The sequence below is a fragment of the Telopea speciosissima genome, chromosome 4 (assembly GCF_018873765.1).
Source record: "Telopea speciosissima isolate NSW1024214 ecotype Mountain lineage chromosome 4, Tspe_v1, whole genome shotgun sequence".
Classification (NCBI taxonomy): Eukaryota; Viridiplantae; Streptophyta; class Magnoliopsida; order Proteales; family Proteaceae; genus Telopea; species Telopea speciosissima.
In genome coordinates this window covers 51,722,976-51,795,064 of record NC_057919.1, presented here as the reverse complement: position 1 = coordinate 51,795,064, position 72,089 = coordinate 51,722,976, and the positions used below count along the sequence as shown (strand labels likewise).

Genomic DNA, 72,089 nt, shown 5'->3' with positions numbered 1-72,089 from the left:
CCCATCTGATCGACCTGAAGATTGATCCAGTCGACCGGATCATAGCCGTTGGAGAAACTAGTCGTTAAAAACTTGCCGTTGGAAGACAGAAGGGGCATCCCACTTGATCCGATCGATCGGATTCTTTTTGAGAACGTACCAGTGAGGCCACTGTTTCTCCCGACCGATGTATACCCTGTGATCCAGTCGATCGGATCCCAATCAAGGCTTGATTCAGACAGTTTGACTGCGGGGATTGGTCCGGGACTTTCTCCAACCAATTCTAACATATTCTAAGGTCAGAGGGGGTTCAATTATAACCTTCTAAAGTCTCTAATTGATGCATATGCTTTTTTATTTATATTATGCAAATGCAATTACAAGTATGCAGTGTGTATCTAAGTATGTGCACACGAGCATCTTGATGAGGGTCTTGGTTTCTTTCTTCAAGTGATGTTCTTCAATCTACAAAAGATCTTTCAAAATATTCTTTACATGAAAAGCTTTGCATGCCTTCGAGATCTTGATCTTAAAGGCTTTGTCCTGAACGTCTTTACTTCGTTCTATATGTCTTCTACTATTTTGACGTATCTGCCCTGTTAGACTTATAGACATATACAAGACCTTGTCCAATATGTTTGTTATCATCAAAACACTTATGGAGATAGGGTAGAATTTTTCAACAATCTCCCCCTTTTTGATGATGACAAACATATGATTTGGTAACACCATATAGCAACAAAAAATATAATGCAACAAGATATATGTCAATACATGAACATGATCCAAATCATTTTAATATTTTCTCCCCCTTTGTCAACAATAAAAAGGAGAAAAAGAAAAAGGCTCCCCCTGCATTACAGAATCATATGCAGTATATAATAATGAACTGGAAATGAAAGTATTGCATTATATAAAAAGTCAACCACATAGTTATGCGAGTTTAAAACCAAATAGTCACAAGCACTCTCCCCCTAGAGATGTGCATCACTTAAGGTGTCTTAAAGATAAAAGACATACTAAGCATAATTTAGAAAATAAAATTAACTTAGGGTGGCTCCCCCTGAGAGTGTGCTTTCTCGTCAATCATAATATGTATCTTAATAAATCGCATGAATCAAGATAACATATCATAGCAAATATAAGAGCTTAAGCTTACCAGTCTATTTGACTCTTTCTCTTTAAACATAGCTACAAAATAAAATCAATTATACATTGGATCGCATAATCTCATGGGTCCGTTGTTGTTAGAATTGAAAGTTCCTTTAGGTACCCAAACTTTCTTATATTTATTGTTCTTGTTTGGAACATAGTTATTGGGCCATTGGTACCTAGGATTATAGATATTAAGTGGAGGAGGTGCCCTTTTTCATCTTTGATGATCGAAATATTTTTGAGGTTTTCTATCTCTTTGGGATCTTTGAGGTGCATCAAGTCTATAGGGATCATATTGCCTTGGATAGTGAGTCCTGTATGGTCTATGGTTATATTGAGCTCTAACTCTTCTTTCCATTATATGTGGAATTTGAGGTTGATAATATTTTCTTTGAGGTCTATTTCTTCTTTGAGAAATATATTGAAAAGCATGATGATTTTGATTTTTATCCCTTTGATTGTTTCTTCTTTTGTTTCTTGAAAAGGAAATTTGAGAATTTGACGTTTGACCTTGTTTTGCTCTTGCTTCTTCTATATACATCACATTTTCTTTTCCCTTAGCATATTTTTGGATTCTCCCATTATAGCCTAGATCCTCTTTATCTTGAGGTGTCTTTTGTGGTGTGCCTAGAAGAGCATCCAAGGACTTTTGTCCTTTAGTGAATGTGAGCAAGACCGACATCAACTTTTCTTTTTCTTCTTCTAGTTTCGCAATATAAGCATGCAAATCATCTACTTTATTATGTAGACCAACAACTTCCTTTTCTAATATAGAATTAGAAGTTTCCAATTTGCAGCTTGCTTCATAGAGAACCTCAAATCTTTTTTCTATATCATCCCCATCTATATCCTCAGTGGCAATATCATCAATTGAACTACTATTTTTAAAATTTGAATTAAAAAAAAATCAGAACTTACCTCTAAATCATCATCTTTTTCAGCATGTGCCATTAATGCTAGGTTGGTGGTCTCTTCATCAGAATCATCTTCATCATTTGATTCGCTTGTATTTACAATTGCATAGGCTTTCTTCTTATGATCTTTGAGTTCCTTTGCTTTAATGATCCTGTCTTCATTTAGTTCAACTTCATGAGTTTGAAGTGAACCCATTAACTCATCTATGCTCAACTATTAAAAATCTTTGGCTTCTTTGATTGCTGTTATTTTTTGTCTCCATTGAGCTGGCAATGATCTTAGAATCTTCCTCACATTGTCTGATGTGGTGTAGATCTTACCTAGACTTTTAAGCTTATTTGTGATGTTAGTAAAACGAGTAAACATACTAGCAATATCTTTATCTTTAAACATTTTGAACAATTCATATTCATGAACAAGCATATCAATTTTGATTTCTTTAACTTGTGTGATTCCTTCATAAACTACAACAAGTTTATCAAGCATTTCTTTAGTTGTATCACACAAACTAGTTCTATTAAATTTGTTTTCATTAAGAGCACATTGAATAAATGTAATTGCTTTATGATTATGTTGAATTTTTTGTTTATCAGTTGCAGTTCATTTATTTCTAGGTTTGGGTATTTTTATATCTCCAACAATTTTAGTGACTTCGTATGGGTCTTCTTCAAACACAATCCATACATCAATATCATGGGCGCATATAAAATTTTTGAACCTACACTTCTAATAGGCAAATCCGTCACCATCAAAGTATGGTGGCCTAGCAGTGTTAAGTCTTTCAATTTGGTGTGTGGATGATGAAAAATGTCATGGATCTTTTTAGCTCAAGTTAGAGCAACTATAGTCTTAATTTTGAGCTCCCGCTCTAATACCAAATATGGGATAACCTAGAGGAGGGTGAATATGTTATCATTAGCGAAATATTGTCCTCTTTAAATTTTCTTTGAATTAACACAAGATAGAAAGAGATTAATTACGAAAATAGAGAACACACAAAATTTATAGTGGTTCGGCTAAACTAGCCTACGTCAACTCTTCTCAATCTTGAGAAAATTTCACTAGTTACTTCCTTTCAGTACAGTAGGTGGAAAAAACACCTTTACAATCTTTTTCCACCCCAAGTTGAGATTGGCTTTTGAAATTGAACAATTAAATTGGATTGACCCACCTTAGAATAGGGTTAGAATACAAAATTGGGACTATGCATGTCAAGATCTAGGGCTTACAAGCAAAAACCCCCAATTCTAACTTTTGAATTGGATGCAGTTGCAGGTATAGAATCGATCGACCGGTTGGTCTGGTCCCTGAATCCGGTTCAACCTTTTTGGACAAAAATGCCCCCTAGTGCTTTGGTTTGACTTGAGCTTGACCTTGACCCTAATAATTGATATTTCTGTTATTTTTAGGACTATTTTTGCCTGTTCTTGACTGTTCTTGTCTGGGTTGCTGGAGTCTGCTACCCTAGGCTAGTCAATCACATCAGGTAAGGGAATTTGACTTAATTTCTATGTGTTTATTGCTTTAATTACTTCTTGTTAAGTATGCCATGTCATGCATCATAATTACTACTCAGGTCATATAGTGTATTAGTTTTATATTCTTTGCACTAGACTACATGTGAATTAGGATGCATTAGCATACTGCATTGCATTGATACATATTTGATATTGTACAATTGTTGATAATGGTGCACTGCTTAGTTTACAATTGATCTGTACATACATGTGCCATCATGATAGACTGCATTGGGTTAGGATATTTCATTACCCAGTACTACATCTCTTGCCAACAGGGGAAGAGGTGTTGGATAACCCGTGGTAGGTCAGAAGGGTAAATTTTGGAATGCCATTCACTATCCCATGTTAGCGTGTGTACTCCACTGTGGTAATAAATAGTAGGGTTTGTCACTGGGGGTCTGTTAGCGTCAAATGTATGATGCCTGAGCTGTCGGGTCTCCACCGTAGTAGAATGTTTTGGCTCGGGTGACCGACGTCTGGTTATGTGTTTTCGGGACTGAGGTTAGTATTCTATTACAGTAGTATTTATACCTCATATGACTTAGTATCTATGATAGGAGTATACTTGTTTAGGACATTCATCATAGAATGTTGTGTTATGTTTGCATGCATTTTCTTACTAGGCTCAGTGGAGCTCACCCCCGTGGATCCTCATATTTTTCAGATGATACTGCTGTTTCTGGTGCTTCTATAGGAGTCTCTTCTGCATAGGACTTTCCTTCAGCTTATGGAGTTGACACTCCTCTGGTGGTGGAGCACGATGCTTCGTGCTCGTGCGACGACTGCGCATGCTCTTGATTGACCGGTAGATCAGGTTTCTTCCACCCTTTTTGCTATACACTTTTGTGTAGTTTACTGTAGATAAGTCTTTTGTTCTAGTTTTCTGCTGTATGAAACAAACACTGTAACTTAGTTCTTTTATATATATATCATAGTTCATCTTAGTTTTCTTTTATTACTGCCTTAATTCTATATTTAATTACTTCCACTGCATTTAAATTCTGTATTTGTGGATATGATTACGAATAAAGTACAATACTTACGATCCTGATAGGTTGGTTGGATGTTAGAGATATCCAGTCATACTTGACCCTTATAAACCAGGCCGAGGTGTGACAACCCAAATATTTATGTGGACCATTCCCATAAGGGATCTTGAGGATGTGGGAAAAGCAACGATTGAACTCCACAGCATGACAAGATACAATAGCGTTCAATAGCTAAAGCACAAATAGTGTAGTGGCAGAAGTTTCTATGATTTTAACACTAGATTTTTTGTTTGACTTAAGCTTACAATAACATGTGATCTTAATTTGCTCAAGGAAATCATCAAACTGAACTAACCATCCTCCTTGAAAACCGGGCAGTTTAATTTATGGCTTTAAAATTCAGATCGGAATTTTTTAAATCGGCTAAGTCAACTTGGAATTGGCCCAGAATTGACCGGGGCTAATTTTGATTAAACCTGATTTTTAAGTATAGCAAGTCCATTTGAGCCAGACCGAGTCAAGGCAAGTCTGACCAATTTGACTCAAAATCGAATTGGATCCTATAGAAATAGATTCTGTGCTTGGTTCCAAGTTTTAAAACTTTTGTTTGATTTCCATATCAACCCTACATTTGGGGTTTTAAACGGTCAATTCAGTTAGAATTTGGTTCATTTTGTTTGGCATATATCAAGAGTTAGACCTATTACCAAAAAATCAAGAGTTAGATCGGAAATCAGATTGATAAGGTCTATCAGTTGCGTCAGTTTCAATCTATTATCGATTTTTTTTTATTGTTCTCTTATATCAGTCTACTTTCAGTCTGCTTGAGTTTTCATATACCAAAAAAATAAAATAAAAAATAAAAGGGTGAACAGATCATTGAGGACTCGGTTCCTGTCAATCCGGGCAGCAGTGCTGCATGTGCAACACCTGAGATGAGGCGGTGCACATTTACCGCCTTGCCCCTGCCCAAACACCTTGCCCGAGCAGGGTTAAGGCGGTCAATGTGCCCACTTCATCTCAGACGCTGCACATGGTTGCATGCTGCCCGGATTGACAGGATCTTTTTCAAATCATTGAATGTTATTTTTTTTTTTTGGGCCAATTTCCTAGATCTACTAGATAAGAAAAAATATTACAAAACAAGTAATTTTACAAGAAAAATTAAAACAAAGTCAAATTTACTTGTTTTGTAATACTTTTTCATCTAGTGGAACCATAATGATTCGGATCAATCTGGTTCGACCATCCAGGCCTGCCTAACCTAATCTATTAATAAATATGGTTTGAATTAGGGTAGACTTAATCTATAGATATAAAAAACAATTCCGTTATATGACCTAACTATGATAACATCACCAATCTATTTCATCCTTGTTAGGTTTGCCCAACCTTTAAATGGGTGATGGTGGTGCACTCCCCCAATTGAAAATGAGTGCTTCCTGTTACCCACTTAACAATCCACAAGCTTTTACCCACTTCCATAACATTTAATGTGGACCCAACCACAAACACAACCATAACCATGGGTTGGTGAAGAGAATATGTTCAAAATGAGGTCCTTTATTCTCTTTTGTTTTTAGGTCGGCACAGGACCAGAGTGTCTGGTGTGAGGATGGGTGGGGCTGGACCGGCTGGTTGGTGGAGAAAGAGCCCAAGATCTAAACCCTTTGTCGGGCCCACCACACCTATAGATTTGGCCATTTACGGCTCTGGGCTGATGATCTGTGGCTCCGTGCTACCATGGAACTATGCACTGGACTCAACCCAAAGATTTGGCCATTTAGGGCTAATTGACCTATAAATTTGGCTATTTAGGGCTCTGGTCTGATGATCTGTGGCTTAGTGCTACCATGGAACAATGCATTGGACTCAATCCTTACAGGATCTTTATCCGCTGTTGTAACTGGAGTGTTGTTGTGCGCATCGTGCGGTGCAGCAATGGTCATGTGCATACAGTAGAACCTGCTTTACACACATGGCCGTTGCTGCATCGCCCGATGCACATAGTAGCGCTCTAGTTCCAGTAACGGATAAAAATTCACCCATATAGCCCTAAATGACCTATAGATCTGGCCATTTAGGGCTCTGGTCTGATGATCTGTGTTGCTGCATGGAACAATGCACTGGATTCAAACCAGAGAGGCAGAGAGTTCCCAGATCCTCCAGTGCCGTACAAACGACCAAAAGATCATATGGGACCCATAACCTGGTAAGTTGCCCAGAGGAAATGGTGAAAGATCTGAAGTAGCTAAGGAGAAGGAGATCCACTTCCACTCATTCCAACATCAACGGCAGCCTTACGTTAATAACTTAGCCGCTCTTTGTTCTAATTTCTCTGCTTCCTCCATTCTACCTTCTCTGTCTTCTTCTTCTTCTTAGGAACCGCCCTGCTTTTGTTCTTTGCTGGTTCTCCTATTGTTTCCCATTTTTTTTTGTTTTCTCTTCCTCTTCTGGGTAGGTTGATTTCTGTATCCTACCCAGAATCCAGACCCAGCTCACAAAACTTAGATCTCCGACCGGTTCTTACCCAGATTGTTTTTGCTGTCTTCCGTCATTTGGGTTCATCATATTCTCAATCTTCTTCCTGTTTGTGTAGCTGAGTTCACAGCCTTTGGACTCAGCGCCGCTTTACTATTGGATCCGTGTATCTGAGAGCTCTGTTTGCGGGATTTGAATCTGTCAATGGGCGCTCTGGATGAGGGGCACTTTGCTGGAGAGCTTGAAAATGGAGTTAAGTTAGGATCTTTGGAGTTGGATTTGAAGGACGAATCAGAAACTACTGTCGAAATCGAAGACGCTGTGAAGGTTCTGTTGCAGGGTCTGGGGGAGGATTCCAATAGGGAAGGTCTTAAGAAGACTCCGCTTCGCGTTGCCAAGGCCCTTCGTGAAGGAACCAGAGGTAAATAATCATTTTTCTTTCATTGCCTCTCTTTCGATCACTTAGATTGACACACAATTAAAAAGGAAAGAAATTTTTTTTTGTTTTGCTTGGGACGTTGGATTGATTCTAATTAAAGTGAAGTTAAATCCAATTAGGCTAATGATATTTTTGTTCTTTATCTCTCAATTGAATTATGTGGATATTGTGGTATTGTTGTGGCCCTTGAGAGGTAAAGATTTCTTGATTATTTTTCCTGGAATGCTAGAATCCCAGATCTTGCTAGCTGACAATTTACAAAAAATATATATATTTTTGAGCACATCCGATCCTTCGTCTACAATTTCAGTTGGTTCTCTGGTTTTGATTGGATATTTTCTGATTTTTGCACATAGTTTACTTACAAGAATCTTCATCTGCATTTTTGAGACGATGTTCTTGAGCCTTGATGTCTCACAGATCAAAATCTGATACAAGAAACCTGTCTGGACTTTCCTTACCTATTCAAAACATTAATTTCTGTTGCTTTAGCTGCAGTAGGGGAGTTCAAACTCAAATATGAGAGAAATCCCATGCTAGTTAGGTTCTAGTTACAAGGAGTTATTTGAGAACCAATTTACCAATTTTCTTAGTTACATATAAAGGACGTGGATTTGGAAGCTATGGAGTTGTATGGCAGGCATTGAATTTGTCCTGATGGTTTAAGGATACCCAATGGTCCCCATGATCATTTATTGGTTTAGAGAAGCTCTCTGTGTCCTATGCAGTTTGTCCTTTTCAAAGATGGTAACAGTCCAAATATGGTATAATGAGTGGGTGGTTATGAAGTGGTTCAAGCTCTCTTGTCTACATAGGACTAATAGTTCAAAATTGTTTTTCCTTAAACCCTTCTTGTAGATCAGAATTTACATGAACCAAGCCAACCACTGTAGAGGGCTTAAAATCCTTTTGAAGCTATTGACTGGAGGCCCTACAGAAAAAGTTAGACTATCATGTGCCATATAAGGTTGCGCCCCTTCATTAAAAACTCTAACTTGGTCCATGTAATATGGCTTGATTTATAACATAATACAAAAAGTGATAAAAATATCAAATTAAGGATAAGTCGATTATTTTTGTTCTCCAAAAGCCTAGAAAATAAAAATAAATATGGAGATTTAGCATAAGCCTGTAGAATTAATAAGGAATAAAGGAAATTTGTAACTGTTTTTTGAAGACCTAATTGGAGATGAGACCCCTTTGGGAAAAAAAAATGTATCTTTCCCAGTTCTTGTTTGCATCAGCATGTTGGACCTCTTGGATTGTTTTGTATGACAAGGTTTAAAATGTTAGCCTATCTTCTAGAACTGCACTAAGTTGTCTCAGTTTTGTGGCACTCAATTTGCTATCAGGTCATAATGAAACCCAGATGAATACTGTAGCAACTTTACCAAGTTTGGTTCACAATTGTCTTTAATTGTTATGTGTGGTGTAGGTACCAAAATTATTTTGTTGAGATTTAGAGTTTTGAACCTTAATTATTCTAGGAAATGTCCCGACCTAGCCTGTATATGCGATTTTTCACAACTACGCAGTGATGATCGGTCAGCTGTGTTATGTGCACTCTTTGAAACACCCTTGCAAGTCCGTTCATTCCTATGACATTTTTATTTAATATGTAATGGACCAATTGTTTCAGGATTAAATTTCTATTCGTAGTTTTTAATTCTTTGTTCTCCTGATCATCGTGTTTTTTTCATGTGCCTTCATTTATCTTTTATATTTTATCTGAACTATTTGATACACCTATAGGATAACCAAAAAAAGCACGATATTGAATAGACAAGCTACTTCTGCACTCTACTACTGGCTTGTATTTCTGAACTTTGTTAATAATTTGTTGGACTATTTCTACAAATATGTAATCTCATAAATGTTCAATCAAGACCACTTAACAGGACATCTTTTTCTTTTTCATTGATTTGCTTGGACCAGATGCAAGCTTGTCCTTTGAAGCTTCCTTTTCTTACATTACTTGACTGATATGCATCACACACGTGACTTCTAGTGGTGCATCTGTTGGAAGTTTTCAATGTGAAGTTGTGAGTTGTGAACTGAAAACAGGAAATGAATGTGATCTCCTCATGTGGTGATTTTCTTGAATGAATGTCATTAAAGAATAGGAGGTGAGATCTGGCATCATACTGATACAAACAGTTTTCTTTTTCAGGTTACAGACAAAAGGTAAAAGATATAGTTCATGGTGCCTTGTTTCCAGAAGCTGGTTTGGATAGTGTAGTAGGCCAGGCAGGAGGGGCAGGTGGGCTTGTCGTTGTTCGAGATCTTGACCTCTTCTCGTACTGTGAGTCATGCTTGCTTCCATTCCAGGTTCAGTGTCATGTTGGATATGTCCCATCAGGGCAACGGGTGCTGGGCCTAAGCAAGCTTTCCAGGGTAGCTGATGTGTTCGCAAAGAGACTTCAAGACCCACAACATCTGGCTGATGAAGTATGTTCAGCTTTATACAATGGAATCAAACCAGCTGGGGTTGCAGTTGTTCTCCAGTGTTGGCATATTCGGTTCCCGGAAGTAGGCCAAAGCTTTCCTGACCAAAGTCACCACTCTGCTAAAATGGGCGTGCAAGGTTGGGTGAGGACCTTGGTTCATTCTGGTTCTGGAGTTTTTGAAAATGAAAATGGAGATGTGTGGAGTGATTTTCTGGCTCTTCTGAAGTTCAGAGGTGTAATTGTGGAGAAAAACCATACCCAAACTACTACCAGCCTGTGTTGGTGCCCTTCTAGGTCTTTGGATGTGCCAGTCTCTAACGGGCACTTAAGTACAAGGAACTGCTGCAAGGTTTCCTCCAAGACAGGATCTTCTCAGTCTGCCATGATCTCTGCTGTTGCTGCAATTCTTCGCTCTTTGGGTGAAGACCCGTTAAGGAAAGAGCTTGTTGGCACTCCCCATCGTTTTGTGCAGTGGTTGATGAACTTTAAGAAATGTAATTTAGAGATAAAACTTAATGGTTTTGGTCCAGCTAAACCCAATATGTTTGAAGAGAATGGAAATGCCAGCTGCAATCAAGATGAAATGCAGTCTGAGCTGAACATCCCGTTCTGTTCACAGTGTGAACATCATCTCTTGCCTTTCCATGGTGTGTTGCACATAGGATATTTCCAAGCCGGTGGAGATGAACCAATTGAGAGATCCATTTTGGAATCGATAGTACATTTTTATGGTTGCAAACTCCAAGTACAGGAAAGACTTACCAGGCAGATTGCTGAAACAGTTTCTTCAGCGTTTGGTGTAGAGGTGATGGTGGTTGTGGAAGCCAACCACATTTGCATGATATCCAGAGGAATTGAAAAGGTGGGAAGTAGTACTGCCACCATTGCGGTACTCGGTAGATTTTCAACTGATCCCACTGCAAAAGCAATGTTTCTACAGTCTGTTTCAGACAGTAAAACTTCTGGAGAATGATAAATTTGTAGCTTTTTCCCCTTCTTCCATGCTTTTCAATGATTTTTTTTCTCGAATTGTTTACTTCCTTTTGTATTGCTTTTTTTCCCCCTTATAATTATTCCTTCCCTTCTTTTCCCTCTGTTTTTGCTTTCTGCAATGATGATGTGGGCATGCCAAGTATCAGTCATAAGCAAGATCCTGCTATTGATGAATGGATGGCAGAAATCTGGGTATTTCTCAAAACTGTTGTTGATGGCACAAGAGTAACTGAAGTCAACCTGGGTATGACAGCTGAAGATCCATTTGGTTCAAGCCTCTTTCATGTATCTTTTACTTATAGCACAAACCTTAATGAGAGTTATAGGAATCTTTTCGTTTCATTGGTTGTCTTTTTGTGCAACTTATAATTCTGAGAGAAGTTGATTTTTAACATATATGATTTAGTCTGTAACTAATTTACCACATGTAACAGAACAAAATATCTCAATGCCAATAAGATAACAACGGTGAAGGGAGTAATGGTGGAAAGTATTCATTTGGTTCATTGTAATCCATAATTTGTTATGCTTATGACTGCTGAATGATTCCAATTCTCTTTTTTTTTTTTGTAATATGTTTTAATTTTTCTTGAGCATACATGTTGTATTGTATTACTACTTTGAGTTGACAAAAATAATATGCATCAGAAAAGAGGCATACATTTACATAGATAATGTTTGGGATCCTGGAGCACTTGATGAGAATGTGATAGCCCAGTCTCAATCTGTTATGTTTCTCCATGAAGATGAAATACAGACAGAAGCCCCGATAGCTGTGGCCATCAATGTGTCTTCCTCCATTGCATGTCTAGATGGTGGACGCACTGCAGAGATCCTTTTTGAAGAATTTCATAGAATTGATTCTGCTCTTCTCCAAGATGATGATACCTTTACCCAAGTTGCCCGCAAAAAGGGTAAGGCTATTGCTGGTCAAGAGCAGAGCTACAGAAGATCCGACAGGATTGCCTCTCAATCTAAAAGTTATCAATGAAGTGCATGTTATGGAATATACTGGGTATAGCGAACCAAAACTCGAAATCTACCGTGCGGTCTTTGATTAAAAAGCATTCCCCAGATATTTTTGTGTTGCTGAACCTAAGGCAGGACCTTCTTGTTTCCCTGCATTATTCTTTAAAGCTTTAGGCTACAGTGTGGATTTTATCCACAACGTTAGAGATGGGAAGCACTCAAATATTTGGGTAATGTGGAAATCCTTGTTACAGAAACTGGCTGTTATATGTAGTTCGGATCAGCAGATTACAATTCTTTTTGATGTTGTTGGTTGCCGATTTGTTATTTCAGCAGTTCATTCCAGCAGTTTTAAAGTCAAGAGAAGGGAAGTCTGGATTGATCTCACATCTCTTTCTATTTCCACTCTGCCGTGGACAGTGATAGGAGACTTTAACGAAACGACTCTAATGAAAAGAGGGTCCTAGGGGTTTTCAACTTGGGTTCGCCAATGGAATTCGCTTCTATTGTCAGATCACATAGTCCAGATCCAATTAAACTCGGGTTTGGATCATACCTGAATGTGTACGGAAAACGCAGCGGAAGAAGGATCAAAAGCCAAGCTTATGCTTACAAGCACACGAACGAATCTCCACGACCACGATAGGCTTCTCCACAGAGAACTCCACACCACAAATCCCTGGGAAGAGATGGAATCTCAAAGAGAACACAAAACAATGGAGAGAGGGAGAATTTGATTTCTCAGATAATTTTGTCTTAGGGTTACAGGTTTTCTATTTAAAGCCAAAACCCTAAGACCCCTGCCCCTATTTAGACTCCCACTGGGAATCGATCTAAGAGGGGGGGGGGAAGGAAGAGACCCAGCCACTTAAGTGGCTGATTCTCTCCACGCACTGCGAGTCGGGTCGGGTCCGGCCCACCCCTTGTGGGAGCCTTGGCCCGGGTCTGGCCCGTGTTCTATTTACATATCCTACTCACCCACATGGGGCGCATTAGTTGAACTATGCATCCAAGTTTCTCTCAATTGTGTAACTCTTCATATAGGAAATGGGGTGTGCGACCTAACGAAATAATACAGGTTAGAGTACTATATCAAGCTTCCATCTAACCAGCATAGTACATCACTTGTAAACAATTTTGAAATAACCCAAACAATCCAATTACACCAGATCTAGTACTATTGATCCCTCATGATGAGCAGTGCTAACCCTTTGTATGTAATGCACTCATGACTACGTCCATCACTAATACGACAAGTCGCCCGGGCAATGAGTTACAAAACAAAGGTGTAATGTCAAATGCTTTTCCCTGAGCCCCTTATGTCAATCCAATTATCTCCAACAGCTTTCTCAATCGTTTTCCGCTGGACCGCATCATCCATGATCCTAAGGAGAACGTCAAAGTAGCATCATTGGATGTCCTCTTCATGACATTGTCTCAGGTAATAAGGGTATTGTAAGATTAATATAATCCACGTGGCTCACACAGTGATGAAGCAAAGATCCATTCAGTCACTCTCACAGTCGATTGGTATAAGCACATGCAGTATGATATGCATGCTATGGTGCAACTCCCACTGAGGTGGGCATATCACTTACGATAATATAAATGTCATACGGATCTTAGTCTAGTCGCTACTTCAAGCGCTTAACTTGAGTTTCTAGCGCAGTCACCCTCATGGTTTCTACCTAAAACCTCACATCCGGCTTTCCACAGGCTACATAGAAGTGTGGTATCTTCTAAGTTGGATCAGATAAGGTCTCATCTTAGCTCTAACTAAGATGCCTTGAAGCACAAATGCTTATAGGCTCATCATGCTCGCTATCTACAAGTGTCAAGGTGAGTCACCCATGTGAGTGGGTCGACTCAAGGTTTGGTGACATCTTTACAATAATGAATGTATACACACAACATTGTTCAAACAAATATTCTCATTAATAAATGTAAGAGGAATACAAATACATGTCCATTGATAAAAAGTGTTCCAAAAAATACACATCAAATCCGTCTGAGTCCTAGGTTTCTAACATGAACTAGGAAAACATCTCTAGCAATGGGTTTTGTCAAAGGGTCAGCCAACATATTGCCAGTGGAGATATGCTGCAGAACAACTTCACCTTGCACAACCATATCTCGAATGTAGTGATACCCTATATCAATGTGCTTAGCTCTACCATGAAACTTGGGGTCTTTCGCAAATGCAAGAGCTGCCGTGCTATCACAATGTATAAGCACAACGTCTTCTGAGTGAGCAGAAACATTAAGTCTCGGCAAGAACCTTCTGAGCCAAACGGCCTCCTGAACTGCTACCGAGCATGCGACGTACTCCGACTCCCTCATGGATAGGGCGATGCACATTTGTTTGTTACTACTCTAAGTAACAGCTCCGCCTCCTAGGACAAATGCATACCCTGAAGTGGATTTGCACTCGTCTCTATCACTAGCCCAATCAGTATCACTATAGCCTCTTAGTCTCAAATCTGAACCATTGAAGGTGAGCGAGAGGTCAGTAGTTCCACATAGGTATCGAAGGATTCTCTTTACTGCCTGCCAGTGAACTGGTCCTAGGTTACTCTGGTAACGGCTAACCATGCCAACAACAAAGCATATATCTGGATATGTGCACATCATTGCATACATCAGACTACCTACTGCTACCACATAGGGTATTTTGGACATTTAGTTTCTTTCTTCATCAGTCTTAGGGCACTGGTCTAGGCTCAAAGTGCATGCCTTATCCATTGGAGTGTCTATAGGTTTCACGTTGTTCATATGGAATCTCTCTAGGACTTTCTTTATGTAAGTCTCTTGAGACAAACTAAGAAGTCTCCTAGTGCGGTCCCTGGACAATCACTTTTTAGTGGCGAAAATCATCTTAATGTCATTCCTAGCCAGTAAGATGTCATCAACATAAAAAGATAGGATAAGGAAACCTTCCTTCGATCGTTTAACATACACGCAATGGTTTTCTTCAATCATTTCAAAATCTATAGAGGTAATGGCATGATGAAATCTAATATACCACTACTTGGACGATTGCTTAAGGCCATAGATGGAACGTTTGAGACAACATACCTTGCGCTCTTATCCCTCCTTCTCAAAAAACCCACAGGTTAAGCCATAAAGATCTTCTCATCCAGTTCTCCATTGAGAAAAATAGTTTTAACATCCATTTGGTAGAGTTCCAAATCCAACTTTGCGACAATGGCTAGAATGTGGCATATAGAGGCCATTCTCACCACAGGGGAGAACATCTCATCGTAGTCTACACCCTCTCTTTGGGTATATCCCTTCACCACAAGACGTGCTTTATACTTGGCAATTGAACCATCTACCTTGCGCTTGACCTTCATGACCCATTTATTCCCGATGGCTTTGCGTTTGTGTGGAAGGTTAACTAACTCCCAGACTTGGTTCTTACTCATAGAACTCAACTCATCTTCCATAGCAACTTGCCACATTTCCTTAGCTGGAGAGGAGAGTGCCTCACTTATTGAGGCTGGCTCATCGTCATCCCTTGGAACACAAACGAAGGTATCCCCTTCAATCTCAAAATGACGACGGGGAACATATCTACATGTGCTCCTACGTGCAAAGGGATCTTATCCTTCGGGTTGTGCGCTTTCACTAAGTGGCGCACTCCCACTGGGCAGATGATCTCTCTCACCCTCTCTGGCGATCTCATGATGAGTTATTAATTCTCCACCTTCGCCAAGAGTAGGTGAAACATTTTCATCAGTCTCTATCTCAAAGAGATCAAGATCTTTGCCAGCGTCTCTAGTACTAGGAAAATCGGTCTCAAGGAAATCAACATCGCAGGACTCAGTCTCTGTCATTCCTCCATCTTGATGTTCACCATACGTTACATAGCCTTTTGAGGTATTGGAATATCTTATAAAGATATTATTTTTAACTTTAGGGCCAAGTTTCCCAAATTTATGGGAGGTATTATGAACATATTCTACACATCCCCATGGTTGCATATGCCCCAAAGCGGGTTTTGTGCCTTTCCACAATTCATAGGGAGTGGAAGGAACTGACTGTGAGGGCACGCGATAAAGGATGTAGGCAACGGTCAAAAGAGCATCCCCCCAGAAGGATATTGGGAGGTTGGCCTGTGCCATCATCAATCTAACCATATCTAGTAGTGTCCTATTCCTTCGCTCTGCTACACCATTTTGCTGCGGAGTGTAAGGAATAGTTAATTGTCTGGTGATTCTTTTTTCCTCACATAGTTCTTTAAACTGATCTGACAGATATTCACGCGTCCTCGATCAGTGCGTAGAGTTTTTAAACTCCTGCCTTGTTGATTCTCTACCTCTACTTCAAAGCGTTTGAAGCAATCTAGTGCTTCGTAGCGATAAGCGATCAAGAAGATAGCCATATCACGAATAATCGTCTATGAAGGTAAGGAAATAAGAAGCACCGTGGCGTGCTTTCACATTCATTGGTCCACAAATGTCCGAATGGACAAGCTCTAGGGTCTGGGTTGCTAAGATTGCCTTTCCAAAAGACTTCCTGTGGACCTTACCAGCTAAACAGGGCTCACATGTCGATAGGTTGATTTTAGCGAGTGGACCAAGAAAGTCTTCTTTAGCTAACCATCCCAGCCTATCTAGACCAATGTGTCCTAGTCTAGCATGTCATGCAATTGATTCCAAAATAATATCAGTATTAATCACAAAAGATGAAGAAGCAACCACAGGAGCTATCAAATTTACTTTAATAAAACCATTCTCAAAAAAACATTGTCCAAAATAACTACCATCCAAACGTATCTCAAAAGTATTACCATAAAAAATAAATGAATAACCTAAAGTCAAAAGTGCAGTAACAAAAAGTAGATTATGCTGGATTTCCAATGCGTATAGCACATCATGAAGAAAAATGATGCGCCCATTGCGCAATGTGAGCTGATAGATACCAACTCTTTGAACTGCTTCACTCGTGCCATTTCCCATGTAGATAGTTTAGGCACCATCCAGAATCTTTCTATAATCTATGAACCCCCTTCAATCACGCGTTATGTGTCTTGTTGCTCATATACCCACAATCTAGCCAGATTGGGTTTGGGCAACCAAAATATGCGTACACACAAAAATACAGGGAGAGAGGGATAGAAATGGTACCTTCTTCGCTTCAGTGCAATCACGAGCGAAATGCCCCATCTTCTAGCAGTTATAGCACTTGACCTTAATGATGTCTCTCTTTCCACCTCGCTTGCCATGTTTGTGCTTGGCGGATTTGCCTCCACTTGGTGCAGCATTCTGAGCCTGTCCCTGATTCTCTGTGTTCCTTTGTCTCTTGCGTTTAGACCCAGAAGTCTTGCATTGCCCGGCTTGGGCAACAAGGGCATGTGATTGGGTCACCTCTAAGCGCTCCACCTCTAGTTCCACATGAGCGGCAATGTCATTGAAGGTTTTGACACTGTCATTATGGGTGAGAACTATCTTCATTTGGGACTAGGAATCAGGTAGCGTCCTAATGATAGCTTGAACTTGCTGCTCATTGGTAAGGTGTACCTCAGCATAATCTAAACCAGCAAAAAGGTGAATAATTGCCAGAACATCAATACGGTGACCACGCATAAAGTGGGGAAGACGTCCTTTCTCTAATCCAAAGAAGGACATGAAGTCTTTGGAATAGTCATCCTTCAGAAGCGGACATACCATAGCACCATCATAGGGAGAGAGAAAGCATGTACAAAATTCTTCATAAATCGGACATACCTTAGCTGTTCCAAATCGGAACACATGTACTTCAGGGATCCAATAGCGAGAAACACCTCTAAGCAAGTCCTATGTAAGCGTCATGTTCTTCAAACCCATCAAAGGTTGGAGATGTACTCTCTCTAAGGCTTCATGATCATTTCTCAACATAGAATCCATCCATGAACTCAAAGCCTTGTCCATTGAATGAAGAAAAATAGCAAAATAAAGAGGGAGGAAGAAGAAAATCCCAATCAAGCACCCCAAGAGCAAGGAGAACAAGAGTAGAGAGTTTCTACACCCCCCAAGTCCCTTAAAATAGCTCCAAGGACGGGCAAAGGCTTAAGATGGAAAGAAATACAAAAAAATCTTGCAACTGGGCATTCCAAAAAGGAAACAAATCAAAATTGGATACACGGAGTTGACATTGAGAGACCTTGATTCGACAACGAAATAAGTCACCATCGACATCGATACCTTGTCAAGGAAACCACTTCAATGTCGAGCCCAGTTGGTTCACTGTCGAGCAATGCACTCTTACTGTCTAACTCAATTCGATAGTCAGTTAATGGTATTCGACAGTCAAAAATTTTCCTTCGATGTCGATAAGAAGCCATTCAATATCGATTGACACTACTTCGATGTCAACACTATGCTGTTACAGTCTAAGTTGAGCCTACACATTTTTGGGCAGTTCACACTACATCGGTGGGTCCCTACCATCCCAGCACATCACCCTAAATCCTAGGGTCACAACGGACCATTCCACATCACATTCACATCCATATACCTCATTTTGACCTATTCAACCACACAATTGATTAAAAATCCTAAAAATGGATCAAAAATCAATTAACCAAAATGTGAAACCCTGTCAAATTTTTGAATAAATTTGAACTTTTGAAAACTGTGTGATTTCAGGTTCTGGTTCAATATTTGGCCATGCTAGCCTCTAAGTTGTGGGTCGTCTTGATTAAGAAATTCAGACCTATCTCATGACTCGTCTGTAAAGGCATTCCGATCAGCCAACTACCGTGGCCTTAAATGAGTCTGAGGTGTCTAGCAGAAGACAACACATAAGCTTGGCATATTGGATTGATGGCCTGCGAAGCCTCTCTCTGTCTTAGGCCGAATCCCAGGTAAGAATCCCATTTTACATGTATGTATGTTGTATTTTTAATTAATTAGTGTATTAGGGGCAGAATAGTAATTTTTACCTTGTGGGACCCCGCACCAGAGCTACTTATGTCGGGTCTGCTGGCTGGACAGGCTGCAGGACCTCCCCCTTAATTAAACTCAATGTAAGTATAATTTAAAATATATTTATATAACGTTTTGTACGACCAAATAGGGTTAGAAGGGTATTTTAATAAAATTGTCATTGTGGGACCCAGTTCCCCAGTGGAGAATGCTGTTCCAGACAATTACCCATGTTCGGATGACCTTTAATGTCGCCCGGCATCAAGTTCTGGATAGAATAGAACAATAAATATGAATTCAGATTTATAAACTATTTTAGAAATTAGTTTAAATCTAATTTCTGTCCAAAAGACAGATTTACCCCTTAGTGCTTAAGTAGTTAGATAAATATCAAAAGCCTTTCCAATTGATCACTATTCACAAGTCTAAGGGAGCTAAAAAATTCGTTCCAGGTTGGGAGAGAAGGAAAGAAAGAAGAAAAGAGAAGAGAAGAAGAGAGGGAAAAAAGGGAAGCTTACCTTAGGGCTTGTCTTCAACACTTGGAGCTTGAACCAAGAATCTCCATTAGAAAGTGCTGCACTCTAAATCTGTTCTTATAACCGAGGTAAGCCTTGGATACTTGTTTGTCTTCCTCTTTATTTCCTTCTTCTCCATCTCTAGTTCACCTATTAAGAATTCCTGCCATTAAAGCTTGGAGACCAAGCTTGGGTTTGTGAAATTGAGCATAATTAGACTAATTTGAAACAGTTTTTGACTCTCTAAGACCTGAAATTTGGGAAATTACCAAGTCTGAAAGTTGTATTGCTGTTCTTGATGGCAATTTATAAACCCTAAACTAATTAATTAGGTTTAATTGAATAATTACCAAAATTATGAAGTTATTTATGAAATTGAACTCCCATATAGGTAGACCCACCTTTATATAATGTTAAAACACTTAGTTTCTTCCTTGCATGTGAAGATCTACCCAAAAATAGCAAAAACCCCAAATTCGGACACACTCCTGGATGGAGTTGCAGGTCCATGGGCGGTTGACCGGCCCTGTTGGAGTCTGCATCCGGCTGGTCCTTTTTGGTGCCCTTGCTGCCCTGTTATGTTGGGAATTGTCCTGACTTCAAATTAGACCTAATATATATTGTGTTGTTATGATATTAGGGTCTGTTTCTTTGCTGTCCTTGTGTGCTTTGCTGACCTATTGGAGAATTACCTAGTTGAATTAGACTTCGATCTAGGTAAGGAGATTCGACCTTAATTTCCTGTGTGTTTATCACATTAATTTCAACTTTATGTTGAATGCCATGCTCATGCATCATTACCTCTATACTTGGAACATGTAGTTTTCTAGCTTTTATTTAATGCATTAGACTGCATGTAAAATAGGTTGCACAAAGACATACTGCATTGCATTTGCATTGATTATTTATATGATGTGAATTTATGATGATGGAATTCGATAAATTATAACTAGATCATGCTTGCCTCATCATATTTAGACTGCACTGGGCTAGGTTGATATTCATTACCCAGTACTGCGCCCCTTACCAATAGGGGAAAAGGTATTGGACAACCCGTGGCAGAGACCGATGTGTTAGTTCTGGGATGCCATCTTCTGTCCCATGTTAGCGGGTCCCTAATTTCGCTGTGGGAATAAACAGGCAGGGTTGGTCATTTGGGGGTCTGTCGGGGTCCGATGTGTTAGTTCCGAAACTGGCGGGTCCTCACCATGGTAGAATGGTTTTGCTTGGGTGACTGAAGGGTTAGTTCCGGGACCGAGGTTAGCATCTACCACTAGTAGTAGTACTTATACCCCATGAGACTTAGTATCTGTGCTAGGAACATGTTAGTTTAGCACATGCATCATGGATTTATTGTGTTTGTATGCTTGTACCCCCCTTACTGGGCTCAGTTGAGAGCTCACCCCTATGGATATTCTTATTTTTCAGGTGATTTAGTTACTTCTAATGTTGGATTTACGGCGCTGGAGTTTGAAGTGCACGATACTTCGTGCGCACGTGATGATTGGGCAACCTCCTGATCTTGGCCTGATAGTCCAGGCTACCTCTCCACTCTTTTATGCTTTATAAATGCTTTATATATTTATAGAATAGTTTTTTGTATACTTTTGCTCTATGCTACCTTTGAGAACCGTATAATTGTATCACAAGCCTTATCATTTATATAAATGAAATATCATTTAGACTTCTCTTACTAATGATGTTATCTCTATTAATTAAATTATTTTCGCTGCCTCTGATTACTGTATCTGTGAGCAATGATTGTGAATAGGGTACTGCACTTGTGATCCTTGGGGATTGGTTGGATGTCAGAGACATCCCGCCACACTTGGCCCTTAATAATCGGGTTGGGATGTGACATTTAAGTGGTATCAGAGCCTTTGTGCTCTACTCCTATTTACAATCAAGTTCACAGTACAGCAGCTCTTAGACTCATTGATCTGAAGGTGAGTCTACTAATGATAAATAAAAGCTTCAACTAAAAGCTACAACTAAAGTAAAAAAAAAAAAAATTTGATTGTACAACACAAGAGATATTAAATAGAAAATTAAAAACTTTATAAATAAGCTGAGTTTTTAGTACAATGGTTACAACTTTTTACAGACCTTAAGTACAAGGTTCAAAAAAAGAACAACTGAGGAAAGTAAAGTAAAAGCTAGACTAGGATGCATAAGTCATCACTGTCATGGTGGTAGTGGTGGTGGGCCCATAACCCACCGGTCCCAGGATCTCCATTGCCTAGACACGGCTACTAACATGAGTAAAGTCTTTCCTCATGCCATCAAATCCCTATGCCATAGATCTCTCTAAGCCCTCAAACCGGCTAAAGAGCTGTCCCCAGGGAGTACCATCTGCAGGAACAGCCGCACCAGACGAGGAAGAAGCACCCGCATGACCATGTGAAGGGTGTTGCGGAGGAGGAGGTGGATCTCTGTGTGCCTCTGTATGTCCTCTCTCTGTAGCATCCTCAGCATCAGTAGTCTGTACTATGTCGGTGCAGTCAGGATGACCAAGCTCTGGAAAAAAAGGTGGAAGTTCTATACCCATCTTCACTCGGGTAATCCGGTTGATATTCGGAGACTTTACCCCCGAAGCCTCCTCATTCAATAGGTTTACACCAAATCTGGGAAATACCTTGGTGAGTAGCCTCCCCAGTAACAGATTTCCAGCCCAGGGTTATCATGCAGTTGTGCCATGGTACGCATGATGGCATCAAGAAGGCAGATCTGATATCCTGTATAGAGATAGTATGTGGCAAGGATCTGTATTATGGACAACTCAGTTCGGTGAGCACTCTTCTGGACTACATTGTGTCCACAAATTCTAGATAAGACACGGGCTGATGAAAGCAAGTCCAACTTAGATTTCATCCTCTCATAGAACTTGCCATTAGTGAATATACCCATTCATGTTCTTCATCAGCCAGGAACTCAGATGCATCAGCACTTGAAGGGCAGTACCTCCACTCCCCTTCATAAGATATCTTCTTAATATTAGCTAACCGGGCTGTGCTGAAAGAGATGGGCATGTCTTTCACATAAGAGTTGATGATGAACTCTTTTTCTTCATATCGGTAAGATTGATTGTTCAAAAAGAATCGCACCAATCGAGGGTAGCAATGTCTCTCCGGTTGTAGCATGGATAACTACCCTAGTTTCTCAAATCTTTCCTGGACCTTGAATGGGATATGGTCAACCAAGACTACATTCTTTTCTTTTTCCACTTTCAGGAAGATCCTTGGGTTGAATTCAGCTGAAACTGTAGCTGCACCTCTACCTCTCCCTCCACGGCCATGAGTTGCAGTCATTTATGGTAAATCCTGCAAATTTAAGAAGAAAATTATTTAGGTAAAGTCTAAGACAACAACAAAATTTGAGGTACGATTGTTAAATCTATTAGGTACTAAGGTAGGAAGCCTATCAATATGTCTAGGTAAACTAATTTTGTAGGAATACATTTGGAATATATAAAATCTATTTAGATTCTAATATAAGTATAAATAGATGCAACCACAAAAAAAAAAAAGGGTAGTATAAGGAGAGAAGGTAATTATATAAGAATCATAGTATATTAATATAGCATTAGACAGAACACGTGCAAAACATAGAGTAAACTTTAAAAACTTAATAAGAAAATATTAAGAACTAGGTAATCTTATGATTAACACTGTACTATGTTTAAAATGAACAAAAATAATACCTAATATTAAGACCTAACACATTCACAATGATAGATAAGAATCAACAATGTACCTTAGCTAGGAAGAAAATATAAGAAATGCATAAAGTTTAACAAAGAATAAAAGAAATACGTGTTAATGGAGTAAAAGAGTAAATACTTACCTAAAATCTAGGAAAAATGCTGAGCCATAGTTAGGTTTGAGAAGAAAAAAAAAATGTACAAAATTTCCAAGTTTAGAACACTTACTTTAGATGTGGAAGAGTAGATCTTATGATTTAAGCTCTTATTAGTGTTATAGGAACCCTAGAATAACCTTAGGAGAAGTTAGAAAGTGTTAGTGAAGAGAAAGAAATGAAGTTTGATGTGTTTTGAGTGGGTTTTACAAAACCTGTTTTGCCTGGCAGACGATCCGACTGGATTGGTGTCTGAATACGGGACAGTTTAGGTCTGAATCCGGGACACCCAAATTCCTTATTGAGCTACTGACTCCACTCTCGGATGCATCCGGCTCATTTTCCTGCGCATCCGCCCCAATTAGACTTTGCATCCGGCCCACCCAAATGGTTTTAAAAATAAAATAAATAAATAGAACCTGTGTTACATCAAAATAATGAAATATATAGAAAATAAAATAAGATTAAACATGCATATTGTATATAAATTTGTATATATATATATGTATTAAAAGTATATATATTAATGTAGTAAGTGTGAATAGAGAAAGAAACTAAATACATTATGACACTAAGATGTGCATTCTTGTGTTATCATAATTAGTAATAATGAATCTAGTGTATGATTTGGTTGCTTATGTAATTGTAATATATGTAAAGTACTATATGATGCTCATGTTTCTTTTTAGGAACTCGCCATGATAGCTTGTCATGCCTTTGCATCTCAATAACGAGTTATATATTGAGTATCTAGGGTAAGTAAGTAAAATTAAAAGACCTAAGAATGCTAGTTTAGGCAGCCAGTCAAACACCTTGTAGGAATTAGAATAATAAGCTCTTCCTAAAATTTTTGAATTCCTTCACTTTTAAACATAATTCAATAAAAGCCTAGAACAATTGAAAACAAAAAGAAAAAGAAGTTGGAATTGAAGGATGTGGCAAAACTTTGCTCAACAATAGGTATGAGTGGAGTAATGGGTCCCTGAATGTCCCCTCCGTTATTGGGAGTGAGCAATAGGGATTCCATCAATATTCCAATTCATCCTACAATTGAGTTAGGTATTGCATAACTAGAAGGGAAAGTCTTCATAATGGAAAACCCTATAAGCAAGAATTATACATACCTATACACTACAACCTAAACCCTAAAAATATTGATAAAATATAATAATCGAATTATATGAAAATATAATGAACATAATAGAATTTAGATAAAAGAAGAACAGAAATGAACACTAAAGAATAATAAGAACAAAAATAATGACGAAAATAATAATAATAATAATAATAATAATAATAATAATAATAATGAGAATATTTTCCTTGTATTTTTAGGTTTAGGTACTTTGTCAATATGTTGACTGAGCCTTGTAATGAATTGTTCCCAAGTTACCTTAGATACTCTAGGACCCCTCCTCTTGTATATTCTTGTGTGTTTAGGGAAAGAATAGGAGAGTTTTGGAAAAGAGGATAATGTCTTCGGTCGGTTTAGAATACTGTCTGACCTGAAACAGGTCAACAAAAGCCATCGACCTGTAGATTATACGATACCCAAAACATGAAACGACTTAAGGATGTAAGTCATGATGCTGTTGAAATAACCTCAACTGTTCGGATTGCTAGGTGCATCAATTTCGAGGACGAAATTCTTATAAGGTTGGGAGAATGTGAAACCCGGTCAAATTTCCGAATAAATTTGAACTTTTGAAATCTGTGTGATTTCAGGTTCTGGTTCAATATTTGGCCATGCTAGCCTCTAAGTTGTGGGCCGTCTTGATTAAGAAATTCAGACCTATATCATGACTCGTCTATAAAGGCATTCCGATCAGCCAACTACCGTGGCCTTAAATGAGTCTGAGGTGTCTAGCGGAAGACAACATATAACCTTGGCATACTGGATTGATGGCCTGCAAAGCCTCTCTCTGTCTTAGGCCGAATCCCAGGTAAGAATCCCATTTTACATGTATGTATGTTGTATTTTTAATTAATTAGTGTATTAGGGGCGAATAGTAATTTTTACCTTGTGGGACCCTGCACGAGCTACTTGTGTGTGGTCTGCTTTGGACGAGTGCAGGACCTCCCCTTAATTAAACTCAATGTAAGTATAATTTAAAATATATTTATATAACGTTTTGTACGACCAAATAGGGTTAGAAGGGTATTTTAATAAAATTGTCGCTGTGGGACCCAGTTCCCCAGTGGAGAATGCAGTTCCAGACAATTACCCATGTTCGGATGACCTTTAATGTCGCCCGGCATCAAGTTATGGATAGAATAGAACAATAAATGCGAATTCAGATTTATAAACTATTTTAGAAATTAGTTTAAATCTAATTTCTGTCCAAAAGACAGATTTACCCCTTAGTGCTTAAGTAGTTAGATAAATATCAAAAGCCTTTCCAATTGATCACTATTCACAAGTCTAAGGGAGCTAAAAAATTCGTTCCAGCTTGGGAGAGAAGGAAAGAAAGAAGAAAGGAGAAGAGAAGAAGAGAGGGAAAAAAAGGGAAGCTTACCTTAGGGCTTGTCTTCAACACTTGCAGCTGAACCAAGAATCTCCATTAGAAAGCTGCCTGCACTCTAAATCTGTTCTTATAATTGAGGTAAGCCTTGGATACTTGCTGTCTTCCTCTTTATTTCCCTTCTTCTCCATCTGTAGTTCACCTATTAAGAATTTCTGCCATTAAAGCTTGGAGACCAAGCTTGGGTTTGTGAAATTGAGCATAATTAGACTAATTTGAAACAGTTTTTGACTCTCTAAGACCTGAAATTTGGGAAATTACCAAGTCTGAAAGTTGTATTGCTGTTCTTGATGGCAATTTATAAACCCTAAACTAATTAATTAGGTTTAATTGAATAATTACCAAAATTATGAAGTTATTTATGAAATTGAACTCCCATATAGGTAGACCCACCTTTATATAATGTTAAAACACTTAGTTTCTTCCTTGCATGTGAAGATCTACCCAAAAATAGCAAAAACCCCAAATTCGGACACACTCCCGGATGGAGTTGCAGGTCCATGGGCGGTTGACCGGCCCTGTTGGAGTCTACATCCGGCTGGTCCTTTTTGGTGCACTTGCTGCCCTGTTATGTTGGGAATTGTCCTGACTTCAAATTAGACCTAATATATATTGTGTTGTTATGATATTAGGGTCTGTTTCTCTGCTGTCCTTGTGTGCTTTGCTGACCTATTGGAGAATTACCTAGTTGAATTAGACTTCGATCCAGGTAAGGGGATTCGACCTTAATTTCCTGTGTGTTTATCACATTAATTTCAACTTTATGCTGAATGCCATGCTCATGCATCATTACCTTTATACCTGGAACATGTAGTTTTCTAGCTTTTATTTAATGCATTAGACTGCATGTAAAATAGGTTGCACAAAGACATACTGCATTGCATTTGCATTGATTATTTATATGATGTGAATTTATGATGATGGAATTCGGTAAATTATAACTCAGATCATGCTTGCCTCATCATGTTTAGACTGCACTGGGCTAGGTTGATATTCATTACCCAGTACTGCGCCCCTTACCAATAGGGGGAAAGGTATTGGACAACCCGTGGCAGAGACCGATGTGTTAGTTCCGGGATGCCATCTTCTGTCCCATGTTAGCGGGTCCCTAATTCCGCTGTGGGAATAAACAGGCAGGGTTGATCATTTGGGGGTCTGTCGGGGTCCGATGTGTTAGTTTCGAAACTGGCGGGTCCTCACCGTGGTAGAATGGTTTGGCTCGGGTGGCCGAAGGGTTAGTTCCGGGACCGAGATTAGCATCTACCACTAGTAGTAGTACTTATACCCCATGAGACTTAGTATCTGTGCTAGGAACATGTTAGTTTAGCACATGCATCATGGATTTATTGTGTTTGTATGCTTGTACCCCCCTTACTGGGCTCAGTTGAGAGCTCACCCCTGTCGATATCCTTATTTTTCAGGTGATTTAGTTACTTCTAATGTTGGATTTGCGGCGCTGGAGTTTGAAGTGCATGATACTTCGTGCGCACGTGATGATTGGGCAACCTCCTGATCTTGGCCTGATAGTCCAGGCTACCTCCCCACTCTTTTATGCTTTATAAATGCTTAATATATTTATAGAATAGTTTTTTGTATACTTTTGCTCTGTGCTACCTTTGAGAACCGTATAGTTGTATCACAAGCCTTATCATTTATATAAATGAAATATCATTTAGACTTCTCTTACTAATGATGTTATCTCTATTAATTAAATTGTTTCCGCTGCCTCTGATTACTGTATCTGTGAGCAATGATTGTGAATAGGATATTGCACTTGTGATCCTTGGGGATTGGTTGGATGTCAGAGACATCCCGCCACACTTGGCCCTTAATAACTGGGCCGGAGTGTGACACAAAATCATTCAAAATATTTATAGGGCTCAAAGGCCCAAAATTGCTCATCCTTCCGTTCATCCTCATACTTTCAAAAAGTGATAGGACCTAACTACTGTCCTCCATCAACATCATCCCCGTCCTCTCTGGACCCCTCCTCCTCATCATCCTCCTCTTCCTCGTCGTGACTCTCGCTCCCGATCCTTTCTCGCTCATCATCCACCCTCGCGTCCTGGCCATCAATAGGATCATCGATCTGAATGGCCGAAGCGTCAAGCACATAAGCCTCTGCAACTAGTGCAGCCTGAGCAACTAGCGCCTCATCCCTTTCCTTCTGGAGCAGATTGGTAGTCTCCTCGTACCCCAGAATGTTACCCTTCTGCATTACATAACAAGCATTAGCATCCATATATTTCAAATGTATATACTAACCATGCAGGTACCAGCACAATAAGAACCGCTACTTACCAACTGAAGGATCCTCTCGCTCTGTGAAGCAACTAGTTCTTTCAAACCGGTAGCCATTTCCTTCAAGCCAGCAACCATCCCTAATAGGTCAATCCGAAAGTCTCGGTTTGACGACGAAGCATTCAAATACAAGAGACAAGAGAAGCCACTACAAGCGACGATACTTGCTCAACGTACAAATCCCCTAAGTTACACAAGGGAAACCTCCACACCTCCATTTTGATCTCTTACTAACTAGGTAGGCCTTTTTTCATTCTTAACTTTACTCGATATCTACAATTTTTGCTTTTTCCGTTTTGCATCTTCGGAGGAAAGTGATCCCATCTCTCGAGGTGGTGATCACATTTACTCCATGTTGTTCTTTTATTTTTGTATCATGTTATGTCTCATGCATGCATCTTCACATGATCCCTATCCCCAATAGTCTAGAAATCACCATGTTCACATTCACGTTATTGTATATTTACACATGCCTTAAACATTCTCATATTCCTCCATTTCAGCTTGCATATTTGCTTTTGTGTCTTTCGCACCTAATTTTCATTCCTATAATCCTCCATGCATATGTGTTAAATTACCATATTTGTTTACATGCATTCATCGCATCATTATGCTTAGCCTAGGGTCAATCATGTTTAGGTTATTTAGGTTTATGTGCCTTTAATTTTACATTCTTGTATACTAACCCTTGCCTTGCAGTCGAACCTCCGAATATGTCTTCCTTTTCACTCTCCTTGCATTTTATTTTTTCATATTTTACCTACATTCTATGCACTGTCAAAGTATGTTTTTCATTCCACTATGCCTAGCAATAGAGAGACCGACAAGTTTGGGCGGTCTGGGGTGCCTAATACCTTCCCCGGATCGTAACTTGACCTGTACCCAGACTAACGAACTATTTGTCCCCAGAAGGACGTTACATGAGAGTCATTACATTTACATCATGGGTCCTAGACCCTCCTCTAGGTGACGACTTCAACATTCAATTCACCTCTCTCTTCTCCCCAAAGAGGGATGAGGTGGAGGACAAGTGGCAATCCCCTGCCATGCGGTCATTTGTCCTCACACTTGCAAAGGTTGAGTTTTGTACTTATTGGGTAGAATAAGGGCATCACGAGGTCATGGGAGCCAGATGCTCAATCCCCGGACAGAATAACGGTGTCATAGAAGATTCAGAAGCCAAATGCTTGATTTTCAGGCAGACCACCGCGCTACATCGGATCCAAAGTCTTCAAAGGAAGGATGTATGGAAATGCGTCGAAAAAGTCGGGTTCGGACGATTCAGACTTCAGATAGAGTAATGGGGCTCAAGGTTTCGAAGCTGGAGGTAGGACAGACCCCAAAACAGGGCTCTGGGGAGCAAAACAGGTGGGGCTCTAGGGCATGAATCCCGAGAAAATCCGCTTCTCCACAGCACTATGGAAGAAACCGTGACTACAGAGGTGTCATGGCCGGGGCACCTCTTTGGTCCAAGTTTTGGACCACGGCGCCATGGCTCCCGCAGCTGCATCCATTGTTGGGTAACTTTGGTTCTTCTGAGAGGTTTTTGGGTTTGAGGGGGGCGTCCACAAAGGACGTCGTCAATCATCTGTGTCCAGTTGTCGTCATTGTTTGGGGGTGATAAAATTCAGTATCTACATGGCCAGAAGAAGTATCTCGATTTACCCACTCTTTTAGGAGTATCACAGTCTAATTTTTCCCATGATATATCAAATAGAGTTACAAAGAAATTGAAAGGTTGGAAAACCAAATTGTTATCTCATGCAAGTAAAGAGGTGATGCTTAAGTCCATTGTCTTCACAATCACAAATTATGCATGTTCTCGCTACAAACTTCCTGCATCCCACCACCAGAAGCTATACCAGGCCGCATCAACATTTTATTGGGGTGAGATCACTGGTAAATCAAAGTTGCATTGGATTTCTTGGAAACGATTATAACGCTTAAGGAAAAAGGAGGTCTTGTTTTAGGAATCCCACTCCCCATTAGAGCATTGCTGTCTAAGATGGCTTTAAGTTTGTGGATTGAACCTGATTCTCTACGGGCGATAATCTTAAACTATTTTTCCTATGGGGATTTCCTCTCTACCACAATTAGGAACCAACCTAGTTGGGCATGATGAGTTTGTTCATGGCGACAAAATTGATATTTGGCACCATGTGTGGGTGCCATCTCTTCCATCCTTTATGATCCAATCGGCGTGACCACCAAGTTGTTCAACTCAGTAGGTGTCTCAACTTATTGATCAAGGCAACCATACTTGAAGGCGCCAAAGTCAATGCAATTCTGAAAATTCGATTTATGCCGTATCAAATTTCACGGACACCCCCTCTAAGTATTCAATATGTCACGGACTTACCAAACTTGGTCAAAATGCCACAGACACCCCCTACTTTATGACTTGATTTCAACTTAGTCCACTTTGTTAGATCTCTGCAGTTAAGTGGTTGTTAACTCTTTTTAAATGGCAAAATTACCCTTACTTGTGAACTCCCCATAATACCCTTAAGGGTAAAATCCCAAATACAAACCATTCTCTTCATGGGACCCCCCATTTCTTCTTCTTCTTCGTTTCTTTTTGCTTCACCGCTGCAACCTCCGACCACCACCAATGTCAATGACTTTCATGGCAGCACCTAGACGGACCATCGTAATCGATGCCCAGGCTCGCATGTCTATCAACCTATAAATACACTTTACATATCTCCATCTTCTTCTACTCATCGATTCCTCTTTTATTTTCATTCAATTTATCTGTTCCTGTTTCGAGTTTTAGTTTCTCAAATCTCAATTCGATTGTCCAAAGCTCAAAGAAGAAGAAGAAGAAGACAATGGCGATCTTAACAAGACAGTAGCTCAGCCACCAAAGGAGCTGCACCCCTGATTCTTCAAGGAGTGCTGAAAAGACTAATCTAATTCCAGAGGAGATTCTCAAGGATTTCCTCTCTTCCCATCCTGGTAATGCTTTTTCCATGGCGTTCAACAGTGCGCTCGTTAATGTTCGTCCTGACCAAATCTACTCCCTCCACAACCAAAGGTACCCATATTGTGCTATTTTATTTGTTGCTTTTGAATTTCTTTAAGTTTAGATCAGAAATCAAACAGATTATTAGAGATAAGAATGAAGCAATATTGAAGACCATTTTGTTTTTTTGTTTACCTGTTCACAGCCGCCGTCCAGCCACCCTCTCTTTCCCCTTCTTCTTCTTCTTATTCTTATTATTCTCCATACACCACAACCGAACCCATCTCTTCACTGAACTTCAAAATTCATATCTATTTTCCTTCCATTAACCAAATTTCCATCATCATTGTTACCCACTCCCTTTCCAAAACCCCCAAAACGAAACCCATCTTCCTCACTTCATTCTTTACCCCAACTGAAAACCCCTGCCACCACTTCTTTCCCTGGTTTTTGCAGGTTAAATGATGTTCACGACCTCATTTTGTTTTTCTTAACGTTGTCTGATCAGATCAATTTGCAAATTGTATGAAATCCAAACTCTAGGTCTTCCAATAGTTTCCAACGGGAAAAATCAGGTGAAATTTGGGGATCGGAGGTTATTTCTTACAATGGACTATGATGATTTTAGATTGATTTTGAGGAATTCAAGGGGTGGATGTCTGGAATTTCATGGACACAACAATCTCTGTTGACTCTTTGGATTACGGAAACGAATTGAAGGATCGAAGGGATGAACTCGTAGAGCGGCTTTATGGAAACGAATAAACAAATCATGGACACGACAATTTTGGTTGGGCGGGCGTCACGAGTAGTCGAGGGGGCGGGCCGTTGCAACAGGTGGTGGGGTGGGGGTGGTCGTGGTCGTGCGGGAAGACGAGGATGTGGTGGTGGCAGCGGCAGTGGTGAATGGAGATGGTTTAGTACCTTAAATGGAATTTGTCAAACATTGGATACCCAACTTATAATTTTATCAAACATTAGGTACCTTAAGTGTCATTTACCCATTTTTTATTTAAATAACTAAGAGGGTAAAATCGACATTTTAACTTTGGGTGATAACCCTGCTTAACGTGAGGGGGAAGGTTGCATTTTAACCAAGTTTGGTAAGTCCGTGACATATTGAATACTTAGAGGGGGTGTCCGTAACATTGATCAATAATAAATGAAGGTATCAGAACTTCAGGTATTGTGGAAACGGGCAATCTCAATGGTACAAAAGACCAAAACAGAAAATGCAGGTTGCTATTCATAAAACAAGGTGTACTCAATGCACGAAGTTCCCACCACTGCGGAGTCCAGAGAGGGTCATAAGGTATGCTAATTTACCGCTACTGCTTTCAAAGAGAGTCTGAAAACCAATTATACCACCAGCAATCACAATCACCAGTGCCAATTAACCATCTACGTTGGGCCAACACATTCCGCAACATGAAAGCTATGTCATTCTATAATGATGAATGGTAAAACCTGACATCCGCTGTATTTGGGTTCCCCCCACTGTAGAGTCTGGAGAGGGTCATAATGTATGCAGCCTTACTTACCCTACTGCTTTCGCAGAAAGGCTGTTTCCAAACTCAAGTCCATGACCACTTGGTCACAATGGAGCAACCTTACCGTTGCACTAAGGCTCGCCCTAGAGCAACATTACCCTCGCAGGTTGCTATTAAAACCGGCACCCCCCCCCCCCCAAAAAAAAAAATAATAAATAAATAAATAAAACCTTTTGCAGGTTGCCCTGTGCTCACTGACAGTAGAACTCAGATGTTTCCGGAAACAAGTGGAGAGCCCTAAACATGGTTGAGCATCATTTGGCTCTTTGACCAGAAAGTATTGATTGGAAGTTCCTTTATTATGACATCAGAAGAACAAAAGGTAAACGCTTAGCAACTTAGAGCCCCATATAAAAGTTGATATTTTTTTAGTAGTATTACATCACTTTCACTCACTTCAAGCAGATACCTAACAATTGCAGACAGTTTCATGCTTTCATATATCATATGAACTCTAAATGTAAATGTTCCTCCCACATCAATCTGCTATTGTGGGGCCAAAAAATGCTTGTTCCATGCACCTACAATATCCAAGTATGTTTTCCTTCACTATGTACACACTATGTACAATAGGGAACAAAAGTACGAACATACATCTGCAGGGTACCTCAACCCAACCACAAGTGCCGGATTGAATGCCAATCTAAGGGAGTTTCACTTTCATGTGCATGTTTGCGGTGCATAGCCTTTCCCATCAGCTTCTGCAATCTATGCGCGAAGTACAAAGTTAACAAGAAAATACCCACCAGAAACACCACTTGAAATACTGCTACAACCTGCAAATGGATTGCCAGAGAGCCTTAGATCTGGAGCCAATATTGTACACTGGGTAGCTCAAAGGGAGCTGGATAAATTTTGACATATTGACTAATTGAAATTCAACAAGAACAGTTCAGGATAACCACCAATTACACTCCGATAAAACCATAACTTGTAAAAAACACAACGCCCATCAGAAAATTATGTCCCATTTTCTTAAATATGCACCAATAGACCATTATCATTTTCCATGATTATTATGGTGGCATCCTTGAATAATATATAGGAAAAAGTAAACAAGATAGGCCCCCTGAAACTGAGTTCTTCCATGGAGATTAAAAATAAGGAAAAGGAAATAGTTCATTACTTTCAGTTACTTGGAAGGATTGATCATTTAGTAGTCAGAAGCAGAGCAACCTACATCCTAGGGGGAAAAAAGGGCTATGAACAAAGCATTATATAAAAGGTTGTCAAATACTTGTACTCCCTCAAAAAGTTGGCAAAGCTTGGTGTTAGAGAAAAGACCAAACCTTCTCCAGAGTCCTGTTTTTACAAGGAAGATTCCTATCAGCATGCTCGAGGGAATATTGTAGCATGTCTAAGATTGTCAACTTGGTAGGTGCATCAAATTTGTCTGCAATTCAGATAAGAGCAGTATTTAATGGTTTTAGTCTATATCAAATCCATTTTGTCAGAAACCGAAAGGATATAATCTTTTCCCTGGGGGGGGGGGGGGGTCACCTGGAATATCAAAGACTTGTTTATCTGGTGGAATGCCCAGCAGCTCCCCCAAATGAATGCGGACACGAGCACGTTCAGAACGTGAAAGTATATCACCATGTGTAAAAACAACAACAGGCTTAGCATCTGCAGAAATGAATGGTAAAAATATGAATTGAAAACCAGAAAACAGGAGCCAATTGTACACCATCAATTGCCAGAAGTCCAAGCAAATCGAAGGCAAAATATAACTGACAATAAGTACCAAGAATTAAGTATCATGAGTTCTTTGATGAAAAAGGAACTTATAGAAACCTAAATCATTATATCCTATAATTTTTTGTTATTTTTTGGTACTTATAATATTATTGACAACAAGCATGACATACTGCCAATCTAGATTTTAATTAGTAAATCCATTTTTTATGGATTTCGAATGCATCTAAGCATCCCTATGTTCATGAATAAATTAATATTATTTAAAACATAATCGCAATTACTTAGGTCTCTCCATGATCTCTAACATGTCTTCAACTTTACTTGATTTCAATGGAAGATTTTGATTTGCTGGTGGAAAAACTGTCATATTCTCCATACATTATACCTTTCCAAATAGCAAAATTTTGCTGTTTGCAATAACAAACTTTAACTAACACCTATATGAGTCAAAACACTTCTTGATCATCTAGTTGCCTAAGTTGTTGAGAAATCCCCTAGTTACCTAGACAACCAGCAAGTTCATCCCCTACCCTTTTCCAGGCATTTTTAACTATATTAGTAAGCAGGTCCGTCCTTCAGCCTTGTCTAGGCATTTAGCATACTGATTGGCAAATTGTTCAGCATCCAACCAGATTTGGTCGATAATGGGACTAGCCCTAGACCACACCTTTACATTCAACAAACTGAAGTGGAAGTCAAAACCAGAATTTTTGGCTTCAAGGCAGAGACTCAAGTCCTCTGCACAGAAAAGAAACCCTCAACCTTGAAGAAAAAGTTGTAACAAAATAGCAAACCATCAAAACACCGTCATACATTGTAGAAAGAGAACCTTCAGTCCTTTAAAAAAAATACTTATCCTTCCATATTTGATGAACGATGAAAATTTCATTCAGGAGAATGGGTTTTCTAAGAACAGGAACGCACCATCTTTCTAAACAGAGAAACTACCACGACTGTAGTGGTGAACATCGAAGTAATAGTTCACAGAAAAGTCCAGTTTATTCAAGCATCCAGCAAGCCATTTCGAGCAAGTCTCAGCATCAAAACTGCTGTGCCCCTTATGGTAATTGTTAGAATTGAAGGTCCCTCAAGAAAAGAAGATCTACCAAATGCTAGTTAAAATCCAGACTCTAAAATTGTATACAAGGATATGGAGAAAGATGATGAGAGCCCACCCCCTTCTTTTATTATGGTCATGTTTATGCCCAAATAATGGCTTTCATGCAGCAGAGATTATACAGCAAATGTGATATGTGTGTGTCTTAATAATTCATAGGTATATGCATTAAATAACGTGGCTTTAGACTATTTCAGCAAAGAATAGAATCACAGCTTTAAATCCAGGGAGTGAGTAATAACAACACTACTTGGGCCCCCCTGCTCAATTAAGGAGATCTTTATCACCTGGGGCCTTTGTACCCTTTATAATGAAAACGAGAATACTGCGGCAGATAACACCTTTGTCTGTTTCTTGGCGTATTTGGACTGAATAATGGATGGAATTTTTTGGGCATGAAAATATCATTCTCCAGAATTATTAAAGAAGTGACATGTGAACAGATTCAAAGGACAGTAAATCTGAAATCTTTTGAAGGGCTAGTGCAGGAGATGTATGGGAAGGGTTTCAACTCGTTCATATGAGATTATTATCTTGAAAAATCTTTTTTGTTAATGCCATGTGCATATGTGGACTGCTCATACACTTGGGGCCAATTTTACACAACTTGGATAAGTGACAGACTGGATTGTAGATGAACTTTGATACACAAAACTCAAATTCTTAATCTCATGTCAACAGGCTGGACATAGAATCATATAATGATTTAGGAATATCCCGTAAAGAAAGCAAAAAACAATTCTACAACAACTCGCCTTAATTACAAATGCAACATTCATAAAACCCAAAGAATGTCCAGAATATTGATCACCTATGTAAAATAGGTAGATAGTGTCAATAATGAGGAGGATATACTTCATCTATAAAACATGAAAAAATTAATCATATTCACGTGAAATTATCATGAATGTGCAAGAGTTCAAACCTTTGAAAGACAAGTATGGGCAACTGAAAGTATTAGCAAGCATGTAAGTATATTGCTCATCGGCATTACTGTCACCCATAGTTTTTAGGACTGAAACTCCGTTGACAACAAATATGACAAAATTAACCATCCTTGCTTCTCTGGACCAATAGCCACACTGGCTTGCTTTGCATTTCATGCTCTTTATGAAGCTGGGACTATCTGAATCCCTGTTGTACAAACCACATAAGTGGTAGAATTCAAGAATGTACTCAACTTTGCAACACAATTTAGCATGAAGTTTACAATCAAACCTGATAACTAGTTCTCCATGACGAACACCCTTAGTAATCCAACTCTTGAGCATCTCATAGTTATCAGATGAATTGTCTGACAAACTGCGTGTATCATATAGACAAAAGGAAGCTGAGCCTCTCGGAATCATGTATTCTTGGAGAAAGTAGGTCCCATTTTCAACAAATGAATTATCTGCACACGGAGAAATGAGAGATGTAGATAACTCAAAGAATGAAAAATAAACTTGCAGCAACTCATTCTCCTAAGTATATGTGAACAAGAAAATCTGGCTGCATTCTCTTAATTAAAGAAACCAAAAATATGAAAAAAAAGAGGAAGAAACTTAAAACAGCTCAAATTAAAATTTAAGAGAACACGTGGATGAAACTCTTGTAACAAAAAGAGGAAAAAGTGGATACAACTCACATGACACTTGGGCCCTCACTGATGAAACCTTGTTAGCTTCAAAGACCCCGGAAATTCTATTCACGAGACTACTTTTCCCAGATCCTCTTGGACCTATTAAGAGGAGTGTTGTTGTCTTTGGTAATTTATAATCACTCCTCCTCAGACCACCTACCTCTTCAATCCATGCTCCAGGGGTGTAGCTGTATAAGGTTAAACTAAAAAGTCAGTTCTACCAGAGCACGATACCAACATGATGCCAACCATGACTATGATTATTTTTTGAATTGTAATGACAACTACCTGTACACCATATTAAGATAACCAAAAACTTACAATTCAAATTTAAGGGTTTGTTGCCTCAAGAGCAAAATGAAGCCCCTTATTTAACTATTGCAGAATGAAGAATGAAGCTACATAGTAGGATCAATTTCAACCTAAAGTTGTACAACCCCCACCCCCACCCCAGAAAAAAAAAAAAACTAAATTACAATTGAGGAATACAATTAGGACAGGTTAAGAGGTAGTCCACGCCCAACAGTAGAAGCAACCGACACCTAATCATAGAAACTGACTTTGTTTCCTTAACCATAACCAGAGAGCTTGAGTCAACATTTTATATTAGCATAAAATAAAATGTAACCTAAAAAGTAAACTAAGAACAAGCTTTCTAAGACTGCAATGCCGTCATTTTAAGCAACATTAAAGCCACCAGGCCACACAAACTCTTATGCAGACAACAACAATGTAATATCAAACATACATCTGAGCTTGGTGTTGGGTTTCCAGGCCAAGCCCACCCAAGCATCAAGAATGCATATTTAACCTGACCTAAAGGTCCAGGTGGATCAGTTGGACCAGGGTTGAGTCCAATCTAACTGCCTTTTTAACTCCTTAATTAAAACACTTGCGGTCTTACATAAATAAGGAATAGGTACAGTGACCTTGTCCACATCAGACCCTCTGGCCCACCTGTATAGCCTACCCTTTGAGTAACTTATGAAATTCTAATCAAAAGATTGAGAAGAGGCACACTTTTCCCAATATGGTAAAACATAAACCTTTCTACATGGGAAAACTGTATAAGTTGGCAGACATACAAATTCAGATTAAAGAACTATGGTTTTTCATATTATGTAATTCCAGACATGATAAGTGTGAATAAGAAATTCACCTTATCATGATTCATTATAGAATAGGTAATATATACAGAATGAGTGAATTTTACACGGTAGGACTAAACAAGGAAAGGGATATAGTACAAAATTACAAAGATATTGCATATTACAGCTAAGACCCCTTTCAAACTCAAGATGGGGAATGAGAAACCATTTTATTGAACAATGGCTGTCATTGAGAAGGTGGAGGGGAGGGGGTGAATCAGTGACCTTAAAAAACATGAAGCCAACTCGCTCGTTTCCCCAACTCACTTGTTGGTGTCACTGTCATACAACCACATAGGCGCATAGACACACATTCACATACCATACACGACCTGCAGAAAACACATACACATATGGCTTACCAGCTGCTCCTCATACATCCCATCCACATACACAAACCAACCATCCTGCAGAGCACACTATAAGAATAAAAACAATTTAGGTCACTATCTCCAAGGCCAAACACTCCCCCGGGGGCTTTCCTGCTCAGAAAAAGTTATTTGAATGGACAAGTTGTTCAATATTCATATTTCAGAGGTCGTTGTTGATCCATTTCAGTTCAGACTAACTGAAGGGCCATTGAACAAAATTTAAGTACTAAAAAAAAAACTAGAGACAAACAGAGAACTTCTATAAAAGAATAATAATAAGAATAGCCATTCAAGCATAGAAATTTTGTTCAGGTAACTGAAACTTATCTAATGGTAAGAAAACAAAGGCGCAAGAAAACAGCCCAAGAACGAGCATATGCATCCAAGAAATACCTCAAGATTTTTCTCTTTGCTTCTCCCAGGGTTCCCTTACGCAGTTCCACACTAAGGTAACTCCTCATGATTTCGTGATAACCTCTACCTCTCCTCCTCCGACGGATAGAATCATCGAAAGAAATCGAGCAAGGTGAACGATCCAAATCATCAAGATTATCATATTTCATCTCATTCCCTTCATTCTGTTCTAATTCCTCATCTTTCAAAGCAGAATCATCTCTGAACCATACAAAGAAAAACAGAGTTATAAACCTACAGAACAAACCAAAACCAAAAGAAAGAAAACCTAAATGCTAAAGAAACAATTGCTACAAGAAAGAAAAGAAGGGAAAATGAAAAAAAAAAAAAAAAAAAAGAAGCAAACAAACCCATTAATGCACTCGAAAAGTTTGTCGATTCCTGTTAATGGGTCATCAGTACTTTGCTCCATTAACCAGTCATCTGAAATTTCTCCTGCAATTCCAAAATTGGGTCGTTCTTAAATTTTCAAAATCACGATCACTGAAACTTTACACAAAAAAGAAAATGAGATACAGAGGGAGAAGGATACAGAAAAGTGTAGTAGGAGTGGGTACCTGCAGAGGAAGAAGAAGAATCACTAGAGAGAGTAGTGGAAGAAGCTCTGCCACCGCCCATGTTCGCTTTCTTTGCTTCTTCAATCTTTAGACTCACTCCTTTACTCGTGCTCGCCATCTGATCACTTAAAACAAAAACTTAGGGACCGGCACTAGAAGTGCTGGCACCAAGTACTAATGTTTACTGTTCATGGATTCTCATGCAATTACTTACACGTAGTTTTGGGATTTTTTAAACCGTTTGATCTGTACACGTGTACTATTGACCAACCATGACCGTTCAAATACAGTATCAAAGCCTTTAATTGCAAGGAACCTGACATCAACATGGAGTGTTACCATAAAAAAAAAGATATCAAAATGGAGTGGGCCTTCTAATCTAATGGGAAGTATATATCCACTAAAGAAAAGTCATAAAAAAATGGAAAGCTTTAGGGACTATAGAGGGAGAGCCAGTGTGCCACGCATAATGTGATTTGTCTAGTCAACTGTCATACACAAATGGCCCCTTTAGATTCCATCCAATTGTCAGCACTTGTGGGTCATCCATATAAGCTGCTTGGATGGGTAAATAAGTATATTTTCTGCCCTAAGGAAAGATCATTTGGCTATTTCTAAGGGTGTTAAATGGTCCAGTTTTGTTTAAACCGTTTAATTAATTGGTCTTAATTTTGAAATCATAATTGAATCATTTATTAAACGGTTTCATAGTTTTGGTTTTATATGGTTCGGTTTGATTTTAGATTCTGCTTGATTTTGATATATTTATGAATATTTAAGAGTGTTAAAATAATCTGATTTGATTTAAACCGTTTAATTAAATAGTCTCAATTTTGAAACCATAATCAAACCATTTATTAAACGCTTTCACGGTTTCGATTTGCTTTTGACAGCCTAGCTATTTCACCTCCATCAACATGATTAATTGAAATGGACTTAAGGGACAACCTTGTTAAATACTTCTAAAAGATTCAAAAAATCAAAGTCTCCATCTTTCAGATTAATAGAGCAAGTAATAAATGAAATCAGAAAACTAATAAGATCACATCAATGAGCAGAGAATCCTAGAAATTCAAAGAAAACATGAATAAATCCTCATTCTACACAATAATAAGCCTTGGACTTGTCAAGCTTAATTGCTATCCACCCTTTGTTCCTCTTACAATGTCGCATGTAGTGAATGATTTCTTAATCAATGATTATGTTATCCGTTATTTGCCTACATTTCACAGAGGCAGATTGAAAAGGGGAATCTTTTTAATAGAACTTTTATCTTCATTTCTCAAAGCTTAGAGACTATTTTATAGTCCAAAATACTAAGGGTGTCAATTGATCTGGTTCTAGGCTATTGGTCCACTTCCTTAACGGTTTCAGCCCCAAGGGGCAGGACTAGAACCGGACTAAAACGTTAATCGGTTCCAAAACTAGGATGCAGGACCATTAACTAATGGGTGGACCGTTTTAGGTTCCTAATTAGTTCCAAGCATTCCCATTTTTTTTAAGTAAATTCCCCAACACATACTACATATATTCAATAATATTATGATAAGACACTAATTTCAATCACATGAGATATGCAACTTCCACCTTTTTTTGTCACAAATCATGGAACTAGTCCATAGTACCCCTTGTTTTATATTCAATTAATAAATAGGAACACCACCACCCTTATAAATTAGGATTATTTTAAGGCATGTTCTTAAGTTAGAATTCTCAAATGATAGATCTTTAAATTAACAGTTGGATCTTTGCTAAAAAATAAAGGACTTGACTTTAGTTCTCATGATCTCAAAAGTCTAAAGAATTATATAATATCCAGGTTAGGATGTGGATCTCTTTTGGTTCCAACATTGGTTTTGGAATCGTTGGGAGACCAATAGTTCAATCGGCAGATCCAAAACCGGACCATTAACATATCGGTAGATTCAAAACCAATCCAATAAACTATTGGGTGGGTCGGTTCCAATTTATTGCAGGCCAATTCCGGTTCCAGTGCCCAATTGACACTATTACATAATACACAAACTTATGGGTTTGAAATCATCCCGAGAAAAAAAAAATTCTCTTTTCGAGATTAGGGTTATAGGAGTGTGGTTTGTGCCAAAAGTAGGAGAGAGAATAGGGAAAAATTGTGCACAAAATCAGCAATATCCTTTTATAAAAAAATCCCAGCATTTATGTTAAAAGAAAAATAATGGAGAATCCACAATCCCGTAAGTATTAGTATCACTCAGGATCTTTGCCTATAATAAGGGAAGGGGGCGTAATAATTACCCTACCCCCCGAACACTTTGCACGAGGAACTGGAAGAGATAATTTTCCTATCACTCATGCTTTTGCACAAATAAGAATCCTTACTCTTCTCCGTGCATATTGTATGTGTATCTGTGCCACCCCAAGGTCCAAGAACCCAGAATCGAATATGGGATAGGCCTCCATGATTCAGAACGGAATGTTTGGAACCTTGGAAATTGGAATTGGGAAGACTTTAGTTAAGATTTTTCCCAAAATCTTTAAATTTTTAGGTTTTTTTATTCAATAAACTTCTTAAGAACTTACTGCAAGAGGGCGAGTTTCATAGAATATCTACTATTTACTGACTAAAAAAGAGGAAATAATGGTAAAAAATAAAGATCAAATATGAAAAATCATGTGCAATCCAAAAGAAAGTTGCAAGAATATTCTAGAATCAAAATCGATCTCAGCCGATTCAACTGATTCAAAACCGATTCCTCAAAACATGTTATTTCCACTCACACTCAATTTGAGAGATGTGAAGAATTGTAAATCTCATTGTGTATATTTCATTAGTATTAAACGGAGATTGCTCGGGTCTAAGATTATCTCGATGTAGATTTCCACGCAGCAGAAAAGATCCGATTGGTCTATGCATCGATTTGCACGAACTGACACACGTTTTGTGATGATCTTACTAGGTTGTGTGAAGATGATCCCTCACAACAGTCCACCCTCCAAGTCCAAGACTGAAGATGGAGATCCAAGAAAACTTCGCTGGACCTAGAGAACGACAGAGATTGAGAGAGATTGTCAGAGAGAGGGAGCTTGGCGGCTGTTGTGATGCCTCTTTTTCTTCATCTTAATATATACAGAGGGAGGAACCACCTACTGCCCCCCTTAATGGGCCATGGGCCCCATGTCAGCCCCAAGTGGGAGCTTATGTAGCATAGGCCATGGATTTCTAACAATTATATTAAAAGGTATGAATACACAAGAATGCCATCTGACATGACAATATCTAAACTAAGAAACCCAATACATGGAAATAAAAAATGTTCACAATATTAAATCTAACACCATCTTCTCAGTAAGTTATGGATGTGTGTATATTTCATTACATTGAAGGGTTTAAATACACAAAAATATCATCTAATATGGCAATTATAGCTAAATTAGAAAAGCCAATACATAAAAGTAGAATATGTATACAATATTACTGTCTTCTTCATATTCCATGCGCCCGCAAAGGCATTATTTCTATTTGAACTCTCCCTTGGATGAAGAACCCTGTGGAGGCACTTTTAGCCAATACATGTAATATAGTAGCAATTCTCAAAACATTGTGTGATAACATCTATATTATCAGGAATATCAATTGTTGCGTGTGAAATCCTCCGTCACCCGGTTCGCCCATGGATGAGCCTGCAAAAATTGAGTGAGCACAAGAGAGCCGGTGTGGTTCCTGCCAAGGACTCTCCGATGCTTAAGTTAGGTCTCCGGTGCAACAACGTATCAACTTAGTAAAAAGTGAGATGAGCGTTTGAGTTCCATACCTGGGTGTTTATAGGATGAGTTGAGGCGGTCGGATGAGCCCTTGTATGGTAAGAGTCCTCTTTTGGTTGGGCTCTTCCATACGGAGCAGAGTGGAGAATTATTCTCGGAGTTGGACTCCTAATGAGGTAAGAGTACTTATTGGAGCGTGATTCAATTTTGTCTCTGGATTGCGGCCTGATTCATATCCCATGATTGTCGGGATACGATGACGTGGCTCTGTGATTTTGGGTGAGTCGTAGTTATCGCCTTTGGAGGGGCCTCGGACCCGGATGGTTGTGCCCCCGCTGTTCGGCTTTGTGCTCGGCACAGATGGCCGGTGTGTTGAACCTCGGGGTGAGGTTTAGCTCGACAAACCTATTAGAGTTACAAACTACATGGGAGCTTGGCTAGGTATCCGTCCTCGGCGATGGTTAGCCGTATGGCCGAGCTAGGTGGGCTTGGCTCAGCGCTAGGCGACCATAATGGTCGTCTTTGGTGCTCGGTGGTATAGGCGGGTGGGGCGATCACCTCCCCTACGGTGTCCAGTTTGGGGCCTGTCGTTTGGTTCGGCTCGGTCCTTGGGTTCAACCTGGTTCCATCCACGTGTCACCCTCTGAATGGTGGGCTATTTTATGGCTCATCACAGGCCCCTCACTCATCAAGGCTCGGTTTGACCTTGATGAGTATGGCTCTTCGGCGTGCTGGTCACTCCTTTCCGAGGCCGAGTCCGAGCTCTCCCTCTACGAGGTTGACGTCTCATACAGATTCTAACAGTTGTGCTATTAGTGACACATCACTTGGCGCCATTATGGTGCTCGGGAATTCGTACCGTCTCTTATTCTGGACCTTTAGATCTTTTACCTAGGATTTTCTTCGACCATTAGATCTTGGCGAGTTGGTGACTATAAATAGTGAAGGTTCTTCTTCCATTTATTTCTGTTCAAACCTTTAGAGTGCTCGGATAACTCAGGACTCTCGGCTCTTCCAAGTGCCCAGCCTTCCTTCGTGCTCGGGTCTTCCAAGTGCTCAGTTTCGCTTCTCCAGCTTTGCTCAACCAGTAAGTCTTCTCCCCTTCCACAATGTCAATTGGTAATAGCTCGGAAGGTTAAGTTCTCGTCGAGGTACGCGATATCGTGAGCCCAAGCTGGGAGCTTTCCTCCTTATCTCCCCTAGTTGACCTCCTGGGCTCGAGCTCAGATGAGCCTGGCATCCAGTCCGAACGACGGTGCCAAAGCTCCTCTGCCCCAAGAGTCCGACCATTAGGCTCAACCTATATCCGAGGACCATGCTGAGAGCTTAGGCTTGTCCTCAGCTGAAGACGAAGAATCAGATGAAGAGAGATCTTCTGATGATGAGGTCGGTTCGATCGACTCCTCCTCGGATGTCTTAGAGCCCGTCGAGGGAAGTGTCAGTGCTGTTAAGAGCACGATCACCGAGGCTGATCTCCAGCGGTTGAGGGAGACCTATGCCATTCCCAAGGACATCCAGCTCCAAGCCTCGCATCCTCAGGAGATGGCCTGCTTCATTAGGTGGGGAGGTGGCTCTATACGAGATTGCCTTCAAGTATGGCTTTAGGTTCCCCGTTCTCGGCCTAGTGGACCAAATTTTGGATCGCTTCCACCGGTCCCCGGGTCAGCTGACCCCGAATGTGTGGTTGCTGATGTATGGCTTCCACATCTTCTTCAATAGGATGGGTCGGGCCGCGAGCGTAAACCTCTTCTCTCGACTCTGGTATTTGAAGAAATACAAGGACAACGGGTGGTACTACTTCACCCGCCGAACGTAAAAGTGTTCGGAGTTGAATTCTTACAAGTACCTGAGCCGAGTACCGACTTCCAACAAACATTGGAAGCCTCGGTTCATTTTTGCTTCCATCCCCAACTGTCCCTTCTGAATCGAGTGGAAGGAGATAAAGTTGAGTTACGTCAACCGATTGCTACCTCTGAATGAGTACGAGCAGACCTCGTATGATCAAATTCTTTGGCACGCCCCCTTTGATGTTCAGCAACTCCAGAATGAGGAGTTCCTCCGATTGTGGAAGTTGACTCCGGGTAGGAAGTCCGAGCCGAGCTTAACACTTGGGAATTTTTCTTGTTATGGTCTGACTTTCCTTTCTTTTCTTGCAGTGGTCGGCCATGTCCCCCAGCTCGACTCGGCTCGAATGAAGGCCGAGCTCACAGAGGAGAGGAAGAGGAAGGCAGCCGAGAAGGCCGAGGCTTCCAAAACTGGAAAGGGCAAGGCAGTGGCCGTGCCGAGCCCCAAGGACGCGGTGGTCGGCTTCGAGACCTAGAAGAATAAGGACGAGCTGAGCCCACCGAAGAAGGAGAAGAAGAAGAGGGAAAAAGGCGATCTGAGCCCACCAAAGGACCAAAAGTGCCCCAAACTCTCCTTCAACGTCAAGGGCATCAATTCCCCTAGGGTGTCTTCGGCCTCAAGAGTGGCCGGTTTGGCCTTGGGGAGGGCCTCCTCCAGCAACCTCCCGATCCGACCCCTCTGGCATCTCTTTCAGGGGGACTCGGCTCTGACCTCGGCTACTCATGGTAAGGAGTGGCTTGACGCTGGTTGCCTCCCTGCTGACAAAGTGATGCTCTCAGACTTGAGCGACACCGACCACTTATCCACGCTGTTTCAGGATGTGGCTATGGTGAGTTTTTCTCCGTAATGCAAGCATCCGTTTTTGTTCTTCCACGTTCGACACTCAGACGTCTGTTCTGCTCATTTATCTCAGGGTTTCTCTAAGGCAATCGAAGTTACTCTTCATCTAGAGGGGGCGCTCTCGGACAAAGCCTCTCTTGAGGCCCAGACCAAGGCAGCGGGGAAGGAGGCCAGGAAGGCCATTCAGGCGCGCCGGGAGGCGAAGGCAAAGATAGAAAAGGCCGAGTCCGACCTCAAGGCCCTCCGCGACGAGATGGATTCTCTCAGAGTCTAGAATGAGAAGGAGGTGCGGGCCTTGAAGGCCAAACTCGAGTAGGAGAGGAAAAAGTAGAGGCCGACCTAGCCTATGCTGGGACTGTGGCCATAGAGGAGTACCTTCAATCGAAGGACTTCAATGAGTTGTGCCAGAGCGAGGGTCGAGCCGACCTGTTGGCCCAGGTTAAGGCAGCCTACCCCGACCTTAACTTTTCCCGGGTCGATGAAGACGCGGCTACCATTGTCGAGGACCTAGAAGAAGAGGACGGGGTTGAAGTTCTCCAGACCGCTCCTACCGAGGTCGACCTTGCTGAGCCTTTTGCCCATGCTAAAGACCCGAAGGGCCCCCCTACGGAGGATCCCCACGATGTCCCCACCCTCTGAAGTCTTTTTCTTTCTTTTTGTTGATGATGTATATGTCCTTGTTGGGGTTTTGAGAACAAACCTTTTTTTTTTTTTTTTTTTTGAAATGTACAGAGCCGAATCGTCGGCTTTTTAAATGTATTGTGCCGAGCCATCGGCTTCCATTAATGAAATGACACTATTTTCTTCTAAATTTGTCTAAGTGTTGTGTTCATCTACTTCTTTTTATTGCTTTCACAACCCTGCTCTTATGTCCAAGCACCGAGACGGATCTCTCAGCTGTGCTCCATGCCTTAGCAATTTTACTTCATTTGACCTTAGCTATCGGCTAGGCCATGGTGTTCGGACATGGCACAAAAAATTGGGCCGAGGTCGATCTCCCAGCCAAGCTCGATGCCTTAGTTAACATCAATCACTAATCGGCTCGGTCGCTGTGTTCGGCGTTAGGGTCCCGAGTGGGATCTCCTGATCGAGCTTCATGCCTTGGGTGATTTTTCTTTCAACCTTATCTGTTTATCTGTTCGGCCATCGTGCTCGGCTTTATTAGGAATGCAGTTAACCAGTGAGGGCTAGTCTTAAGGGTCGACCAGCCTATGAGGGCCAGTCTTATGACTTTTGTGCCGACCTGTGAGGGTCGGTCTTCGACGTCGGTCAATCTATGAGGATTGGTCTTATGACTTAGTGTGTGGTAGACTTGAAACAAACTCGGGAGCAAGAAAGAACTGATTTTATTGATGTGGAATTTTAACTGAACATGAAAGCCGAGGACACCCCAAGGCCAAGATAAACACAAATAGGCACAGTCTGAGCCGAGCTGAACAGAATACTTGTCACTTTTATTGAAATTTTTTTTCAAATTCTCAGAATTCCAAGGCCTCAGTATTTTCTTGCCCCCCAAAGTCTACAAGCGATACGGCCCTGGGCGAATTTGCTTAGAGACTATATACGGTCCTTCCCAGTTTGGTGCTAACTTTCCTTGTTGTCTCGGCTAAGATGCGCTAACTTTCCTGAGGATGAGGTCTCCTTGGCGAAAGTGTCTTTCCTTCACCCTCGAGTCGTAGTACCTTGCCGTCTTCTGCTGGTAGGCGGTATTCCGAAGCAAAGCATTTTCTCGTACTTCATCAAGAAAGTCAAGATTTGCTGTTAGCCCGTCCTCATAGGTTCTCTCGTCGAAGTTGAGCACTCAATATGATGAGGCTTTGATCTCCACAGGGGTGAGCGCTTCAATTCTGTATGTCAGCCGAAATGGGCTTTCTCCTGTTGATGTTCACACAGTGGTCCGATATGCCCAAAGCATGCTTGGTAGCTCTTCCACCCATCTTCCTTTTGCTTCGTCCAATCTCCTCTTAATTCTCGCTAGTAGTGTTCGGTTCAACACCTCTACTTGTCCGTTCACTTTTGGGTGAGCTATTGCTACCGGGCAAAAATCTATGTAGAAGTGCTTATAGAATTCTCGGAAGTTCGGATTGTTGAATTATGCTGTTATCCGTGATGAGCACTTTGGGTAGCCCAAATCAGTAGATGATTTTGTCTCGGAAAAATTTCTCCATATTCTTCTCGGTGATGGTGGCCAAGGGCTCGGCCTCGACCCACTTAGTGAAGTAGTCAATGGCCACAACCAAGTACTTTCGATTTTCAAAAGCCGCGGTAAAATCTCCGAGAATATCCATCCCCCACATGATGAATGGTATCAGGCATAGCATCGTGGTCAGCTTTGTCGTGGGTCGGCTTAGAATGGGCCTGAACAGTTGACATTTTTCACATGTCTTTATGTACTTCATGGCCTCTTCTTGCATCCTCAGCCAGTAGAATCCTTGCCAAAGTATTTTATATGCCAGTGCTCGGCCCCCCATATGGCTCCCCCATATCCCTTCGTGTACTTCCGCCATGGCGTACTCAGCCCCTTTCAGCCCGAGGCACCGAAGAAGGGGAGCTGAGATAGCTCTCTTGTACAAGACCCGGTCAATCATCGTGTACTTCGTCATTCGGATTTTGACCTTTCTTGCCTCGTCTCGGTTCTCCGGGAGTTGATCATTCTCTAGATAGTTGACGATCCGGTCCATCCAGGTCGGCCCATCTTCCTCGATGTGTACGACACTTTCTTCTTGCAAAGAGGGTTTTTCCAATATTTCTATGTACACTTGTCTGCTCAGGTTTGGGAAGTCGGCTTCGGCCAGCCTCGAGAGGGAATCGGCCACAGCATTCTCTTCTCTTGGTACTTGTAACATCTCAAAATGCTCGAGCTTGGAGATTAGTGCTCGGGCTCGGCTCAGGTAGGCTATCATTCTTTCATCCTTGGCCTCATATTCTCTGTTTACTTGGTTGACCACGAGCTGTGAGTCACTTTACGCTTTCAGTCGATTGACGCCTATGGCCTTGCTGACTCGAAGTTCGGCTAGGAGGGCTTCATACTCAGCCTCATTGTTGAAGGCTGAGAATTTGAATCTCAAGGCATATTGAATGCAAAACCCCTCAGGGCTGACCAAGATTAGTCCCGCTCCACTATCGACGGAGTTGCTTGAGCCATCTACGTTCATAGTCCATGACTGCTCAGCCTTGGCCTCTTTCGCTGATCCATCACCTCGGATCCCGGGGTTGAGTATAGTATATTCGGTGATGAAGTCGGCCAGGGCTTGCCCCTTTGTCGCTATCCTCGGGCGATTGCTTATATCGTACTCACTCAGCTCCACCACCCATGCGATCAACCGACCCGTTACATCTAGCTTGTGTAGTATTTTCTTGAGGGGTTGATTAGTTAACACCGTAATTGGATGAGCTTAAAAATATGGCCTCAGTTTTCTAACAGCCGTGACAAGGGCAAACGCTACCTTCTCGAACTTGGAATATCTCATCTCGGCGTTGATGAGAACGTGGCTGATGTAGTATATGAGCTTTTGTGCTCGACCCTCTCCCTTATTAGTACCGCACTGACCGTCACCGGGGTTGTGGCTAAGTAGATTTGGAGCTCTTCTTTAGGCTCGAGTCGGGAGAGGAGAGGCGGATTCTCTAAGTACTTCTTCAATTCTTCAAAAGCTTGTTGGCATTCCTCAGTCCACACAAAATATTTAGGGCTTCGAATGTTCTTTAAAGTCTTGAAAAATGGTAGGCATTTATCGCCCGACCTCAACATGAACCGTGCTAGCGCCGTAATTCTCCGTTCAGCTTTTATACTGCTCGGATCATCTTCAGAGGGCTCATCTCTTGGATGGCCTTGATATTCGTCGGGTTGGCTTCAATGCCCCGAATGGAAACCATGAAGGCAAGGAATTTTCCTGAAGCTATGCCAAAAGGCATTTGGCTGGGTTTAGCTTCATTTGGTTCTTCCTCAGTACTCCGAAGGCTTCTTCGAGGTCAGCCAAGTGGTGCTCGGCCTTCAAGCTCTTCACCAACATGTCGTCCATGTAGACCGCTATGTTCCTACCGATTTGTTCGTGGAACATGTAGTTTACCATCCACTGGTATGTTGCCCCGGCATTCTTCAATCCGAATGGCATGACCTTATAGCAAAAATTTTCTTGGTCGATTCAGAAGGCCATGTAGGTCTCATCATTTTCATGCATTAGTATTTGGTTATAGCCGGAGTACGCATCCATGAAGCTTAGCATTTCGTGCCTAGCGGTGGTGTCTATCAATAGGTCAATCCAAGGTAGCAGATACTCATCTTCCGGGCACGCTTTATTGAGGTCGGTGTAGTCGACGCACATTCTCCATTTTCCGTTTGGCTTGGGAACCATGACAACATTCGCCAACCAAGTTGGGAATTTTTCTTCTCGGATGAATCCTGATCATCAAAGCTTCTCCATTTCTTCTTTTATCGCAGCTTGTCGATCGAGGGCATAATTTCTTCTCTTCTGTTGGATCAGTTTTTTGTTCGAATCCACATGGAGTCGGTGCTCGGCTATGTGCCTTGGTATACCGGCCATGTCGACGGCTGACCAAGCGAAGACGTCGGCATTCACTTTTAAGAAATTTCTGAGCTGATTCCTTTGTTCCTCACTCAGCAGCGATCCGAGTTATACCATCCACCTTAGGTCTTCCTCACTAAGGGAGAATGGGATGAGGTCTTCCACGGGCTTCCCTCGCCTCTCAGTGAGCTCATCTCGTTGGTCTTTAGGGAGGTGATCGAGGCACATGGCCATTCCTCGGACATTTCCTTTATTTTGCTTGATGAATGTTGTATAGCATTCCCGAGCCTTCTTTTGGTTGTCTCGGACTTTTTTGATCCCTTTCTCTACGGGGAACATCATCTTTAAATGCATCGGCGAGATGATGGCTTGGAGGGCGGTCAGTGATAGGCAACCAAGTATGGCATTGAAGGCCACCACCTACCGCACCACCATGAACTTGACTTGGATTGTCGTTTGACACGGGGCTTGTCTGAATGTAACTAGTAGGTATATCGACCCTTTGATCGTGGCCGAGGCTCCTGAGAATCCATGGATGGAGGTTCCTTCAGGCTTGAGAGCATCGTCGTCGAAGCCAAACTGTCAATATGCGTCGAGTGACATAAGATCCACCGATGCTCCTGTATCAATCAATACCCGGTGAATGGGTCTCCTCACGATTTCCACTTGCACTACCAAAGCATCATCATGAGGTAAACTTATACCTTCGAGGTCGGCCTCAGTGAAGGAGATCGTCGCCTCAGACTTCGACCTTTTGCTCAGCATCTCTGCTACCCCAACAAACCAAGCATTTACCTTGGCCTTCCGGGTGGATTCTTGTCCGGGTCCTCCGTGGATGGTGTATATGGGTGCTCCCTTGTCATTGTTCAGCTTAGCCCCATCATCTTTCTTTTTGGCTCGGGCCTTACTCTCATCGTGTTCGGCCCTTCGACTATCCAACTTCGGCTTGACCTTCTTCCGATCGTGGTCTTCTGATCGTCGACCCCCGTGCTCTTCTCGGCTCCCTTTGACGTACCACTTCAGGTGTCCCACCTTGATCAGCTCTTCAATCTCCCTTTTCAGCTAGTAGCAATCTTCGGTATCGTGACTGATGTCTTTGTGGAATTGACAATATTTATTGGGGTTCTGAGATGACCTGGCTTGCATCGGTCGTGGTCTACGGATGTATCCATCGTCTTGAATTTGCATCAGAATCTCCTTCTGTGAGGTATTCAAGGGAGTGTAATCGGGACTTCGAGCTCAGTCCATCCTCTCGGCTCGACGGTCAGTCTTAGTCAGCTTTTCATCTTTACGATCATCGCTTGTCTGCCTTTTCTTATCGATCTTGCTTTCAATCGCCTTCCATGCTTGGAGTGCCTTCGCCATGTTTGCGAACTCGTTGCACCTCTCTAAGAGTTCAACCATGTTCTTGGTTGGTTTCCGGGCCAAGTCCTTGATGAGGTCCATGTCTGTGAGACCGTTGCTCATCGCCGTGTGTGTCGTGGCCTCATCCAAATCCTTGATGTCTAAGGATTCCTTGTTAAAATGAGAGACAAATGCTCGAATCGACTCATCAGGCCTTTGCTTCAAGCTAAGGAGGTTGACCATTGTCTTCTTGTGCTTCATACTACTCTGAAAATACGTGACAAAGACTCGATAAAGCTGAGCGAAGCTTGTGATGGAGTTCGGTGGCATCCATGAGAACCATGAGGTCGTCTCGCCTCTAAGGGATGAAGGGAAAGCTCGACAGGACATGATTTCCATCTCCCCATACATGGTCATCATCGTATTGAAATAGTTGATGTGATCCGTCAGGTCAGTGGTTCCATCATACCGGTCGAAGGGAGGCGGCTTGAATCGGGCAGGTAGTGGTGTCGTCATGATCTCAGGAGGATAAGGGTATCGTCCGACCAGCGAGTAGGCATTCGGGGTCGCCTATTTCTTCAATCCCTCAACCTACTCAGCTAATTCTCGTAGCCTCCTTTCTATATTGGTTTCTGGTGCTCGGTCATTCTTCTCCTGGACTCGGGTAGGCTTTTGCGTTCGTCCAGCCGAGGTCAGCCATTCTGCTCCTCGACTCGGTCGACCTCACTCCTTCTTGCCTATCTTTCACCTTGGAAGTTGGACCCACGAGGGCTTCTTAGTTGTTCTTCTCGGCGTGACGGACTTTGGCATCGAGGGCTATGGTGAGATCTCTCGCCCTCTTTAGCGATACGTCCTCCATTAGGTTCCTCCCATCGTTCTCGGTGTCCTCTCAGTTGCCCGTCTCCGAGTTAGCCGAAGAATACCAATCTTCGAGCAATTGAGGCCATTGGTTCGAGCTCTACTCTCATCCTCGGACTCTGTTGATGCTCCCGATCGTCCTGATAAACACTCCTATTCGGACATGGAGGTGGGGTTTTTTGGCAGGGAGGATGAGCCGATGCCGCTCGGCTTGGCGTCGGTCGATGACACTTTGCTGTAGGTTTCCTTCAACGAGTGCTGGTGCCAAAGGTGCTACAACAAGCGGCTGACCTAAGAACCCTCCCTGGGCCATTTGACTCATGAAGGTACGCAACATTTCGCTAGTGCGGAGTACTTGTAGCTGGATATCCATGACTTGCCGGTTGTTCGCTGGAGCTTTCGGGTCCAAATTTTCCAGCATGGGTGGTGGTGGTGAGGAGCCGGGTTGACGGTGACACTCGTACTACGCTGAGTTCCCCCTCCTCGTGGGGGTCTTTCGGCTGCTCCTTGCCATGAAGTTTCAGGGGGTGGTGAGTGCCTCGCTCACCTATCGAGCTGTGGCTCATCCCCGCGGGAGGCGGAGCCGTGCTGGCCCGATCTTGTTTGCACGACCATTGTCTTCACTCTCTTGATTGGTAGAAATGACGATGACTAGCTGACGTCGTTCCCACAGACGATGCCAATCTGTTGAGTGTGAAAACCTCTGTCGCCCGGTTCACCCATGAATGAACTTGCCAAAACCGAGTGAACATAAGAGAGCCGATGTGGCTCCGGCCAAGGACTCTTCGATGCTTAAGTTAGGTCTCCGGTGCAACAGTGTATCAACTTAGTGAAAAGTGAGATGAGTGTTTGAGCTCCATATCTGGGTATTTATAGGATGAGTTGAGGTGGTCGGATGAGCCCTTGTATGGTAAGAGTCCTCTTTTGGTTGGGCTATTCCATGCGGAGCAGAGTGGAGAGTTATTCTCGGAGTTGGACTCCTAATGAGGTAAGAGTCCTTATTGGAGCGTGATTCGATTCTGTCGCTGGATTGTGGCCTGATTCGTATCCCGTGGCTCCGTGATTTTGGGTGAGTCATAGTTACCGCCTTTGGAGGGGCCTCGGCCTCGGACAGTCGTGCCCTCACTGTTCGGCTTCGTGCTTGGCACAGATGGCCAGTGTGTTGAACTTTGGGGTGAGGTTCGGCTTGGCAAACCTATTAGAGTTACAAACTACATGGGAGCTTAGCTAGGTACCCGTCCTCGGTGATGGTTAGCCGTATGGCGGAGCTGGGTGGGCTCAGCTCAACGTTCGGCGACAGTAATGGTTGTCTTTGGTGCTCGGTCGTATCAGCGAGTGGGGCGATCGCCTCCCCTACGATGTCCAGTTTGGAGCCCCGCAATTTGGTTTGGCTTGGTTCGGCTCAATCCTCGGGTTCGGCCTGGTTCCATCCACGTGTCACCCTCTGAATGGTGGGATATTTTATGGCTCATCATCAATGAACCCAATTATTGCAATTGCTCAGGATACCTTTTTTTTACTATATAAATGATTACATTAAAGCAGGTCAATTTAAATCTCAATCTCAATGTCAAATCTCCACCCAACTCATCGAAAGACCCCTTACCAACTCGGTATTAGGGTAGAATGCAACTCATTCTAGTTGAGTCAAAAGAGCTGTTAACCTTTTATGTCTCTGCTTAGAAGAAAGCTATAAAGAGGAAGGAAGTACAACACAAGTCACCTAGAATGGTTGAGATTTCACTGTATCCATCATGCATTAAGTGGGATTCTTGCTACAACTGCTTTTGAACTCCCCACCCCACTCATAATACCATACCAAAGGCAAAGCGTAGAGAATATAAGAAGAGAATGTATGAATGACACATCTATAGGTGTATACAGAATTTGTTACCTTTTAATTATTCTTTGTCTTATTCTTAAGAACTGTTTAAGATAGAAGTATAATAGAATTTTCAAAAATATTTTGAAAGGGACATTTAATTATATCATGAGTAAATTACATCTAAGGTGCCCAATGTTTGATAAAAGTACATTTGAGCTACCTTAAGTTTTAAAAGTGATTTTTAGGGTTTTTTGTGCACTTAGTCCTACCCAAAATTGAATATTTTTCCAATTTTTTCCATTTAACATTTCACCCACTCCCATCTTTGCCCTCTGCGCTCCCACCCCTCTGTTCCAAGTCGATCTCCCTGTCTCTCTTCCTCTCCCTATTTCACTCTGCAACTTAGAATCACCAGAATTGCAACCAACAAACTAACCCCTATCTTCTTCATGACATATTGAGAGTAACAGAAGGCCTTCCATAACATTTTTTGTTTTTTAATTGTTCTCTTAGTCTAGTTGCCCATGAAATTGGAATGAGAGCAACGGACTACAACTAGCATATCAGCCTGTGGAAAAGGTTAGCGTGCTACTCTAGCTCGCTTATGAAAATAGAGCTTACTGCTTTTCGCCATAGCTGGCTGCTCTCGAAATGCTAATAATTTCATCTAGTTTGGTTTGCTCCCTCAAATCGAAGGCCAATAATAGATCGGGTTCGTGGGGCGGAACCATTGAACCAGGGCCACAATTAGTCAAAGAACGCTCGGGGTTGAACCTGGATAAAATCAGGCCGAGGGGCTAGGGCCGTAGCTGGCCAGGACACGACCGAGTTAGATGGTCGTTGGTAGGGTCATTAGTGTCCTAACCGAAAGTTATGGCAGCTATAAAGAGTTGGACCCACCACACCAATGGAAAGTGACAACCACTTAGGGACACATGGCAGATGATCGGTGGTTAATTGAGGAGTAACCCTAGAAAAAGGGGGAGTATAGGAGTGTTGCGCATAGAAGCGTTGGGAGAAGGGCTTCTTCTATATAATACAAATAGCCCAATCTAGAAAAGGACACTCATCAAAAGTCAAACACCTATAAAGCACAAAGCAGCCTTTTATTCTTTTTCCTTCTTTTGTACTTTTGTTTTCAAGCATGTACGGTTATGTCATTCACCATGGAAAGGCACAACGCATAGTTTGGGGTCCCCACCTGTGTATGGTATGATTGAATGCAATTATTCTTTTTGTTTTATTGTTGCTTCTTTTCATTATTTTTTGTTATTTCTTTGTTTTCTCTCCATTTCGATTTGCTTCAGGAAGCTTTTAGTTTGATCAGTGTTCTTGGCTTAACCCAAAAGACCTTAGAGTTAACTCAAGCAATAGGGAGACTGACCTCCTAGTTGGAAGTTAGAATAGGCCACTTATAGCCTCGTTTGAGCCTACGCAAAGGCTCTGGCACGCCTGCACTATCTTCTTTGAGAGGGGGGGCCGTGTGTGTGTGTGTGTGTTGAGTTTTTTCCACTTTTTGGCACACCCGGTGGGACCCTCATAAGCCAAGGATTACAATGGTTAAACAGAAGAGAGGACCTGGACACCCTCATAAACACAAGGAAATTGTGATCGAGGATGAGATGGAGAATCCAACGGCCTTTGATTTCGACGATCAGGCCGAAGACGAACCTTTCGGTTCACAAGGTAGCAATACCAGCCACGGATCGGTGCTGCAAAAGGCTGTTATGGTGCGTGGTGCCATTGAATTCATGTCGGAAGACATGCGACATCTGGTAACCACCATAAGACCTCTTTCAGAAGACCTGCACCACTTGATAGGTGCGGTTAAGGAGGCTACTTCGAGCCAAAAAACCCAATTTGGGAAATTCCTGACAACCTTGAAGCAATCAGCAGTGCCAGGGGCAGGACAACAATCAGGGTCTACCTTGGATGTTATGGCTACCCAAGCCGATGGTAGCTACCCCAACATTCAACCGTTGGACCAAGGCCAACAGGCCAATTACATTGGCAATTCTACCCAAAACTCCATCCATGGAGATTGGCCTAGAGTCAGTGGTCCACAGAATACCTAAGTCGACCCACTATATCACGCGGTGATCAGGGGAACCACCGGTCAAGTTGGGACCTATGCTAGCCAGGTCATCCCCTTGGGGGCATCGGGCCGCACCATGTACGCGGCCGCTTTGGGTATAGGTGGGTATCCTGCTGCAATGGCCCCCATCGGAGCTCAGGTCCCTATCATTGCTAGCACCTCATCAGTAGGGGAAGGGGCAACTAGGGCAAATCACCATTTCTAGAGATCGGTCGCCAAAGGGGTAAATGCTATCCCGCTAGGAGGGTACCAAGCACAAGGGCGGAATAACGATCAGGTCAGCACCTCAGGACGTAGGCCGGGCAAGGTCAGGTCCAGGCCATTCAAGGGAAGGAATTTTTGGGACAGAACCAAGACCAGAGGCTTATGCTAGCCTTTACCTAGGGGCAGGTACCTCCAACGCTCAATGGCCACCTTTTGCGGAAGGCCAGAACAACTCCCACGGGAACCAGTTGGTCATGGACTAGGAAGAATTGGCCAGGATAATCCAGGATAGTATCAACCCTGTATATCAGACGACTATTTGACCGGTCTATAGGAAGCCTACCCTGACTACTTTGACATGATTGCGACTTGGGAAAAAACTAGAAAATACTTGACTATACCAAATTTTTAGGGGAAGGCAACTTCTCTACCATAGAGCACGTGGCATGATTTACAATCCAATGCGAGAGTTTAGGGGCAAATGAGGCCGCCAAGCTAAGGTTGTTCCCAAACTCCCTGACAAGGTCTACCTTCACCTGATACTTTAACCCGCCCGCCAATTTGGTATAGAGCTAGCATGAGATGGAGGAGTTGTTCAATACTCAATTCTACCAGACCGAACCAGAAGTCACCATAGGAGACTTGGCCAAAATGTATCAGGAACCTTGGGAGACCGTAGATAGGTTCGTGACCCGATTCAAAATGGCCAAATACAAGTGTCCTACTTTATTGCATGAAAGTGAATATGACAAAATGGCACTTGGCAGCCTAAGTTTTGAGCTTAGGAAAAGGTTTGCTAGCCAGCACTTTGCCGACCTTGGCTAGCTCGTAATATAGGCAACTCCTTATGAGCACTTGTTGAAAGAGGAAGGCCAGCAAAAAGTGGCCTCCATAGGTACCTACTACAAAGAATCCACAAGCCATGGCTTAGCCCTATTAGGGATCAGCGAGAAAAAACATGTGAACTTCGTCGAGTTTGAGGTTGACGTGGCTGAGATAGCTGAGGGGAAACCCTATGTTTACAAGGCCTTGACTAGGCCGAATGACCAATCCAAAGCGGCCGATCAAGCAAAACAGACCCCTCAAAGGATTTTTGATACTTGAGTGACCTACTCATTTGATATCTCTAAGGCAGAGCTAATTTTCGATCAGCTACTGCATGATAAGCAGATCAAGTTGCTCCAAGGGCACCAGATACCACCTAGTAATTTATTAAAAGATCAGAAGTATTGCAAGTGGCATAACTCTCGCACTAACAATTGCATGGTTTTACGAAATGCTTTGTAGAAAGCCATCACAGGCAGACGCATTAAGTTCCCAGAAAAGGAGAAGGGCGTCATGTTGGTAGATGAAGACCCATCTCTGGTTAACATGGTATATGCAGACTTCTCTAAAAGGGCAGGGCTAAGAGGAAATGCACATGTGACCAGAGATCCCGGTCAAGAATCTAGCCAGCAGTCACGAGGGCTCCCATTCAACCCTTTGGAACCCCCTTTTAAGAGTAAGACCGAGCATGGTCTGTTGGGGAAGAACGTCCCCTCGCAGGGTGTTGGTTCAACGAAATAAGATCGAGCTGATGCATTTGGTGTAGAGTATATTGATGCCATTGATAAACAAAAAACCCAGAGCTTGACTGCCGTCAAACTGATACTGACAACCGAGAAGAGGCCGGGTAAGCAGCCAGTGGTTTATACCCATCGCGAGCCTTATCATGTGATAGACCAACCTAGCCAGAGAGATAGTAAGATGGTTCGAGAGTCAGCCTTGAATGACGCTCAGATGTTCTACTGGAGCATTTATTCACATTGCAGATAGTTGATGAGCAACCGCCAAAAGGAAAAATGGCAGCAATACAACCAAGCAAGGGCCCCTATAGTATCTATAGAAGAACGGTCTAGCATTAGGTCACCAGCAAAGGCCGACCAAGGGGCACCAGTTGGCAAGATAGAAGGTCAGAATTTAGACCAACATAGGGGAACAAGTTCTTCCAGGCCATCAACGAAAGACCAATTAGGGAGAGTCCCAGTAAGGCACCGCCTTTCCTATGAACACAGCAAGCCAGCTTACCCTTAAGGGGGTAGTTCATGACCTTGTCCCTATGTCAACACGAACGCCTGAGGTCACGAATGATTCATCCAAAAGTAGAAGGACGACAATGGTAAGTAGCTCGATACCCCAAATTCCCCGTAATGCACGGTCAGGGAGAGATGACCAGGACCCAGAGGAGGAGATGGCAGTGGAAGATGGTAGTGGCTAGGCAGTCTCAGGACTATTCTAAAATGGACCATTGTGAGCCTAGTGTCAAGCCGGGGCAAGACAATCAGCTTAGGGGTGCCAATGACGCAAAACAGCCTACTACCCAAGGTCAAGCCGCACAAAACTCAACAAAAGAGCCTGAGACCCCTTCCCAGCAAGAAGGAAGAGCCATCCGTAGAATCAGACTTATTTGACTATAAGACCGAGAAAAATGATATGGTTATCATTGAAGAACAAACACCAAGCTCTAAGCTAAGTGATTAAGCAAAAGCAGGAAATGTCCCAACTACACTTGAGGACCAAGAGTTTAGTGACTTTCGTGGAAATGATGTTTGGGACCGTCCAGGCACAGGTCCACGTATCTATGGTCTACGTCCCACCCAGAGTATTCTATTACCAACTAGGACAAGTGACCAAACTGGAGGGAGATGTAGAGGAAGATGAACTTTTGTCCGGAATTATGGGTTTAGAGATCATCCCAGCGGAAGGAAAAAACCTGGGAGAAATAGGCCTGAAAGGACACGATGACAATGTTAGATCTGTCATCGCTCGTGAGATAAAGTACACGTATGACACCCCAATCCCTCCAAGGCTCAACAACTGGTGCTTTCGAAAGGCCAACTAGAGAAATGACTCGACACCTGAAACCGTTGTATATCCAGTCCCACATGGACGGTAAACCGGTGACTAGGGTACTAATAGACAATGGAGTAGCAGTCAATATCTTACCTTCAGGATGTTGAAGCACTTAGAAAAGGATGAGACCGATCTCATCCCTACGGATGTCTCTGTCATGAATTTCCTTGGGGGATCAACTAAGCCCATGGGCATCCTCCTTATTGATCTGAGAGTAGGGAACCACATGTCGATGATCGCATTCTTTGTCATGGATGAGATGGCAAACTATAATGCTTTGCTAGGATGGGATTGGATTCATGCGAATTCATCTGTACCATCATCGTTGCATCAGTCTCTCATCATAACCGGCCATTCATGGTAGATGCGAGTCACACAGAGGCCGTATTGTATGACTGCCAGATTGGGCCCATCCAGTTAGCAGATACGGATGAACATGGAAAACCAACTTCCTTAGTTACTACGGCTACGGTAATGGAAGAAACCATGAGGGAATACAAAGATTATTTTTACTTGGGACTATTCCGAGATGCTAGGTTTAGACCGGGGTTTAGTAGAACATCGACTGCCCATCAAAGTGAACTTTAGGCCAGTCAAACAATTGTCCAGGCGTATGGCCCCTGAGGTTATTTTAAAAGTTAAAGATGAAATTGAGTAGCTACCCTCAAGGCCAGATTTATAAGAAAAGCCCCATACGTAGAGTGGCTGTCAAAGATCGTCCCAATTATAAAAAAGAATGGAAAGTTTCTAAAGATTTTTCATCCCATAATGTAGGACATGGGCTGACGAACAGCCATGTACAAAATTTCATAGAAACGGCCAGTAGACCAAAACAAAACAATAGGAAAATAAGGGAAAACATGGCTACTAAGACCAACAGAATATATGTTGGAAGCATTAGAAGACATACCCTCTAGGTTTCACAAAAGGCACGCAGGTCTACCTAAAACTATCATTGGAGAGAGAAGCCCAGGCATCACCCCATTTTTTCTTTATAACGGCCAACCTATCTCTTGCGAAGGCTAGCGACGCGGTACGATTCGCTCAAAGCAGTCTAAACTTCTTTACCTCTGTTTTTTGAGGAGCTGGCTTCAACCAGCAGAAATTGAAATTGTTGTTGATCTTCTTTCACCAATGAAGCTTGAGCAGCCTTATCCGCATGATGGCTGGCAAGTTCGTTTCTAGGCGCTGGATCTCAACATCAAGTTGGACCAACTTGTCTTCCCCAGATTTCATTGTGGAGCTAAGGCCATTGAGTCTGGACCGGATACTTCTGACTTTCTCATCTAAAGCATCACCCTCCCTAAGGACAGTCTCTAAATGTTTGATGTCCTTTAAGACGAGAGGAGCTGTGGCTACTAAATCGGACATAAGAACGACGATCTGGTTTAGCCACTCCTTGGTAGTGGTAGAGAGATCGGGGGTGGACAACATCACTTGTAAGGCCTCTGCGATGGCTATTAATTTTTCAGTGCTTACTACATCACTAAAGGAAAGCGGCTTGGTGGCTAGAAGAAGATTTCTAGCATTCTCAACTAGAGTAGGGTCAGGAGTGTTCTCTAGTAAGAGGTCGTCATCCTCGTCAGTAGAATCAAGCCCGGCCAGAAAGGCCTCCATATTAATGGCCTATGAAGGATGAGCGATTAGTACAATAATAATTGATGCAGAACAAGATAGGGCTACAAAGAGAAAAGTACCAAAGGTCTTCCCAATACAGCAGGATGTTGGGGGAGGTCGTGGGAAGAGGAACTCTCTACTTCGTTGTGGTCCTTTATAGCGGGAAGAGGAGTGCCACCAGTAGGTTCGGGGGAGGCTTGTTCAGAGTCACCCACAGAGGAAGAAGTGTTGGATCCACTAGAGTTGGAAACCATAATCTACGACGAACCCTTAACGGCCTTAATCTTCGAACTCGAATGAAGACCAGACTGAGTACGGTCTTTTATGGGCAAAGAAGGTAAGGCCGTTAGCGGGACCATCTCACTCGTCTTTTTGTCGATTGTTGGGAGGGCCTTAGGCTTGAGAACAACTGCTCCAGCCATATCCTTCTTAGGCTTCTTGGAAATTTCTCTAGGCGGCTTAGTCGGTCTGATAGATGGGGAGACAACCTCTTTGCGTTTTTGCTTATTTTTTAAGGCATGGCCTTTTCCCAACATCATCAAATGACCGGGCAAAGAAGGTAGCTGGAAAAAGAATGTGGTTAAAGAAGCATAACATGAAGGCAAAAGACTTGCTCATACCTGGTAGGATCGGGGTTAGGAAGGATACCTTAAGGTTTTCGAGGAGTGTTTGCTGTTTGAGTTTAAAATAATACAGCAAGCGTATGGGTCAATCGTAGCTACGGGTAGAACATGAGGAGGTCAACCTTAAATAAATTTTCACTTTTAATTAACGCGAAGTGTACAACTTACCAAATTTGGAAACAACCTATATATAGAAACTATCAATTATGGAAACTAGCAAATATAGAAGCAGCTAAATTACCAAAGATAACAAATTAAAAATAGAAACTAGGGCAACCGCTAAAGGAATGGATGAATTAAAAGCAAGAAAGTCACTTGGGAATAGGTTCCACCATGAGAATTAGGGCAGATCAATGACTAGCATATTAGGGCAAAGCATGCATACGGCCTAGGTCTATAAGATATGCGGCACGGCTCATATATGGCTAACATATCCTATGAAAATAGTTGTCGTACACCATACAATGTAAACAAAAAAAATACTTGAACATAATGGTGTCACAATGGATACGGCTAACGAACATGTATATAGTTCCCCTTGGAATGACATACAAGCTGTGGGCGGTCATCCATTGTAAGTCCAATATTGATCATGTTCATTAATCACATAAACAATGCTAGCCATCAATTCTTCCTTCTCTCATGTTGTCACCCACTCCTAAGAGGAGAGGTTTAGCTAGTCATGAAAGCAATGAAAAGGGAAAGAAGGATTGATGGAGAAGAAGACATAGAAATTACTAAAACTAAAATTTATAAGAAGAAGAACTTAGCTGATTCGAATAACTCCAATGAAGATGATTCCGTCACTTGAATCCCATCACTGGATACTTGAACAAACCTTGCATGGCTTCCTCTTCTAAATCTCCAAGTCTTGTCATCAACTTAGGAACTTAGACTATAAAGCTTGAAACTAAACTAGAATTATTACAATCATATTGAAGACATAAAATTAAAGCATGAATCAAAAGCATTACAACCATGGAATTGAAAGCATGAAAACAAACTAGAACTTAGAAAGCCAAAAACTAGAAGAAGAGAAGAAGAAATTTCACTAATTAATTGAACTAAAAACTGAATTAAAACTAAACTAAAACTAACTTAAAACCTGAACTAGAACTAACTTGTTACAACCCAAAGGGCAAGGGGTATTTATAGGGGAAAGGGAGAAGAGAGAAGAGGAAAGTAGAAGGAGAAATATTCCCTAAGAAAAGAGAATATTCTCTTTTCCTTCCTCCTTTACAATGCCTTGAATCCCAAGAAAAAAGAAAAAAAATAGAAAGAAAAAGAGAAAAGAATCCTAGATACATAAACCTTCTATTTATTAAAAAGTGACTTTCTAATTCTAACTTGTGCTTCCTTTTCTTTGTAGGTGTCTTCTCCAAGCAATGAGATCAAGGCATCTTTGACTTCTCAACCTTTCATAGATGAGAGAATATCTTTCAAAAGGAATCTATCCCAAGTAGAATTCCAAAAGTGCCCTTGAAAAGTTGGAGGAGAGAGAGAGCAACAGTGACGACTAGGATTCCACTCACAATTAATGAAATGTCAAATCTGTCCTTCAAAAAAAATGCGGAGCATGGGATGCTTATATGGATCCGGAAAAAATGCGGATTTTTCCTTACGAAAAATCACCCAAAATAGACCTAGATTTCGTCCAATTTGGAGTTCGGGAGCCCAAGATATCTCAAGTTGAAGTTGGAGTGCTCTATAGCCTTCCAAATGGAATCTTTCGGCTGACAGAAAGATAATTTTTGATAATTACACTAAGGTCCCTAGAATCCAAACTTCTGCTTTACTTTGTCCCCAGCCGACTGTCAATAATTATAAATAAACCCCTATCCACGGAAACGGCCGTAACTTCTTCGTTTCAACTCGGAATCAAGTGCCGTTTGAACCGTTGCGAAGCTGACTCGACGGGCTACGTATCCATACTATTAACACTTCAAAATTATGCTAAGGGACCCACTGTAATCACATTCAAATTTGATTGATTGGCGTGATTCTTTCAGTGCTCAATCCAAACTTGATTTTCTCGACTCCTAGGCGCTTTCGGCTATTCTTAGCATCTTTTGGTCCATTTTCACAAGAATTCACCTAAAACCTGAATAGCACAAGAAAGCACCAAAGTAACTTTGTCCAATGTGGTAAAATGTATGCTTTACGCCCTAAGATTTCACACATAAATGTGCTCATCAGATTCCCCCACACTGGAACGTTACTTGTCCTCAAGTAAAGTAAAAGAAAAACTAATCTAGAATGCAAAAAATCCTAACTCACTTTCGTAGGAATCACGGTTGCACTTAGCATGTGCAACAAGCCTTTGAACCCCTAGGTTACCCCTAGTGGACGAGTTTTGTCTCGTGGGTGTTTGCAATGAATATACACACAAAATTCAATTTGTAAATCCATACTATGGCCAAGATAAAGAATGCAGCCCCAAGATAATTTACTTTGAGATTTTCTAGATATTCTCCTACACTTAAACTTTATTATCCTACTTTGAGTTTGAAAATTGTCATACATCTAACTTTGGGAGGTTTGGGGTAAGGTGAGTCACACTGTTTTTCCGTGAGATTAGATCAAGTAGGTCATCTAGGCTACAAAAGATATCAACTCGGAACCTTGGTAGAACCTTTAAACACATGCACAATTTTAATTTTACTTTGATTTTACTTGCCATATTTTTTCAAGTATTGAACTCAAATGTCCCGCCACTACAATTGGCCTGAATGACATGCAGGGCTTGCACCAGACACCCAAGTTACTAAGTAGTGTTGGAATAGATTCTCAGTGCATATATCATTTGATTGCCACATTGTGGCTTTAGACATTGATGCAGTATGAGTTTAAACTTCTTCTTTTTTTCCAGCTCACATTACTCCAATCCGTGCAATGTCTTGACTTCTGAAGCTTTCTAGGTGGCTCTTGTAGCAAGCTTTAGGCCAATTACTCTCAAACCAGACGGTTTTAAGGAATTAGGTGTAAAACACCCCTCTGGCTTACTAACTCAAACCAATAGGCTACAAGCCAAGACTGGATCAAAGAGTAAATAATTTTTTTTTTCTTGGCAATCAGCTATATTATGCAAGTGTATCATGGTTCAACCTTAGCACCTAACCAAAACTCGTGTAAATAGGATAACTAACAAAATCAGCTCTCTTAGGAGACAATGTACTTTCAAAGAATTTAAAATCCCTTTGATCGGTATATTCCAATTCCTTCCTCAGTGCAGAATTTTTTATTACTTCAAACTGTAGGGTATTTTGGATGCTCTCAAATCTTTCAGAAAAGAAAACTAAAGAGGCTACACACTCGTTCTCGAACCAAAGTACAGACTACAAATCAATGAAATCTCCCCCATACTTAAATGATGCAGTGTCCTCAATGCATGAAAAAAAATAAAAATAAGGACAAAGAAGAGGGGGCGTACTAGATATGATCATGGTGGCTCAAAATAAGGAGGTGCATGGAAATCCATGATCACATAAGAATGTGGTGAAGAAAGTGGCATGAGAGAGGAATTAAGAGATGTGCAAGAAATTGTAAAGTTTGTACCCTTACCTGGATCATATATTATAGTGCCTCCATTGTGTTGTTGGGATAACACCTCTTGTTCCTTTTCAGGCGGTTCCACTGGTGGTAACTTGGGAAGAGAAGTAAACAGATTATCATCTGGCTTAACAGGTGGTGGCTTGGTCCACAATTTAGAAGGCTCTCCCCCATACTTGGATTGAGGCAAGTCCTCTAGACATTGATTGATACGTGTGTTAAGAGCAGTTGCAACCAAATTAGGTGGTTCAAAAATTAGATGCATGTCTTCATCTAAGCATGGTTGTTTTTCCAATCTAAAGACATTAAAATCACGAGATGCATTCCCAAAGGAAAGCCTCATTAGACCATTCCTACAATTGATCAGAGCATTACTAGTAGCTATGAAAGGTCTACCAAGGATAATTGGGATTTGGCCTTTGATATTGGTCACATGTTGGATATCTAGGACTATAAAATCCACGGGAAAAAGAAATTCCCCAACTTTTAATAACACATCCTCAATTACTCCCTTGGGAGTCTTGACTGAACTATCTGCCAATTGTAATATGACAGAAGTTGGCTTAAGGTCTCCTAACCCTAATTATTGGTACACTAAATATGACAATAAATTGACACTAGCTCCTAGATCAAGAAGGGCATGGTTAATTCTAGTGTTACCAATCATTCATGAGATAGTTGGGCAACCAGGGTCCTTATACATAGCTACTATCTGTTGTGACAGAATTGAGCTCACATTGGTAGTCAGGAAGGCTTTCTTAGGTACATTGGCTTTCTTTTTCTAAGTACACAAGTCTTTGAGGACTTTTGCATAGGTAGGTACCTGGGAAATAACATCTAAAAGAGGGATGTTAACTTGCACATTTTTTAAGATATTTAAAACTTTTTCAGTTATTGCATCCTTCTTATTGCTTTTAAGCCTATTGGAAAATGGAGCCTTAGGGACATAAGTCTTCTCAGGTGGCTCTTCATGTTTCTACTATAGGTTCATTAGACGAACCTTGGATAGGGGGCTGGTCATTCACAACTATGGGAGGGTCATGTGGGGTACTTACAATGGGTGGTGGATGGGAAACATTCACAACATCAACAGGAGGCTTAGAAGTTAAAGGAGTTGATTGAAATGGAACCTCTTGTTAGTACTCACGTCCACTCCTCAGAGCATATATGGCATTACATTGACTAGAGGGTTCCAAGTGGTGTGAATTCTGATGGATAGAGTTCAACTGAGTATGAGGTGGATGGGGTATAGAGGTCCTAGGGGTCAGATCTGGTTGACTCGACATCTTACCCTTTTCCCTTTCATGGAGAGTATTGGCCAGTTGAAAAATTTGCCTCTCTATATTATGTTGGCTGGTCATGAATATGCTCATGAGGAGCTCTATACTCTTCTCAAGGGAATTTATCCTGGTAGACTCATCACTATTTTTTAGAAACTCAGGTGGTTGCTGATTCATCATTGGGGTTGGTGGTGTGGGTTAAAGATTATTGGAAGGGGGGACAAATCTAGGGTTAGTCTACTAGGGAGCAAACTGACCTTGGATTGGAGGCTGGAATGTAGATGGACCAACTTGATTGAGGCCTTGGTTCCATGAGAAGTTAGGGTGATTTCTCCACCCAGGGTTATAGGTTTCACCATAAGGATTGTTCATTACTTGCACACTCTCATAGCTTCTATGCCCACTAGACCTATTAGGGCACTCATCCATCACATGTGATGAGGTTTGGTATTCACTACACAAAGGGGTGGTCTGACAAACCTGATTTATCGGGGAAGATCCCTTGGTTACTATAGCTTGTAGTCTTCTAATAAGACTATCCAACTGAGCCTCTTTGGCTATAGTTCCCTGTACCAAAAATCCCTTATCGGAGTTTTCATTTTCTTGAGTGGATTCCCACTCTCTGGTCTTGTCCGCTAAGTTAACCAAAAACTCCCAAGCTTGATTTTCATCGGTGAATGATGTGAATCCAGTTGGGCATATGGATTCCACCAACTGCTTGGTTTGATAATCTATACCCTCATAGATGATTTGACATAGATGCCAAGTATCTAGACCATGGTGAGGACACTCTTGAAGAAGGTTGTTGAATCTCTCCATGAATTTGGAGAAGGATTCGTTTGGTCTATGCCTGAACTATAAAATGTCATTCCTAATCCTATTGGTCTTATGTAAGGGAAAGAACTTCATTAGGAAGACAACTGTAAATTGATCCCATGTAGTTATTGAGTCTCTAGGCAAACCATAGAGCCACTTTTTAGCTTGATCCTTAAGTGCAAAAGGGATGAATCTCAACTTAACCGCATCATCAGTCAATTGTTGCATCTTAATGAGCACACATACCTCCTCAAACTCCCTAAGAAACAAATATGCATCTTCATTAGCTACCCCATAAAGGTGGAATAACATACTAATGAAATTAGATTTAAGCTCATAATTGTTTCCTTGGGGGGCAGGTAAGCGAATGCATGAGGGTTGTGCAGCCCGTGCGGGATAAAAGCGGTCCCTAAGGGTCATAGGTTGCCTCTCTCCTTCCTCACCCATGGTTGGAATCTCAACTCATTCTATCCGGTTCTTAGAATTCCTCACCCAAACAAGCATACAAAAGCCACAATCTGAAATTAGGGCACTCCTCAAAACTCCTTTTTTTTTTTTTTTGAAACACTACGAATCAATTAAAATTGGAAACTAAACAAGCATCACCTCCCCGATAGCGGTGCCAAAAACTTGTTTGAGTTTAAAATAATACTGCAAGCGTACAGGTCAATCGTAGCTACGGGTCGAACATGAGGAGGTCAGCCTTAAATAAATTTCTACTTTTAATTAACGCGAAGTATACAACTTACCAAATTTGGAAACAACCTATATATAGAAACTACCAATTATGGAAACTAGCAAATATAGAAGCAACTAAATTACCAAAGATAACAAATTAAAAATAGAAACTAGGGCAACCGCTAAAGGAATGGATGAATTAAAAGCAAGAAATTCACTTGGGAATGGGTTCCACCATGAGAATTAGGGCAGATCAATGATTAGCATATTAGAGCAAAGCATGCATACGGCCTAGGTCTATAAGATATGCGGCACGGCTCATATATGGCTAATATATCCTATGAAAATAGTGCTCGTACAACATACAATGTAAACAAAAAAAATACTTGAACATAACGGTGTCACAATGGATACGGCTAACGAACATGTATATAGTTCCCCTTGGAATGACATACAAGCTGCGGGCGGTCATCTACCCCTTGGAATGACATACAAGCTGCGGGCGGTCATCTACCCCTTGGAATGACATACAAGCTACGGGCGATCATCTATTGTAAGTCCAATATTGATCATGTTCATTAATCACATAAACAATGCTAGCCATCAATTCTTCCTTCTCTCATGTTGTCATCCACTCCCAAGAGGAGCGGTTTAGCTAGCCATGAAAGCAATGAAGAGGGAAAGAATGATTGATGGAGAAGAAGACATAGAAATTACTAAAACTAAAATTTATAAGAAGAAGAGCTTAGCTAAATCGAATAACTCCAATGAAGATGATTCCGTCACTTGAATCCCATCACTAGATACTTGAACAAACCTTGCATGGCTTCCTCTTCTAAATCTCCAAGTCTTGTCATCAACTTAGGAACTTAGACTATAAAACTTGAAACTAAACTAGAATTATTACAACTATATTGAAGACATAAAATTAAAGCATGAATCAAAAGCATTACAACCATGGAATTGAAAGCATGAAATCAAACTAGAACTTAGAAAGCCAAAAACTAGAAGAAGAGAAGAAGAAATTTCACTAATTAATTGAACTAAAAACTGAATTAAAACTAAACTAAAACTAACTTAAAAACTGAACTAGAACTAACTTGTTACAACCCAAAGGGTAAGGGGTATTTATAGGGGGAAGGGAGAAGAGAGCAGCGGGAAATGGTAGGAGAAATATTCCCTAAGAAAAGAGAATATTCTCTTTTCCTTCCTCCTTCATAATGCCTTGAATCCCAAGAAAAAAGAAAAAGAGAAAAGAATCCTAGATGCATAAACCTTCTATTTATTAAAAAGTGACTTTCTAATTCTAACTTGTGCTTCCTTTTCTTTGTAGGTGTCTTCTCCAAGCAATGAGATCAAGGCATCTTTGACTTCTCAACCTTCCATAGATGAGAGAATATCTTTCAAAAGAAATCTATCTCAAGTAGAATTCCAAAAGGGCCCTTGAAAAGTTGGAGGAGAGAGAGAGCAACGGTGACGACTAGGATTCCACTCATAATTAATGAAATATCAAATCTGTCCTTCAAAAAAAACGTGGAGCATGGGATGCTTATATGGGCCTCACTGTTGTATTTCTTATGAAAAATCACCCAAAATAGATCCAAATTTCGTCAATTTGGAGTTCGGGAGCCCAAGATATCTCAAGTTGAAGTTGGACTGCTCCATAGCCTTCCAAATGGAATCTTTCGACTGACAGAAAGATAACTTTTGATAATTGTACTAAGGCCCCTAGAATCCAAACTTCTGCTTTACTTTGTCCCCGGCCGACTATCAATAATTACAAATAAACCCCTATCCACAGAAACTGCCGTAACTTCTTCGTTTCAACTCGGAATCAAGTGTCGTTTGAACCGTTGCGAAGCTGACTCGATGGGCTACGTACCCATACTATTAACACCTCAAAATTATGCTAAGGGGCCCACTGTAATCACATTCAATTTTGATTGATTAGCGTGATTCTTTCAGTGCTCAATCCAAACTTTATTTTCTTGACTCCTGGGCGCTTCCAGCTATTCTTAGCATCTTTTGCTCCATTTTTATAAGAATTCACGTAAAACCTGAATAGCACAAGAAAGCACCAAAGTAACTCTGTCCAATGTGGTAAAATGTATGCTTTATACCCTAAGATCTCACACATAAACGTGCTCATCATTTGCCATTTCTTTTCTTTCGCTCGACCTAACCAGGCATGCCAAAAACAGGCTTCTTGCTAATTGCCTTACTGGGAAAGGAGGTGGAAGAAGCCAAGTCAACAATGGAAGAAAAGAAGTAGTTCGCCCACCAAGTCGAGAACTCTTTCGAGACCGCAAGGCTGGGTCTAAAGCACTGGAGCTGGATTTCAGATAGGACATAATCATTCACAGACGAGGCAAATTGGGCTTCACATCCATGAAGACAGAATGCTCAAGCTCGCGGTCTCCGGTAGAATAGTAGTTGGGGCAAGGTATAGCTTGGTATAGGCCGAATTGGCGTGCATAGAAATAAGGATTGTACATCTCAATCCTGCACATATTGTTGCTAGAAGGTTCAAGGATAACGCCGAAGTGAAGGTCCCCCAACAGACTAGAAAACACCCCCACAAGGCAGAGGCAGGCATAGGATGCTCAATGGCTAAACAAAGCCAATGACGAATATCTTCTGTGTAATGAAAGGGAATGAAGGATTCACCATGTTTGTCAGATTCGATGGACAAGAAAAAGTCATGGTATTGGTCTAACGCCCTCTGGTCACGAAGGGGGGAAGAGGCTTAAAGAAAACCAGCCACCTTATGGTGTTGCAGGGGGCTGGGATCGTATACAGAGCTGGAAAGTAAGCCCTGAGCTACAATTGGAGGAGCCAGAAAGGACCGCTTCTGTGAAGGAAGGCAGACCAAACAATCTCAGCAGCCCCGGTAGAGGGTAGCCAGAGTGAAAGAGGCCAAGTCAATGGAACGGCCTATCAGCAAGGCATTAGCCAGGCGAACATAGGCTTTGGAGATCTTGTTAAACTGAACACAGGCTAAGTAGCGGCAGATCTAGGTAAGAAGAAATGTTGCCCATTCAATATCAGAGGCTACACCAGATTCCTTTCAGTATTTGTTTAGGTAAAAGCTGAAGCTGGACCGTTTAGAAAAATTGAGGCCGTGGTCTATCTCAACACCATCCTGATCGGTGTGACCTGGGGAGGCACCATTAAATTCTTCCCCTTCAGCTTTGAGGCTGGTTAAAGCCCCACATCTAGGAAGGTAGGGGTCATCATGCCACAGCTAAAGTGGAATGAGTTGGTGGACTGGAACAAAAGCGAAGGGCTGCTTGAAGAAGGAGGCGGTCTAAAGGGATGGAAGTGCTAGAAAGTTCTATAGCATGCAAAATCCCATGGTTCAACAAGAAAGGGGCATTATGGTTGATCATATGATCAATCCACAATTTCCAATCAGGAAGATATGAGGGCCAGAGACGGCCATATGCCCTTTCATCGAGCTCTAAGGGTTGGTTTGAACGGAAAAGGATCTTTTCCTTTTCCTGTCAAAGCCAGTGGCCGGGAAGGAAGAAAAAGCAGGACCAAGTTTGAAGGAAGGAGGTTTTGGGAATGGAATTTGTACCTCAACCTTGGTTGAAGGAGGAAGCAGAGCTCGTTTCTTCCATAGAAGCTCCTTGATCTCGCGAACTACGTCAAGGGTTTGGGGAAGATCAGCCATGGCATCGAAGGGAAAAGAGATATTCTGCAGAGTGGAAAAAGGAGATGATGAACAGTAAAAAACGGAGGAAGAAGGCAATGCCCTTTTAAAGGAAGAACACAGAAGGCTGAAGGCCAAACGTCATAGGAGACGTGGCGAAGGACCAAAGGAAAAAAGAAAGATCTTTTTTAAGATACTTAAAATTCGAAAAAGGGAGAGGAAAAGCTAGAGATCGCCAAGGACGAGACATCTGGTGGCAGGATACTTAGTAGAAC

At 41.4% G+C, this 72,089-nt stretch overlaps 3 protein-coding genes across 4 annotated transcripts; 1 reads left to right on the top strand and 2 right to left on the bottom strand.

The window, feature by feature from the left end:
- The first annotated feature begins 6,949 nt into the window (after positions 1–6,949).
- Positions 6,950–11,326, top strand: LOC122658470 (GTP cyclohydrolase 1-like). The gene is made up of 2 exons (XM_043853444.1): positions 6,950–7,460; positions 9,649–11,326. The coding sequence occupies exons 1-2, from the start codon at positions 7,244–7,246 to the stop codon at positions 10,896–10,898; spliced, it is 1,467 nt and encodes a 488-aa protein (XP_043709379.1). The 5' UTR covers positions 6,950–7,243; the 3' UTR covers positions 10,899–11,326.
- Positions 11,327–33,059: 21,733 nt separating this feature from the next.
- LOC122658471 lies at positions 33,060–54,960 on the bottom strand. 2 transcript variants are annotated; one of them, XM_043853446.1, is made up of 9 exons: positions 54,956–54,960; positions 50,808–50,816; positions 38,852–39,071; positions 36,946–37,127; positions 36,537–36,711; positions 36,244–36,452; positions 34,004–34,129; positions 33,793–33,896; positions 33,060–33,279 (listed from the first exon to the last, which is right to left on the bottom strand). In XM_043853446.1, exons 3-9 carry the CDS (start codon positions 39,019–39,021, stop codon positions 33,112–33,114), a joined length of 1,134 nt encoding a protein of 377 aa, XP_043709381.1. In that variant the 5' UTR covers positions 39,022–39,071; positions 50,808–50,816; positions 54,956–54,960; the 3' UTR covers positions 33,060–33,111. The 2 variants fall into 2 exon arrangements, with proteins under 2 accessions (XP_043709381.1, XP_043709380.1); XM_043853445.1 differs by lacking the exons at positions 50,808–50,816; positions 54,956–54,960 and adding exons at positions 39,223–39,312; positions 39,438–39,536 and having other exon boundaries at positions 38,852–39,073.
- On the bottom strand, positions 51,618–52,238 carry LOC122659389. The gene has a single exon (XM_043854500.1). It carries the CDS (start codon positions 52,236–52,238, stop codon positions 51,618–51,620), a length of 621 nt encoding a protein of 206 aa, XP_043710435.1.
- Positions 54,961–72,089: the final 17,129 nt, after the last annotated feature.

Excerpts from the sequence above, each read along its gene's own strand:
- LOC122658471 (XM_043853445.1), bottom strand. The coding sequence starts at position 39,490 with ATGGGCGGTGGCAGAGCTTCTTCCACTACTCTCTCTAGTGATTCTTCT. Across the intron at positions 39,074-39,222 it reads CTTTTCGAGTGCATTAATGG|AGATGATTCTGCTTTGAAAG; the intron begins GTTTGTTTGCTT and ends TGTATGGTTCAG. Across the intron at positions 34,130-36,243 it reads CCCATACTTGTCTTTCAAAG|ATGCTAAGCCTGTTGTTGTT; the intron begins GTTTGAACTCTT and ends TCATTTCTGCAG.
- LOC122659389 (XM_043854500.1), bottom strand. The coding sequence starts at position 52,238 with ATGACGACACCACTACCTGCCCGATTCAAGCCGCCTCCCTTCGACCGG.
- LOC122658470 (XM_043853444.1), top strand. The coding sequence starts at position 7,244 with ATGGGCGCTCTGGATGAGGGGCACTTTGCTGGAGAGCTTGAAAATGGA. Across the intron at positions 7,461-9,648 it reads CCTTCGTGAAGGAACCAGAG|GTTACAGACAAAAGGTAAAA; the intron begins GTAAATAATCAT and ends TTTCTTTTTCAG.